Source organism: Cryptomeria japonica, chromosome 3, assembly GCF_030272615.1.
Source record: "Cryptomeria japonica chromosome 3, Sugi_1.0, whole genome shotgun sequence".
Taxonomy (NCBI): Eukaryota; Viridiplantae; Streptophyta; class Pinopsida; order Cupressales; family Cupressaceae; genus Cryptomeria; species Cryptomeria japonica.
The window spans coordinates 776,187,950-776,260,038 of record NC_081407.1 but is presented as its reverse complement, the minus strand read 5'-3'; the positions used below and the strand labels follow the sequence as shown (position 1 = coordinate 776,260,038).

The 72,089-nt window shown below is 34.1% G+C and overlaps 2 protein-coding genes across 2 annotated transcripts; both read right to left on the bottom strand.

The window, feature by feature from the left end:
* Nucleotides 1–17,264: 17,264 nt before the first annotated feature.
* Nucleotides 17,265–18,721, bottom strand: LOC131063315 (LOB domain-containing protein 1). The gene is made up of 2 exons (XM_057997094.2): nt 18,350–18,721; nt 17,265–17,870 (listed from the first exon to the last, which is right to left on the bottom strand). Exons 1-2 carry the CDS (start codon nt 18,494–18,496, stop codon nt 17,556–17,558), a joined length of 462 nt encoding a protein of 153 aa, XP_057853077.1. The 5' UTR covers nt 18,497–18,721; the 3' UTR covers nt 17,265–17,555.
* Nucleotides 18,722–47,663: 28,942 nt separating this feature from the next.
* LOC131063307 (LOB domain-containing protein 1) lies at nt 47,664–48,311 on the bottom strand. Its single transcript, XM_057997085.2, has 2 exons — nt 48,165–48,311; nt 47,664–47,972 (listed from the first exon to the last, which is right to left on the bottom strand). Exons 1-2 carry the CDS (start codon nt 48,309–48,311, stop codon nt 47,664–47,666), a joined length of 456 nt encoding a protein of 151 aa, XP_057853068.2.
* Nucleotides 48,312–72,089: the final 23,778 nt, after the last annotated feature.

The following is a 72,089-nucleotide window of genomic DNA, read 5'->3' as shown; positions in this document are numbered from 1 at the left end:
TAAGAGAGGCTTCCAGGGACCATCTATTTGTTATCTTTGTATGCATAATGAGGAAGACTACTCCCACTTGTTTTTTCTATGCCCTTTCTCTAGGGATATTTGGCACAAGTGGTTGGACGCTTGGAAACATGCTTGTTTTCATGCTACCTCCTTAATTAAATTTTGGGATAGCTTGGGGAAATCCCCAGCAAAGACTTATTTTCTTCAAGTGGCCTAGGCTATTGGGGCAGCTCTTATTATCTTGAATTTATGGTTGGAAAGGAATTGAAGGGTCTTTTGTGATTCACATATAGGGAGTCCTCAGGTGTGGCAGAAGATAGTTAATAGGCTTCAGGAGACAATCTCACCCAAGTGCAATTTGTCTGAAAATGTTGATCTGGGTGATTATGCTATTGTAAGGAATCTACAATTGGAAAACATTAAAATGGACTATGCTGCTAGAAATAGATCTTGACATGCAAAGTAGCGGATAAGTAGAGATGGAAGGTAGATTCCCCCTCCCGTGGGAATCATTAAAATTAATATAGATGGCTCTTCTCATGGGAATCCTAGACATGCAGGTATTGGAGGTATAGGTAGAGGTGATGATGGTTGTGCAGTTTTTTTCTTCTCTTTTTATATTGGGCAGCATTCTAACAATCTTATGGAGGCCCTAGCTATTAAGATTGTTGTTGAGAAAGGTTGTTGTTTAGGATGGAGGAAGATTATTTGTGAGTCAGATTCTCAGATTGTTGTGGACATGTTGAACAAACAAAATTTGAATGATGTGAGTTGGAAATTAGCTTCTGTGGTCAGACAAATTTTACAACTGTGTAATACATTGGAATTTGTCTCCTTTTGTCATATTCCCAAGGAGTGGAATAGAGTGGCTAATTGTTTAGCCAAGTGGGCTTCAGAGAATGTTGATGGTTGGGATTTTAGTGGAAGGGATAGTCTACTTCCTGATTATCTTGAAACTTTAGATAGGTTAATGCTAGAAGATAGGATGATGCAAGAGCACCCAGTGGTGTAGGATCAATTTCCCTTTTATCTTTGTTTCATTTTCATTGTCATTTTTGAGGCCCTTCGAGGCTCTAGATGAGCTTGGTTTTTGGTGTGATCGGCCCTACTTTATGCAACATCATTTTTCTGAGAGCTTTCTGAAAAGGTATTATCATTGGAAATCCGACGGTTGGATTTATTACTATGGTCATTGGACTTTGTAGTGGTGGTGCTGGTGGTTGTTTTAGGATCCTTTTAGCTTTTTTTGTTGTCCTGGTGGGCCTAAGGCCTGTTCTTTGTAATTCTGTGATTTCTAAATAAATCTCTACCCCTTTTTTCAAAAAAATATATATATATGATTTGGTGTTCACTGAAAAATTATATTTCATTAATCTTTACTTGGTAAAGATTATTTAAAAATATTTAAATAATTAAAAAATATTGTCAAAAATAATTCATGCAAGAATTTTATATCTAGCTAAATCTAGAATTAAAATCTTTGACCAATTTCATCTATTTGCACTTTATTAGTTTACTCATGTATATTTAATTAAGGCTATAATGGAGCCTAAATACATGCTTACTATTGTAATTGTACATATAGGACCTGATTGTACCCAATTAAATGAATTATTTTACTAATTTAACCACATGTTTAATTAGGGTTGTGTTGTCCTCATTTTTGTTTCCAAAAATGAAGGACCACTATGGTGAAATTTTTGTGAAAACATGAAAAATTTTACTCTATGGCACACTTCCTGAAGTAGAATTTTGACTAATCCTTAGACTAGCTTGATCCTCAGTCCATTCTCGAACTACGTTTTGAATTTCATCAAAAATTGGGTTCGTTTGCTATGTCTTTCCTTCAATTTCGGGTTTTAAAACCCAGACTGCAGGTGGAGAATTTTCTTCAAACTGCAAGTTTTAATGATATTCATTGTTATGGTCTTTGTAGGGGAATTTTTTATCAATTACATGTGCACTTTTATTTTAAAAATATCACTTGAAATTTATTTTAAGTTTCTCCTTTAATGTTTTTATCTTTTTATTGTTTTTTTTGGTCATTTTTAGTTAAAATAGGGATTTTTTGGCTCAACTACAAGTAAACTTGCAGTTTGTTCAAAAAACCCCTACTTTAATGGTTTTCACATGTAATAGGGATTTTAAATCCCCATTACATATGTGCAAGTGTTTTTAACTTGTTGTAGGGATTTTATTTCCCTTTTACAAGTATTTTTAAACTTGCAGTTTGCTCCAAAAAACCCGATTTTGACATAAAAGTGCATTTTTGACAATTTTAAACTTGTCATTTGTCCAAAAAAACTCGATTTTGGCTTGATGAGTGAAAAAGTGAAAAATTAAACTTGCTATTTGTCTTAAAAAACCCGATTTTGACATGAAAGTGGGAAAAGTGAAAATCAAACTTGTTATTTTCTTTTTAAAACCCGATTTGCTTCATTTTGGACAAATCGAACTTGTCATGTGTCTCCCAAAACCCAATTTTCATGCAAAATTGATTTGTTGAAGATTTCAAAGCAATTTTTTGTGGATATTTTTTAGGGAAGTAAGGCGTTTTTGCTTCTACCCTATTTTCATGCAATCATCAACATCTTTCATGCCAAATGGAGGTTATATTGACTGGTTTTTGGAGCTAAATCAGCAAAAACGTGGTTCTTTAAACCCACATTTTGGGTGCTTTTTACTTCATAAATTTGCACACTGCTAAATCATTTTTCTCTTTCCTACTAAGGTGTGGAGGGTGAGAGGTTTTTTGCACCATTTGATGATGTTGTTGGAGTTTATTATGGTGGCCACGTGATTTCCTTTGGCCACATTTTCTCCCTTTGGCAATGTTTTCAATCATTTGGCGTCATTATTTCTTCTTCTACCTTAGGCGTTTTGCTTGGACGCACACTCTCATTGGCATTTTCGTCCTCCAAGTTTAAGATTGCTGCTATATTTGGGGCATTTTTACAAAAAACATGATAAGGGTTTGATATTCCGGTTTTGCTTCTTCATTTCAAGCATTGTTGCATTATTGGAGAAGCATTTTGCTTTTTTAAGAAAGGTATGTTCTCCTTCCTTTCTTCTCTTCATTTTATTATTTTCTTGTTTTCTTTATTTTTCATTATTAGTTACATTTTTTTTTTTTGGGCATGTGATGTTCTTCCCCAAAAAATTTGGTTTTCGTGAAAGAAATCTTCCCCTTGAAATGCAATTGTTGAATTGCATTGTTCTTCTCTAAATTCCCTCTTAACTTGTATTCGGGATTTTTAATCTCGATTACAAGTTCACTGGAAATTTTTGTCCTTCCCCTACAATTAAGGAATTTAATCATTTTTGGTTAAAATTTCAAGCTTGAAAAGTGTGAAATACCCCTCCCTTGCAAATTCAGGTTTTAAAAACCGGATTACATGTTCAAGAGTTCTTCCCATTTTCATAAAAATGACTTTCCCGGATATTCTTGTTTCTATTCATTCACGTTCCTCATATCCGTACTTTCCATTTCCATCATTTCCCGCAAGTCAAAATCCCCTTTTTCGTCCATTTCTCCATTTTCGAATTTACAAGTGTACTTGTATTTGGGTTTTAAAACCCCAATTACATGTATGTCCTTTCCAACTTGTATACTTGTGAAAATTCTCCCAAGATCCGAAATTGGTCAAAGTCAAGATTTTCCCATTTCTACATATCTCCCCTCTTCCTCTCACAAAACCGTGAAATTCAGAGATCAAAGTTTTACCCATTTGAAGAAGAAAGAATGATATTTGTAGCTGATTATGATGTTGCCTTAACTCTTTTAAGTCTTCATCACAGCATTCCAGGTTCACAATCAATGTCAGATTTGCCAGCATCGCCAACTCCAAAGAAAATGAAATACAAATGTGATAAATACCAGAATGAGGTTGCACCTTCCTAGGTTTCTTCTCCTTTGGATCGCATCAGGGACACGGAAATAGGGCACGTTGATATGGCAGAATTCATTCACAGGGCAGAAGATCCACAGGATAACAACTTGCAGTGGCTGTTGGACAGCCATATCCATCATGCATCTTCTTTCCCAGTGGCTGCCCTAGAACCTGAGTTTGTTCTTGCATGCACCCATCATTTTGACAAAGAGTCAAGAGTCATCAAAAATGATGATGGTGAAGCTATAATTCATCCTTATGCGGATACAATCAAGAAGGTCTTCAAAATACCTCCTGCACCTATTTATATGGAAATCACCAAAGAAAGTGCAGCAGAGTATTATGTGAAAAGGGAAAAAGATTGCAAGTGACACATCAATAGGTGGATTCAAGAGCCATGTCCTTCCTTCTCAAGATGGGAAAAGTTGTACCATTGTGATTTCAAGTGGGAGATAGGAGACACCATCACTCTTCTCAGCAGAATGTTGGGCCTTGAGCACTCCAATGTCTTTGAGCCATGGATGTATCAATTCATCATGTTCATATGGTAGTCGCATCACATTTCATGGGGTGAAATCATCAGTGATTCTTTGTGCGAACAACTTGCAACAGTTCCTACCACTATGACCTTCTTCATGAATTCTTATTTGGTATATTTAGCAGCGTCACTTAGACACTTTCCAGGTCTTTCTACCAAGGGTGATCGCTCGCTTATACCAGTTTGGGAATATTATGACCAATTACCATTGAAACCTAGCAGATTGCATTTCAGAAGAGTCCAAGATGCATTCTTCGGATATTTCATGTGTCAGTTTGACGTGGATCTCAGAAACAAAAGAGTATCAGATGAGGCATGGGTCAAGGTGTCTGAGTATGGGTGTTTATTCCTACAATTTCCCACCTTCACCTATATGAGGATTGGATGCTATGATGGTCAGCCATACATGCTTCCAAGATACCCAATCGATAAGATAATTCTTATGGAGTTGGGAAGACAGATCATGGTTGTTCATACTTTTCAGTCTACTAGACACAAGGTTGGAATGGGGATCTCTAGCACAAACCCATTGAAAATTGGTCGATACTCCCTTGTCACATCTATGAAGGCTAAGGCCATGGAGGATGAATTGCAGGAAATCAAGCTTAAGAGGTTCAAACCTAGAGCTGATTTTGATTATAGAGGTATGAAGGAGAAGATCAAGAAATCCTTTATGCATGTTCATCGCATTGAAGACATCTAGGTAGATCTCCGCACGAAAGTCAAAGTTCTGAAGATGGATTACTGCAAGCTCACTGTTGAGCAAATTGTTGACTTGAACTTGGCAGATATCCCATGAGGGATGATCGATGATGGACATATACTTGATCCTGAATACATTTCACGAAGGGTTGAGGAAGCTCCACTTCCTTTGATCCAATGGTCACACAAGGAGTGTGTCTCCATCCTTGATAGATTTCAGCCTATCTTGGCCAACACTAACGCATGGCTAAAAAGTAATGTTGTTAGACCTATCAAAATCAAGGTTGGTAAAGAAGATGATTCTACAGGGCCTCTTGGACGGAAGTCTGAGATTCAGATTGATAACAAGGAGGGTGCTTCATCTTCAGGCTCAAGGATCAAGTTACGAGTTAGTCATGTAGTAGTGCTTCCTCCTAAGGAGATGACTACTCATGGGAAGGAGAAATCACGGTTCCATGTTTGGGTAATCGATCTGGATAATCCAAAAAAGGGGCAACAATCTGACGATGCGCCTAGGTCTCTAGTTTCAGACTTGCCTCACGAGGTCATTCCTCCAGTTTCCATTGAGACGCCTCTTTCTCCTCCTGATTTGCTCATAGATGAGTCTCCTCAGAATGTAGTTCCCATTTTAGTATACGAGCCTTCTCCTGATCAACAACGAGAAAGTGTGTTGAAAGTTCCTGAAGATAATCCCACTTGCATTCAGTTATTAGAAATCGATACTTCCACTTCTGGTTTTGAAGAATTCATGAGGCAATCTTCATGTCCATTGGTAACTGAGAAAACCATGGTCGCTATTCAAACAGATATTCCTCCCAGGCTGACCACGGTAATTCAAATAGAAACTACTTCTCCTTTGCCTACGGCTACTACTGGAAGTGAGTTGATGACTTTGCCTCCATGGCTTAGTTCTTTCACCCCGAAAAGAAAGAAGCAAGAGATCTCACCTGATGCCTTTGACTACCAGCAACTCAAACAGTCCAGATCCAAAGTTGCTAAGAAGGCGAAGACTATCTCTAGGGTAACTGTTGATAGCAACAAGATGAAAGTAGCTGAAATTGTGGAACCTATTGTAGATAAACCACTTGATGAAATGTCAGCTACTGATTATAAGGTTACAAGGGTAGAATTGGGCAAGCAAACACATGAGGTCATTAAACATGATGCTCAATTTTTTGTTGCTTCACTAGTGCAAAGGTGTGACGATCTTCTTGCAAAGAAAGACAAGCTAGCAGAAGAAAACCGACAGCTCATGGCAGCCATTCATAAAATCACAAAACCTACTGCTGAAGGGAGTAACTCCATAGGTTCTTCTGGTTCCCAAGAATCGATTCGTGGAGTGGAAAGAGCTGCTCAGAAAGTACAAGCACTGGATTCCTGGGTTGATTAGCTTCATGATCAATGTATACAAGTGGTAAAAGACATTTTTCAAATAATGTCTAAGTTGGAAACCATTGAGGAGAAACTGGATCAGACTTCTAACACTTTCAAAAATAATCTAGAAAGTGTTGAGAAAAGTCTGGCAATCTGGCATACCATGCCCCAACAACAGCTGAGTATTTTGTAGGAGCATGCCATCATCTCTTCCAGGGTCATGTACTTGGAATTCGAAGAACTCATGGAAAACAAGACCCTTGTCCTTAAATCCCTCATTGAGGAGATCAGTGATGGAAGGAGATTCCGGGATGAAGTCTATCGAGGTATTGTCTCACATTGTGAAAGGGCCTCTTGTAATATAGTAAGTCAGGATGGAGAGCTGATTCTAGAAGAAGAGGTTCTTGCTAATTTACAGATGAGGATCCGTAATGAATGGAGGAGCGAACAATTCTCGGCAATTTCAATTCAAGCATTGATGAAACACCAAGCCTTTTTGCATGAGATCCAGTCTATCCTAGATAAAGACAATTCCGTGCTCCTCCGCTGTCATGACACTATTGTGAAGACTATGGTTGTTGCTAAGAACACCCATGAACTGAATCCCGAGGAACTACAAGCGAGCATCAGGAAATTTCAAGGATTCGTGTCTTCACAAAAGGCAACTTAAGTGTTTTTCAACACTTAGTTGAATTTTCTCTCTTTTGTAATCTTTAGTTGTAATTTTGTTTTGACAAGTTACATGTAAAAGTAATTTATGTAAAATGCAAGTTACACATTACTTGCACTTTTGTAATTACATGTAAGGCAACTATGAGTTGTGTCCGATTAGGACTGTAGTTGGAATAAGTCTTAGTTAGTTAGAGTAACTCTTAGTTAGTTAATGAAGTCTCAGTTGTTTATTGAATGAGTCTTGGTGGTTGAGAGAATCTCTCAAATTAGTTAGGATCTTCCCACCTTTTTCTCAAGGCTCCTCTTCTATAAATACTTGAGAGGTCCATTGTAATTATCATCTTTTGGAAAGCAAGCAAAAACTCTGCCAAATTTACAACAAGAAGTCTTTGAGCTTATGTATGTGGATTGAAAGTTTTTGAAGAATAATAAAGAAGGATTACTCAAGTTTTGAGTCTTTGAGCTACATGTTTGAGTTTGAATCTTTTTATTTCTTCTATGCAAAGTATTTCTAAAGGAGCTTAGTCCAATCTGATTTGAAGTCTTTGAGCTGCAAGTAGAGAAGATTAATTAAAATAGGAAACTCTCTTGAAGGAGCAGCAAGTCTTTGAGCTTGCATTATTTCTTGTCTTTATGTTGAAAGAATAGATTATTCCAGTCTTTGAGCTATTATCTTTTATTCGTTGTAAATTTTAGTATAGCAAAGGGTAGATAGGACTTCCAATAGTCAAGTCTTTGAGCTTGATATTGTTGTCCCATCCCGAAGGAAGTGACGGAAGTCTTTGCACTTTTAGGAAACTTCATTTCCTTTCTCTCGTTTCACTTGAAAGTAATTACTGCTGTTCATATTCAATCGCTATCCTTTTCTGTGAAGAGAAAAGGATATTGTCTTTCTTGAAGAAAGAAGGAAGACTGTTGTCTCATCCTATTTTTATTTCAGTTTTAGTTAGATAGGGGGAGCCTTCCCTTAATTAGGAGAGTTTTTACTCGTGTGCTGTGATTGAAACCACAATTTTGTATATTTCCCCTAAGTGTACAAAATTTTCAACCAACAGGTTGATTTGTCCCAACCCCATGGTACTTAGCTATATATAAAATTCCATAGTTTGATTAGTGAACTTTACCCACCAAGTCAACTGAATAAACTATTTGAATTATTTAATTAAGAATGTTGATGTATATAATAAAATCCAGTATCACACTAATTTGGTATATTTGGTTTCATAAGGACCAATATTTCATATTTTAACATTTGATTGAACTAACAACAATATTCTTTCATTAACAAGAAATTAGGTTCATATGGATCAATTCACTCCTACTATGTATCTTTCTCAATGAATTGTTGGTTCATTATGGTATACATTTCATTCATTGATTAAGGTACTCAATAGACCTATTTGAGCCTTATATCAAGATAATAAATTACTTTTTAGTTATATGGACTCAATTAACATTGAATACATTGTTAATTAACTAATTACTTTATTAATTTAATTAAATATAAAATTGAGGATTATTTTATTTAAATTTCAATGAACTAATTGTGTTCAGGTTTAAAGGGATTGATTATCCCTTTCCCTGCGAGTCTAACTGGAATATTTACTTTATAATTCAAATCATTTGAGAAATATTTTCATTGATTAAACCTTAATTTATTCTAGTTCATGATATCTATATTTTTTAGTTTGTTGATCTCGAAGAGCCTAAATTCTTAAGATGGAAAAACTATGTATTATATTAGTTAAATTTTCCCACATCCAATACCTAAAATCTCCATATCTAACACCTTAATTGATACAAATAAATTTCCATGGGTCTCTATATAACACAATCCTTATAGATTAAGCCATGTTTTATCACACTCAAATCGAAAAGGCCTTATAATTCTAAAATTTAAATTTTATTCCATTGAGATGCACAAAAAATATGTCAAGTTAAGTAATTCATATTATGTATTCATAGACAATCCTAAGATATTATTATTCATCAAATAGGTTTGCAATCATATTTTTGAGTTTCTAAAAACAAAAATTATTGTGTCTTAATTTTTTTCATGAAAAAAAAATGGGGATGAAAATTTAGTACAAACATGTCCAAATTGAATCTAAGCCAACCTAGATTGAAGTTTCTTAGATTGAATCCTCCAAGAATTTATACAACACGCCATTGCAACCATGGATTTGATCTCACTATTTCAACCTAACTATATTAAATTGGGTTGAAACTACTAAATATGTCTAAGGAGGCCAACCAATTTTTGACATCTTGTGCACAACATTTTTTAATCAAACTTATTACAGAAGACTTACCTATGTGACCTACATTTGTTTTCTCCTCTCATCCTTTTTATTTTTTTTCTTTTATTATAATTTTAATAGAAATATATTTTAATTCTTTTTAAATTCTTATACATTTGAAAAATTATCATTGTTTAATAAAAATAAAATAAAAACATAGAATTAACAAGATTTTACAACAGGTCCCCCCTCCCCCTCCCGTAATACTGTTTGGTTGAAATTAAATTTCGATGTCTCATCAAGAGGTTGCCCAGGTCGGGTGAGTGGGTGTGGAGTCATTAGGGGCTCAAGTGGTAAAATGATCCTATCCTAAGTGGCTAACCATGGAGTTCAAACTTCAAGCTTTACAGATGTGGTTGTGATCTACCATGAAAATTTGATTGCAAAGCATAGAGGATATAAAAGAATCATCATTGAAAGTGATTCTAAAAACTACATAATGATGCTTAAAAAGGAAGCTAGACTAGATTGCATATCAAGATGCCTCATATTCAAATTTCTTGATCTTATCCCTATGTTATGCCATGTCAAAATTAATCACACATGAAGGGAAGGTAATAAGTCGGTGGACAAGCTAATTTAGGCCCATTTTCCAATTATATTAAAATGTGGATATATTTTTGCAAAGTTGCTACTGATATTCGTGTCATTATATTGGTCGATATTATTATTAATGATGAAAAATAATCCCAAGATTATCTTTTTTATTCTTTTCATAGCCACCTTACCCATTATTCATTTAATGTTTTGATGGTAGGCCTTTTATTTTGGTGTTAGTTACACCTCCCCTAATACCGACCCATGCTATCTCTTTCTCACTTTTGGTTTTTGGATTCCTTCTCTTGTTTTAGCCTTTAGTTTCTTTGTGAGAAATATAGCTATAGGTGGATACCTAATCTAGACTACAACTAGACTATTGTGATGACTTCAAGAACAATGTAAAAATCTGGTCAAAGGTGGTGAAGGGTAATCTTATAGACTATGTGGAGGGGGTGAAGGGTTATGACCCTACACTCTCTAAGAAATTTTCATGGTCTTGGGAGAAAGGTGAAGTTAAAATTGGAGGTATGGTCTCTAAGGTTTATGTGGAGACCATTGCCACTATTATTGGTTTATCCTTGGATGGCATGACTTTCCCCAAAAATCCTAAGGGAACTTACAAGGATGATTTTAAGAGACTCTATCAATCTAGGTGAAGGTGTCTCAATGTTTCACAATAGATACAACAGAGAGGATCTCCCTAGGGTTTCAAAAAATGTGGTGCTTATTATCATGAAGTATTTCATGCTAGATATGAGGTTCAAATGCTTTCACACCCAACTCTTTCCCATGTTGAACCATCTTAGGTATGGTGTTAAAATGAATTTCCAATTATAGGTTTTCTCCTCTTTATCATAGTTGGTTGTTTTTGCTAAATCCAATAACACTCTCCCTCTTTGCTAAGGTTCATTTTTGAGACTATATAAGTCTCGTCTATCTTTGAACCTATCTAGTGGGACCCCTCTGATCTTCTCTAGTCCCATAATCCCATTTTTTATTCTAACCTGGTGGTGGAACTTTGTGGAACCCCTATTGCTAAAGAGACCCCAATTTGTCCTTGTCATCTAAGACTAAACAAATCCCTACCTAGTTTAACCCTATTCATGTGGCAAAATAGAAAAAAAAAAAACCCTACTCTCCCTTCTCGGGGAATTAATTTAATGGACTATGAGGAGGAAGAGGGTTTTGAGGATTTTGAATCTTTATCGTCCATAGGTTTAGATTAGTCTCCAGCTAATTCTATGGAGAAAGCACCCTTCATACCCCTTTTAGTTTCTCCTTCCCTGGTCCATGGTGTTTCTACCCTTAATCTAGATTCCCCTGCTCTGGTAGATAAAGTTAATGGGTGGGTGAGGTCATTGACAGACAAGATGTGGTCATTTGATGGATCATTTCTCAGCTCAATCTAGCCAAGAAGAATATCAAAAAGTTGGAAGCAATGGAAGAGGTGGAGACTCGTGGTGATAGTCAAGCTATGGAAGAAAAATATGAAAAGGTTTGGATGGCAGCCAATGGAATGGCAAGGAAAATAGAAAATTAGGAGACCACAGAGGAGAAACTAAAAGAGATCAATGCAAAGATAAATATGAGGGATGAGAGGAAAGACATGGAAGAGTTGAAGGAAAAACATGAGGCCTTCAAAAGGAAAGTTGAGGAGATGACTACTTTGAGCAAGGAAATGGCTATGAAGAACTTTGCCTCTTTGCATGTCATTCATGAGGAGATTGAAAGAAGGGAGGCAAAAAGGAAGTGACATCTAGAATCTGCTACAACGATGTTGAACCCCCTCACCTCCACTGTTAAGACTACTTTGGATTCTTTGGCTATGTCTTATGGGAAAGACTCGGATAAAAAGTTGTCATTTGTTGATAAATTTAAAGTGTTATGCCATGAATGGCAAGATTATTGTACCCCCACTTAGTAGGCCATTCCTTTCTATTTGTGGTGGGTAGTTGGTTGTTTGATTTTTTGTTGTCTTTCTATGTAATGGTTCTATTCTAATTGTCTAATAGTTTTTTCTATATTTTGGGTTTAGTTGTTTAGCTGGGCATGCACCCCTCATCCATTCCAGTTAGTTGCTTTTTGGTGGATATGTAAAAGGTTTGGGCTTGTCCCACTTTAATCAATCAGAACAAAATTTTAAAATAAAAAATTTGCTACGAACTAAATTTGAAAACTAATAACTTAATAAGTTCATAAAACTAACTAAGTAATTGAATTACAATAATATTAATAAAATAATAAAAAATAATATTATGAAAATATTAATGTATAAAATTAAATTAATTAAATAATTGAACTCTCAATGTCATATTCATAATGCCTTCTTATATTTGGAAACTAACAAATAAATAAATAATTAAAATAATTAATTCATTAAATTATAAGACTATAACAGTAATGAAATACTAAAAATATTATTATTAAAAATTTAAATTATTGAATTAAATTAATAAAATAATTGTTCTATCATGAAGTCATATTCATAATGACTTCAATTAAAGTTACTTGAAAGCACTTCCCTCCTATGTAATTAGTTAATTAAATTTCACAAAGTTTAGATGATCTAAGGAATACTCATTACCAATTGGACTTTATCATATTTTGAAGAAATACCCAAAATATTAAGTTCCCTACTCCATAGGGGGTTGGATTTTTTTTTGGCTTAGTAGCCATTATTAGTGAGATCAGAAAATTTTATGGAATGTCTCAAGAGGAGAATTTCTTACTAAATTTAGATGTTCCAAGAAATTTTTTTTCCTCCCTCATGCAACTTTTGATTGAGTGAAGCTCTTTTAGTGACCCTTTCCATAGATTTTGATTCACCACCTTGTTGAAACAATCAACTACAATGGATAAATGTGAAACTTGCGTTGGTTCAAGCAATGTGTATATAACCTTCACTAGATGATGAATACTAATCTAATCACATCTATGTACAATTATATGGAGCGCCATAAGGAAGCTGCCCTACATCTATATTCATTTTGAGCTACTACTTAACATAAAAACTAGGATCTATTTTTTTTTTGTTGGAGTGCTTTACCAACTAAGATACTAGCCCTTTTTATTGGTAGTCCATCATTGGTCTAAGTGTGGATTATTTAAAACAACCCTTTAATCCACACTATAGGTTCTTTAGTGTCCTATCCTAACTCTAATTTTACATGTTAAGCTATAATTCATATGGACTAGCTATGACTCAAACCTAGGACCTTCTGTTTTCCTTTGGAGTGCTCCAAATAAGCTACTTGGCCCTTTTGTGTCTATTCCATCATCACTCTAGGTGTGGCTTATTTTTAACACTAATAAGGAATTTGACAATGTGAAACAAACCTCTCTTATTGTTACAATGGATTTTGAAATACTAGAAGGAATATTTTTTATTAGATCATGCACTAATCAAACATGATTTAATATGATTTCTCTAATTTTTAGCCTAAACTAGTTGTTCTTAATGAGTTCGACTTCCTTTCATTTCAATAATTAATTATTGAAGGAGACCTATATTTACTCATGTGCCAAAAAAATAATATTCTGAGGCTAAATACATCAAGGATGGAAATCTTATTTTGCAATTGGTTCCATGAAAAATGAGGGGGAATCTTTTATGAGTCAAATCCTAGTCTCCATCTTTTGATGCACCCCTTGAATACTACATTTTTATGGGTGATATTATCATATTTGCCACTATTATAGTGTCAGCCTTCAAGTTTAAAACCTATTGGTAATAAATTGGGTAAGTTAATAGGTGTTTTATAGAGATAAATAGCAAAGCATGTAATACCTTTGCTAAACTATATATAGAGATAAAATTTATAAAGGAAAATCTCAAATAAATTATTCTTAATTTTAGCTATTTATTATGGAGAAAATATTTGGATTACAAAAAAGATAGGGATAGTTTTTGTGGATAGTTTTCCTCTTATCTTTACCATGTGAATTTTAAAAATGTAGGAAAAAAAGCTAATGGTAAAGGGATTGTGGCTCCACAAAAAACTACTTTTTGGGTTAGCAAAAAACCCATTCATCATTTGATTTATATAAAATCACTTGTTAACTCCTATATTATTATTTATAAAACATCTAGAATTTATCCTCCAATAGTTCCTCCCTACTGTCATGTTTAGTCAAAATTTTAGGAAACATGTCCAACCATGCTTCAAGTAAGGCCTCTTTTGTAATAGATAAAAATATGAATTATATGGATTCAACAATTTTTATTAGTGACAAATAATAAACCTCATATACTCTTATAGAAGAATCATTGATAACGTTAGGGAAAATTTGGATAGAGGAAAAAAGGATGAAGGATTGTTCTCAAAATAAGCATCAAATATTACATACATCCTTTTTTTTAAATAAATCCTATAGAGAAATAATTTGGTGGTGAAATATTTGATCAAAAATCAGTTTTAAACTATTTAAATCATGAGTAAATTTTAGAAAGATTTGTTGAGCTTATTGTTACTAGTAATTTGCCTAGCAATTACTATACATTCCTTAATCAAGGTTAACTAGAAATAAATATTACTATTATGTTGCTCTAAACATTCTCCTACACTCCCATACTTTTTATCCTTTCCTCTTAAAAATTGGTGAGGATATACTTGGTGGTGGGGTAGAGTTCAATGAGAAATTATGTGAGCCTTAGTAATCTCTCCACTATCTATGTTCTTTCTATAGGGGGTTCTTCAAAAGTAGGTGCCTCAATTGTATATATTTAAAGGCCCAATTCTTCCCCTTCCTTGGTGGTGGATTTATAGGCTTTACATATTTTTAGTAGTAGGATGAATTTTTCTAAATATGAGGGTCTCCCTCAACTCAATGCTACGACAAGATATTTGAGAAGAAACTCTTGTGTTGTCATTATGTACATGGTTTCTTTAGATAACATTTGTTTATATCTTCTAATTATAAGTTACGTAATTACAAACTAATAGATTATGCAAAATTAAACAAAAAAGAAAATTTTAGAAATATAATTTAAACCTTTAGTGGATTACTCTAGATCTCTAGAATGAGAAAAATAAAGGTTTCTTGAAGGTAGTTTAAGGAGATAGAATTACCATATTTTAGTAAGGTTTTACACACAATCTTAGCAAGATTCTTTAAAATTAATTTTTTTTCCATAAAACGGTTTTGGTCTTAATCATGCTAAGGCTTTTATAGACAATGAAGATGTTACAAATATACATCAACACAAAAATGTTAAATTTTCTTTAGATAGAATTTTAACTATGGTGTTTGGATATGAGGTTAGTTAGTAAAGAAATGTAAGAAAAATACTCTCATTTATAAATTTCATTACTTTCCCTCGTCTATGAAAAATCCCTAGATAGTTGCACCATAATTGGAATCATATGCTGAAACAAAGTTTTATTATCTACTCTATATGAAGAATGGGTTTTTGTTGTTTATCAATCCCATTTGGATAGGGATGACTTGCTAAATGGGATCCATGAGTTTAGGATAAGTTTTTTTTGGTCCTAAAAGCATGATCGCCTAATTTTTATATCTCCTAATGTAATTCTTACCAAAATCTAAACTTTGGGTGAGGCCTCCAAACATTCTTCTATAGTTTTAGAGTAATGACATTTTATCCTCTATTGGGGGTTCTTTGGATCAAACTTATGAAATTTCAAATGAGATATTTAGACGTTTTTGTTAATAGAAAAATAATGTGAAATTCATAGGGTATTCATTTACCAGAATTTTAAAATTTTAAGACTTTGTTAGATGATTGTCTCAAGTCCCATTGATTAGGTGATATCTACTTTGGTTGACCTAAATGAGTATAGACCTAAATCTAGTGCATATATTTTGATTATAATTCATAGGATTAAATAGGCAAGTCTACTAGATTTCTTTTCCTTAATCTTCCAATAGGAATCTAAAGGAGAATTGATGGTGTTCAATAATGCCTTTGGAAATTTGTCAGATTATAAGGGTCGCATGCTTCTTAATTAGACCCTCATTTGATCAATGCAATTATTTTAGAATAAGATTGAGGATATAAAGTAAGCATGCACCAAACATAGTATGACATATGTTGATGCAATACTCTATGATGATTAATTGATAACCCTTGACAAATCTTGGATGGTTTTAAAATGAATGAATGAAAACACCAACATCATTAAATACAATAGCCTAGTACATAAATCAAGACAAATATGTTCTATATTAGCTTACAATGGCTAGTAGACGAGAGTTGGCAAGGTTTATCTTGAATTTGAATGTTAAAATCTTAGTGCTCAAATCCATAACTGCAAAAGGAACTTGGGTCAAATATGTACCCTCATATTTAAGCCAACATGACAAATCAGAGATCTAAAAATTAAGATCAATCTTTTAAAATATGTAATAATAGAATTGAAACATGGAAATGTTATAAACTAAACATACACAAAGATATATCACTAATAAAATTATTATTACACACACAAGCATGTGCGCACACACACAAACACTCGTGCATGCACATATATATAATTTAAAACATACAATCTTCACTCATACAATTATACAATTAACACCCTCTTTTCTTTATTGAAAAGTTCATTTTTCCAATCTTTACTCGTAATTATCGGGACTTCACTTTTCCACACCTTTTATCATTTGTTTTTAAGATAAAACTGATTTTTCCCATGTTTTAAAAAGTATTATTGATCTTGAATCTTTCTAGATTAGATTGTGTGCGATTATTTTGCATCAACATTTCGGATCACTCGCCTAATTCTCTTTTGGTTTGGTTGTTATTAATTTTTCCTTCTTTTTCCTTGGCACTTGTGAGTTGTCTTGGCTTTTCAATTTTGTGATTTTGGTTTATGTATTCTTTGCTCTCTTTTTCTTTTAGTTTTGTTCTTTTCCTCCTTAATGGTCTTGTCACCCTCTCTTGTTCCTTGTACCCCTTCCCTCCTTTTTAGCTGCCTTGGTCTGCATCTTGGTCATCTTTTACTTCTGCATGCTCTATATTTTCATCCTGATGATGGATCACGGAGTGTAATCCGAAACGTTGATCCAAAATACTCACACACAATCTAATCCGGAAACATTAAAGATCAATATCTCATGGATTGTGGAAACCTAATGTCTCTTAAAAAGTATTTTTCAGTGTCTTAATACAATTGAAGTCTATTCTTCAACCACCTTAATAAGTTTGCTTCCCAATTCCATTAACATGCTTCTGGTAATATAAGAAAAAGAGGACAGAATAGCCACAAGAAAATTAGGAAACAATACATGTGAACAGTCACTTCTCAATTCCATTAACATGCTTCTGGTAATATAAGAAAAAGAGGGCACAATAGCCACAATAAAATTAGGAACCAGTACATGTGAACGGCAAGATTTTTATAAAGGTCTAAACTGGGAGTACAAGCAACAGAGAATATTTCAGAGGCATGACAAAATGAGACATTGATGAATCATTAGCGATGAATTATTTTTCTAATCTAGGTACTATATAGAAGACAATCTCTCTCTGATCAACACAAAACAGAAATATTTTCCATTAATTCCTGCTAGTGGTTACATTTATTCCTCCCAAAGTGGTTTCCATAGCTCCTCCACATCATCCACTGTCAAATTATCAGTTGTTTGCACCTCACAGAAAACATGCTCACCATCATTTTGATACCCACCTATGAGGAGGGCTAGAAGCTCATCTTTCTCCAAGCTTTTCTTTACTACCTCTGCTTGTGTGGCTGCCAACTGGGACTTCAGCTCCACTATTTGCTTCTGTAGTTGCTGAACTTGGGTTGCACAGCCATGCACGGGGTCCTTCAGCCTAATACTCGCTTCATACACCATGCTATTTACTGCATCTATTCTTTGGTCAGCCTCCATACCCTGAACCAATACCACATCAAAATCATGATTACAACTTTTAAAACTAATGGAAACAAATGTCATAAATAAGGTTCTTAAGCATGTACAGAAAGGGTCGAATTCAATTGCATATTATCTATACACTCCATGAAATCTATCCTACAAAGACTCATTTAAGATTAGTTTGAAATTTTTAAGACGATCTATCTATCTATCTAGATCGCATATTGTATTATTTCATAATAATAAAGTTCATAAAAACATTTTATATCAGATTTTCAAAATCCATAATAGTTAAAGTGTTAGAGTTAACTGTCACTATTTGATCTATATTCAGAATGATATAGGACTGTATCAAATTTCACCACAGTTATATATCATCCTGATAATAGATAAAAAAAAATATGATCTATTGATCATACAATTAAATCAAAAAATCACATGCACTAAACATTTCTAATCTTAAAAAAAAAAGGGAAAGAAGACTGAATTAGGATCACCTGAAGCGTTTTAAGTATATGCCGGGTTCCAAAAACTCGATGGACTATTTCAAATTTGTGAGGATCAGTGGATGGAAAATGCGGAGCCAGCACACAACGCTCTGAACATTTTTTCCGGTGCCTCTTGCAACCTGCGCATCTTGCCATTTTTTCGCTTCTAAACTGTTATACCTCACTGCTCAACTGACGTTTAGCTTCTTTAAATTCAATGCAAACAAAATAATGACACTGGGAAGTTCAAAACATTTTCTCCCTGACCTCAGAAAATGGCTTCAAAACTACCAAATAAAAATAATTATGGTGGGCTTGGAACGGCAGATCTACAGCAGGGAGTAGAAATTTTCTTATACTGCGAATACAAGATAAAAGTGAAATGATCCCATAGTTACGAGGGAGCTTATTACTATTATTATTTATAATACCTTGTAAGCGCGTATGGAACACGCAAACATTTCGTTTCTGCATGTTTTAGTGGAAGATTGAAAAAGATGTTTAATTCTGTTTTCTGCGAAGGTGTGGTATGTCTTCCATATTCCACAAATGAGGGAAAGTAAGGAGTGTGGGCCAACACGTCAGTCAGCATGTTAGACTGGGTGAATGCTCTGTTCTGTTCTTGGAACTTTACTCGCTAAAAGATCGTGCAACAGGTTTTCTTTCAAAAAGTCTTTACAATTGACTAGGATTTCTCCATTTACATCGAGGGGATAGAAATGAAACTTGTTTTGACAACATTCACATAAGCATGCACCGACCAAATTGGGTGAAACGATGTTATAAAATTTAACTAATCATCTCTTTAACCTAACTTTCTTCTTGCCAACCCACCGGGCTATGTAGTCATCTTTCTTGGGTTCACATCGAGGGGGCAATTCAATTTAAAAAAACAAATAAAAACATTGGGTTTTTGTACCGTGCTTCCGTTTCAAGCTTAGGTAATTCATATTTCATATTTTTAGAAAAATTCAAAAGTAGGAAAACATGTGATGTTTCTAGAAGTTTTCAATTGACTGAATATTATGTATATTATTATCTTATTAATAAAAAGGCTGATAAATATTTATTTTTTAAAAATAGATGGTAGAATATTTTCAAAATTTAAGATTAAGTTTAAATAAAAATAAACATGTGATATTTTAGAAGTTTTCAATTTAACGAGTAATATGGTTATTACTTTCTTATTAATTAAAAGGTAATGATATATATTTATTTTTTAAAAGTAGCTAGTAGAATACTTTCAAAATTTAAGATAGATTATGTTTAAATAAAAATAAAGACCAAGTTGATTAATAGTAAACATAAATAAAAATACTAAGTGATAGGGCTAAGGAGGGAGATCAAGGTCATTAGGTTTAGTGTATGCATTAGTAGAGATGGTACCAACATCAATAAATTGTCAACAACTAAGAGGACCCCCCTAGTCTTCTATAGGTTGTTGAGCATGAATAGGGGAAATAACTAGTTCCAAGCAAGGGAACTTGCAAGAATTTTCCCATCTAGAAGCACCGCACCTATATGAGAAGAGACAAAAGTTGGGTTAGAGAGCTAAGATCTTCTGCAAGTAGCACAATCCCTAAACCCATGTGGCTAGAAAGCTTTGAGATTTGGATCCTTGATCTCATTTTCCAAATTGACCATGACCATGCCTATGTGTGTAAGGAAAGGAAGAAGCAAGAGCTAGGAATATAGCAATTGTCTGTAGCGAGCATCACCCAAACGTTCAAGAAACTCCTATAAATGCATAACTTCTATTATGACTTTGATCTATATTACACTTAAACTTGCATAAGCATAATAGAGTAAATCATAGCATTAGTGTTAAAAAGAAAGTGAACATCAGCTCAGCAAGTAGAAAAAAGGATTGAATTTTTACTTTTTGAATATTAACGAGGATTTTCTCACTAAAAGCATTAGGAATCTAGATATATTCAAATTGGAAGCAAGATCAATTTCCTGACGACGCCTTACATCATGAGAAGTGATAGGCCAAAATGTATTAAAGAAATTATCTATCAAATTTTTAAGTTCTTAATCTCTAGTAAAAAATCAGAAAAGATTATTACATGTGTGCACCAAAATAGCCAAGTGAGATTTTTTTCTATAAAGAACTCATGCTATTGAAAATGTTGGTGTAAATAAATATTCATTTTGGATATTATTACACTTTACTTAAGTTAATTTAGGATAATGCATCTCTTCGTAGTTTGGATTTGAGACACTTAGGGAAGTTTGCACATAGGCATAGAGCTTGTAGGAGAAATTCCACCTTTTGTGGTCTTATTTTGCTGTTACACTCCACATTCGGTGGGTCATCCACCTCTTGTGGAATATTATATTATTTCTCTTACCTACCCTTAGTATTTCTTACCTACCCTTGTTTCTCATTGAGCCACATGTCATAATTGTGTGCTCATACATCCATATGGCCTTGCCTATATAAGCAGGCCTATATTCATTGTATTGGTTAATCCAGTTGATCATTTGCATATTGATGAGAATACAGTTTGTTCTTGTCATTCTATTGTCTCTCTTTTTATGCTTTTCATTGTGCCCTTGATCTTGGCAAAATTCTACATGATATCAGAGCTATTGGGGCTTCATTGATTAGTTTTTGGAGACATTTTGGAGGCTTCTATTTTTGGATTTGGGGATCTTCATTTTTTCGGGGCGTCGTACAGTGATTTGGACATCACCGTTGAATCTGGGAGGCCATTTCCATAAATTTCAACTATAAAGTCGACCTATTTTGGTGAGAAAATTTTTTTCCCCATTTTGGCTATTATCGTACAGATTTCGAAATTTTTTTATTATTTTTCAAAAAAAAAAAATCGAAAAATTAAAAAAAAGGTGATCAAAAAAAAAAATTTGGTTGTTTTGGGGGTCCACAGACCCCCCCGTATTGCGAAGTACCCTGCGCGTGTTGTAGGTTGCAGGCCGTACCTGCTGTCAGAGCCACCGCGTCGCCATGTACCTGCTCCCGCCATGCACCTCCTGGTGGAGAAGAACACTGAGCCTCAAGCTTGACTCCTAAAAGAAAGGGAGTCGGGGCAGGCTTACAATCAGCCATATGAAATCATGCAAGTAGATCAAGAGCATACTTGGGCTGCGATAGTGTAATCCCGGAAGGTGACTGTGAAATCTCTATCCCGAGAAAGTAGTGCAAAAGACCCAAGTCAGTCATAGCAAATCTGTCATGCAAAGCAGATTTGACCCTGCTAATGATGGATGTGGTACTCCCTGTAATGATCAAGTCATCAACATAGAGGACAAGTATCAAGTGAGAGTCATCCTATCACAAAATGTAGACATTCAGATCGGAATGACACCTGGTGAACCCTACGGAGAGAAGAAAGGAATCCATCTTGGCGTACCAAGCCCCGGGGGCCTGCTTAAGGCCATAGAGAGATTTCCTTAGTCTGCAAACCAAGGAAGTATCCTGGATGAAACCCTATGGCTGCTCCATATAAATCTCCTCATCAAGATCACCATGAAGAAAAGCACTCTTCACATCCATCTGATGTACAGCCCAACCATGAGCTGCAGCAATAGCAAGTGTCAAACGAATGGAGTTCATCTTGGCTACGGGTGCAAAGGTCTCAATATAGTCAACACCTGCAACCTAAGAGAAACCTTTTGCAACAAGCCGAGCCTTATACTTATCCACACTACCATCCGCTGCAAACTTGGTTCGTTAGATCCACTTACTTCGAACCATCTTTCTCCCCTTAGGGAGATGGACTAAATCCCATGTGTTGTTCCTCATCAAGGAACTATATTCTTCCTCCATAGCATGGTCCCACTCAAGAACCCCTGATACTTCCCTAAATGTCTGTGGATCGGAAGCGGTAGCAATGAATGCATTTGGAAGATCCTGATGTTGTGATCGAGTTCTCCGTGTATCTGAAGGATCTCCAACAAGAGAACCCATAGACTCAAGTGTCTGTTGAGCCCAACGAGGTCGAGGTGGAGGTGGAGAATGAGGCTCCTCAACTACAAGTGGACCCTGTGGAGGTGTAACCCTGCGAGTTAGAGTTGAAGGAGTCTCATCATCTAAATCACCAACATCACTATCCACAATGGAGGAAGGTGGAGGAGGTAGAGAGGCTAAGCTAGGAGAGCTTTCCTCAAAGTGAACACTCCTCTCAATGAACACCTCATGTGTCTCAGGATCCATCAATCTATATGCCTTAACACCCTCAGGATATCCAAAAAATATGCAAGGCCGACTCTGAGGTTCCAATGCCTTGCAATTTTGCAGAGGTATGCAAGCCCATGCTGGACACCCAAAGACTCTGAAATGTCTCACAATCGGTTTCCTACCAGCCCAAGCTTCAAAAGGAGTAATACCTTGCAAAGCTTTGTGAGGAACCCAATTTTGGATGTGTGTGGCACAACTGATAGCCTCTACCCAAAAGGTGGGATCAAGAGAATGTGCATGTATCATACAGCTAGCCATTTCTTTGAGAGTTCTATTCTTGCATTCTGCAACCCCATTTTGCTATGGAGTCTAAGTGACAGAATGCTGAAGAACAATCCCCTCAAATGTACAAAAATCCTCAAGTCTTTTGTTCACATATTCCCTTCCATTATCTATGTGAAGAATCTTGACCACTTTCCCTGATTGCTTCTCCACACGAGTCTTGAAGTCCTGAAATCTGTCAAATACTTCACTCTTATGAATGAGAAAGTAGACCCAAGTGAAACGGGAGTAGTCATCAATGAAGGTGAGGACATAGCGGGCCTTACTAAATGAAGGTGCTGGAAATGGACCTGCTACATCGCTGTGAACAAGTTGAAGAACTTCCAAAGCTCTCCAAGCTTTCCCCTTATCAAACTTCTCTTCGGGATGCTTGCCCATGGAACAACCTGAACATACACCCTCTGAAAAACTGATTCAAGGTAGACCTGTGACCATGTCTTTAGTGTTGAGCTGTTGAAGATAGCGGTAGGTGAGGTGACCAAACCACTCATGCCATAGCTTACTTTCTGAATTTGAATGAGTAAGCAAGGCCCTAGAAGGTGAACTTGGCACAAAGTGGGAGAATGAATAAAGTCTTGAGTTGTCATTGACTTGTCCCACTGCTACCAAGGCATCATCATCAAGTTCCTTTACCACAACTGAATCTGGTGTAAACTCAACCTTTTTCCCATTCCCATAGTGAGTGATTTGGTAGATGGAGAGAAGGTTAGTAGACAAGTTAGGAACATAGAGAACATTCTCAAATGTTCCATCATCCATGTCAACTGAACCTTTCCCTTCAACCTCTACTTGTGTATCATCACCTATGTAAATGTGAGGTACCTTTGATGGCTCCAATGAAGAAAACTTCTCCTTTGTAGAACCCATGTGATATGAGGCACCTGAGTCAAGTATCCATTGTTTTGAAGAACCTGTTGTATCCACAAATGCTTTCCCTTTTCCCTTAGACTATGAGGAAGAGAAAGGAGATGAATCCTTCTTTGTGTAGGCTGATGGCAAGTTGATGTTGTTTTTCTTAAGAAGATTGGTTAACTCATCAACTTTCTTTATGTGGCATCGATGCTCATCATGACTATACTTCTTGCAATATGCACAAGTTGGTTTATCCTTCTTAGGCGGTGTCCCCCTCTTGGAAGAGGATGAAAAATCACCTTGTGATGGAGAGGATGATTGTCCTTTTTCCTGGTGTGGCTTAGACTTAGAGTGCTTCTTCTTTTTGTTGGAATCTTTGCCTTGACTTCCTTGATTCCCTTGATTTGCCACCAAAGCCTTGGACTTTGAAGACTTGAGAAGTCCCATGTTCAACAACTTAGATTGTTCCAATATCAACATTTTTGTGAAAGCATCAAATGAAGGCATAACATAGGAACTCCCCACTATCAAACGATGAGTTTGGAAGCTAGACACAAATGCTGCATATTCTGGTGCAAGCTTGTCCAACAAGTTGAATATCAACTGAGCATCCTTTTTGTCAATTCCACAATCCTTAAGCTTTGCTCTTAGCTCATTTGCTTTGGTGACATAATCTTGGATTGTATCAAAACTCTTGGGATCCAAGTTGGTGAGCTCATTGTCAATCTGATAGCCTCTGATTTCATCAACTTGACCATAAAATTTTTGAACCATATCCCAAGCCTCTTTGATTGTTTTACACTTCTCAATGTGAAAAATGAGGTCATCTGATACATACTTGCGCAAAGTTCCAAGAGCCATGCAATTCTTTGTGAGCCATTCTAATTGAGCATTTGGATCAGCCTTAGGATCAGGTGGTGCTATTATTGTTCCATCTATGTAATGTGTGAGACCCTTTTCCATTAATTTACTCCATACTTTAATTTTCCATGATGCATAATTATGTGGAGTTAAAGGTGGAAATTTATTAGGACTCATTGCAACAAAAATGGAAAGATCACAAAGAGAGGCACAATCACACAAGACACCCCCCCAAATTCACTCAATCAAAGAACCCCCCCAAAAGTGATGGTTTGGCACTTTATAATTAGTGCATATACAATGGGCCACTTGCAAAAAATGGCAAAGTGGACTTTTGATTACATTTTTACAACTACCTCAATGAGGCCAAAAGAGACTCAAACTGATAATGCAAGAGATCTAAACTAAGATCCAAGCACATTACAAGTACCTAATAGGCCAAATAAGACCAATATCTAAAAGTATAGTTTCCACTCAAAATCTTTGAAAGCTGATCATAGATTATGAAAGTAGATGAAAAAACATGCACTTTCAAAAAAAAAGGCACCTAAAAAGGAGGCCGTATGAGCTCAAACAAGGCCTTTGAAGTTGCAGAATTGAGGATTGGATAGGTACAGCTGAGAGAATTCAAAAATTCCCAAAAATCTGTGCACCAAAATCAGAAAATAACCACACCACTGTGAAGATCACGAAATTTTAGCCCATTTCAAAAAAAATTGCACCAAAAAAGGAGCAAAAATGAGCAAGATATGGCCTTTCAAAGTTGGACTGCAAAACTGAAAAGCTCAATGGAGAGGGGGTGAAAAAATTTCAAAAAGTTGCTAATGTGGTGCTGACATCAGCAATTCATGAGCTCTGTTAGGGGTGCGGGATGTGTCATTAGGGGGGGTCTGCTGACTTCTCCTTCCTCTCTTATGGGGAGGAACTTTTTCCTCTTTGAGGTCTTGTCCTTCTTCTTTGAGAGTCTTTTGTACATTCATCTCTCTTTTGGGGGGGAGTTTTTTCCCACTAGGTTTTTTCCCTTTCTCCGTTTGTGAGAGATTGCATTGCATTGTTTTGCTTGCATTTGCATATTGTACATGGGTACCTATCATGGCCTAGTAGCCGAGACCCATCTTGCATTGTTGACTTGAGTCTTCATTCCCCTAAGTTACACTTAAGGGGGGGTCTTGGTGTAAATAAATATTCATTTTGGATATCATTACACTTTACTTAAGTTAACTTAGGATAATGCATCTCTTCGTAGTTTGGATTTGAGACACTTAGGGAAGTGTGCACATAGGGATAGAGCTTGTAGGAGAAATTCCACCTTTTGTGGTCTTATTTTTCTATTACACTCCACATTTGGTGGGTCATCCACCTCTTGTGGAATATTATATTATTTCTCCTACCTACCCTTAGTATTTCTTACCTACCCTTGTTTCTCATTGAGCCATGTATGTCATAATTGTGTGCTCGTACATCCATATGGCCTTGCCTATATAAGTAGGCCTATATTCATTGTATTGGTTAATCCAGTTGATCATTTGCATATTGATGAGAATACAGTTTGTTCGTGTCATTCTATTGTCTCTCTTTTTATGCTTTTCATTGTGCCCTTGATCTTGGCAAAATCCTACAGAAAAGTAAAATCAACAAGATCATTATTTTAATATATAAAATGTGATCATATTTTCTTAAGATAAAAAATTGCTATGTTTCCCATTCATTGTTGTGATTGGGAGAAAAGGGGTGTAATTTTTCTAAGCAAAACACAATCATATTTTACACAATTGAACCTGATCTCTTGTGTTTTGATAATGTCGCATTGAAGGAGACATAACTACGGAATTTTTTTGTAATTTTCAATAAAAATTATGTTTCCATTTTCATAAATTTGAGTATCTTGAATTGCTTATATGCTATTTTTTATACTAACTCTTATAAATCCTAACCCCAAGCCTAATGTAGTGTATGAAATGTTTGAAGAGATCCCTATATCAGCCTAATCTCCTACTACCTCTCAAAAAATACCTAGGGAAACTCAAGAGGAATTATTATGAAATTTAAAATAAGCAAAAATTCAATTTGTAGAACTACTTCCATCATTGAAATCTTTTATAGGAAACCAACACCAATGTGCATTACTTTCTTCATTGTTGTAAGTAATCATGAAATAAATTGAGTCAACTAGAACTAAAATTAATCAATTTAAATCTCATAGAAATTCATGTTGTCAGTTTGATATGACAAAACTATTTACAATGAAGTGAAGAAAAATGACATAATGAAAGAAAAATATTGTGATCATTTTATTGATCCAGAATCCAATTTATCCCTTATAGTGACTTCAAATAGATTTGTAATTCATTGGTTTAAACATTCATGATATATAAGATAATTTTTGGGATAGGAATTGGATGGTCTTGGATAATTCTCCATATAATACATCTATGATGTGCCATTATAATTTTGGGAAAATTTTTACTATTATTTTATCCTTCACACTATGTTTTATTGCTTTGATGTTAGGGGGTTTAAAGGTTTAGGTGAAGTCTCTACCCACAATAGAATACGAGCTTTTCAAATAGAAAATCTTCAATGAAGATCATTATCCTAAATATATATAGATCATGTGGCAATTACATTAGCCATCAAGTACTATGGAAATGAAAAACTATCCACACCATGTCTAGTCTCATAGACACCCTTATACAATATGGCCTGTAGATGTCCTAACCTTGTGTTTTTATTGATGATAAAAAAAAAATACCATTGAGATCTAGCACTCCCACCTTGCACCTATTCTATAGCTTTTATGATTTTTTTAATGGATGAGACCGTGATCCATAGAGTGTAGAGAGATATCCTCCCATAATTACATTCAATGTCATTATAGATATATTGGGAGAATAGAGAGTGATCAAGCAATATAGTATCATGAGGTAGATAGTATGGTGATCAATGATGACCTATTACATAATTTATTCGGTAATTATAAACAAGTATTTTAATATAAATTTACAAAATATTTTACATTTTATACTTAAATTTTAAGGTGCAAATTGCTTTATAATTATAAAATTGAATGAATATTGTGTATTTATTATATATTTCAAATTTTAACATCATAGGGTGACACACCATCGATCATCCCACCCACATCATCTAGCATGCCTATTGATAGTGTGAGATATGACATTGGTTTCATTAATGTACATTGTAGCATATTTTTAACTGAAGTTATTTTGTAAAATATAATGGCATTATTTAGATGTGGTTGAGTTTTTTAATTTAAAATACTATTATTTATTTAGTTAATGGATTTAGCTATCATGTCTATTAAAATATGGGATGTTCATATTGTTATAGAATGTTTATCCTCAATGTGTCTAACATGTGTATGGATATAAATCAATGTATTTAATTATTGCTATTTTATCTTAATTAACATAATTATGTATTTGGAAATGGTTAATAAATAATAATTTTGTTATGCAATCGATCCATGCAAGCACTCTTATCTGAGGGTAGGCCTTTATTGATGATATTGAGCATTATGATAAAAACAATAGATAAACTATTATTATAAGTAAAACTTTAATTCTAATGTAATTTTAAAATAATATTTTTTATTTACGGATTTTTGTATAATATCTTATTTTCTAATCTATAAATTTAGGTTGAGTCGCAAAATAATGAAGGACAAATGGGATCAACATAATGTAAGACAACAAACAATTTATGGGATTTAGGTTCACTTTTTTATCAAGAAAAGAGGGAAATATTCTTTTATTGTTAGTCTTTTCTACACAGACAAAAAATTTCTACGCCTATATAACACATTCATAACAATCTATGAATATATATTGATGACATATTAGAGATAATGTTGGGATAATATATAAATATTCTATACACATTCATAGTTTTAATGGTTTTAATAGTTTGTGCATATTCTATCTATCTATCTTTCCCCCTACCTCTCTCTCATATGTATAGAGTATGCATAAGGTTTGAATGACATATTTGGAATAATTCATATAATCATACAAAAAATATTACAATAGCATTTGAAAGGATTGTGATTGAAAAATTTAATAGCTGCAATTTTAAGTTGTGGAAGCTTAAAATATAGGATATACTCATAGCTTGCAACCTATGGGTTTTAATATCTAGTGCTAGAATTTCTATCATGACTCAAGGAAATTTGGAGATGACAGGTCATAATGAGAAGGGTTTGATAATAATATGTTAGTAAGATTCAATTTTGTTTAATTTTCATGAACAAAAGATTGCAAAAAACCTATATGGAACAATCTTGGTGAAATTTATCAAGCTTAATACCTTGTAAATAAGTTATTCCTAAGAAATAAGTTATATTCTCTCAAGATGGAAGAATGAGTACATATCACTAATCATTTAAATGCCTCTACAATTCCCAATCCATAGTTGATTTTTTTTTGTGTGAAAATGGAGGAAGACCATCGCATCAATTCCCTTTATTCATTGCTAAACTCATGGGGTAACCTTGTCACGGCCATTGGGAATGCTACTATTAAATTTAAGATAAATAAAGTTGATCCATTATTACCTTTTAAAGAATTAAAAATAAAATATTCTAAAATTTCTAAGGAGCCCCTTGCTATCCATTGTAGATCAAAGTAGAAAGGTAAGAAGGACAAGAAGTAAAAAAAGTCAAGATCCAAATATCACAAGAGATCTAAGTCTCCTTGAAATTATAAGATGAAATGTTGAAACTATGGTGAAACTAAACTTTTTAATATATAAAGTAAGTAGGATAAAAAGAGTAAAATAAAGAAAAATACATTTAATTGTGATTGAGATAAATTGTCTAGAGATGATGAAGCATTTGTTGTAACCTTAGCAATGTGTGCATCTAAAGATATGTCACTTATTGACTCTGATGTATCTATTCACATGGCCTCACATAGGGCTTGGTTCTTAAAATAAGAAGAGCTTGATATGGTGGGAAGGTTTACTTGGGTAATGAATCTCATCTAAGTATTTTTGACAATGGAAGAGGCAAGATAAAATTCCCTAATAATAGAGTGAAGGGTTATGGTGTCATGCATATCTCAAGTTTGGCATAGAACCTTGTTTCTATGATCAAGTTGAAAGATGTTGGTGTGTAGGTTATTTTCTCCATTGTAGCATACAAGATGATGTGAAAAGTTATGGTTCTTGCTAAGGGTGTTCAAATAGGCACCTTGTTTAAGCTAAATGCATGTATTATTTGATGTAATAGTTATCTAAAGAAGACATATAAAAAATATTCAACGTCTTCACCCTTATTGTTAGAGCCTGCATCAAAGAAATCGATTGCATATTCTTTTGATGGTCATGTTTTTTATGTACCTAAGGGTCCCCATACTTCAAAGATGAGACTTCTAGCAAAGAAGATAATATTACAGCACAATATTATGGCACTTTAGACTTAGCCATATTGCTAAGAAGGGTCTTAGAGCTTTGAGAAATAAATGCCTCATAACAAGTTATGATGATTGTAATCTCAAGATTATTTTTTGTGAACACTATGTTTAAGGATAGAAAAATTATGATAATTTTAATTTCAAATCTCACATATCTTCTAGGGTGTTAGAACTACTTCATTTTAATGTGATTGGTCTTGTTAATATTTCTCCAATATCTAGATTTGTATATTATCTATCATTTTTTGATAAATATAATAGAAGGACGTTTATTTATTTCCTTAGAAGTAAATCTAAAGTCTTTAGTCTTGAATTTAAGTATTTTAAAGTCTTTGTAGAAAACTAAAGTGGAAAATAGATCAAGTGTTTGAGGACTAATAATGGTGGTGAGTTTTGTTCAAATTTTTTTGACAATTTCTATAAAGAGAATGGTGTTTAGAGGTATTAAAAAAATCTCCATATACTCATTAAAAGAACGGATTTGGGGAGAGGATGACTATAACATTCATAAAACTATTATTGACGAGGTTGTGTGTCTCAATCTGCAAGTCTGAAGCAGGAAGCCTAGTCTATTGTAAAACTATTACTATATATATTGTGAGTTTATCTCTCACTGTGGTTTTTCCCAAATTGGTTTTTTCACTAAAACATCTACTGGCATTGTGTGGATGTTATGTTGTTATTACAATTAACTTCTGGCTTATTAATGTTGATGAATGATGAAGTTAGAATCACTTTAATTTGATAATATTTTGTGAATGTTGATTCATCCCCTCCCCCCTCTCAACCTCTGGTAGTATTCAATAGAGAAGGCATTAATATGTTTTATCTCATCCCAAAAAATGTTCCTAAAATTCCTTAGCCTCTCATTATTTATCATGAACACCTTCCTTACTTTCTAAACAATGAATTCGACATCACGTCATGCTCTTAACTGTATGATTCATTTTTCTTTAGTAGCTGAAAATCCCAATACCATAGCTTCACACTTAGCGACCTATTATTTGTGTTCTTGAATTCTAGCTTCTATGAAGAGGAATTTTTTTCTCCATCATGTGATAAGGCATCAAAATTATTTATCTCATCCCAAACTATGTTCCTATAATGCCTTAGCCCCTCATTATTTATCGTGAACACCTCCCTTACTTTATAAACAATAAGTTTGACATCACCTCATGCTCTTAACTTTATGATTCCTTTTTCTTTAGTAGGTGCAAATCCTAATAGTAGAGCTTCACACTTAGCAACCTATTATTTGTGTTCTTGAATTTTAGCTTGTAAGAAGACTTCCCTCTCAAAATGTGTCCAAAGAGAGCAGCATCCCTTGAGTTGCAACTCCTCTAGACAATTCCAGAATCTATACATCCCCATCTCTAGTGTCATCTCCAGGAAACTCCCACCCATTGCTCGCAGAGCCCACTTCTTGATTAATATGAATAATCCTATCAATCATGTTAGAATGAATCATATTCATGTTTAGTTCTATTTTTTCCATCACATGGTGGAAGATTGAAAGGAAAAACTAGAGAAAGTAGAAAGTTTGGCAATTTTTTTAGTGTATTGACTAGGCCTATAAGTGTAATTTAAAAGTTTAGATGGTGTTCTGAGTCAATAGACCTCATGGCCCCTAGTAGTTGATTTTTTGTTGATTCTTGAAAGGACTTCAACAAGTGCAAGAAGTTTTGGATTTATGTGTCTCGACCATTGCAAGTCCTAGAATAAATTTTTTATTTATTATATAATTTTAATCTATGTATTATTTTTATGTTTTCACTTTGTGGAATCTATTTCAATGAGGTAGAAACTTACATAGTAGGTGACTACGATGGCATTCATCCTAAATTGAGGAAATAGGAATCCCTCTTTATGAACCCCACTATAAGCTTTTTTGGTGGCATGTGTCATAAGCTATAAGAGACGAACTATGCTAGCTTGCATGAAAAATTATGAGAGTAGTATCACAACTTGTATGATAGTTTAAGAGTCGTGACTATTGGAAATGAAGTAGGTGGCAAGCTTGCATGTGGAAGGTGCAATGCCTATCAAGTGGGACCATTTGCATGCATGTGTAAGTTTTCTCCAATGCATATTAGGTGGGTAAGTGCATGCCAATAGTTGTGCTTTGCATGCATGTAAGCTATGTGATGATGTAATGTGCTAATCCTAGGTATCCATCTCGGTGCTCTATAAATATGAGGCATGTTGGAGTGGTTTCTATGACATTGTAGAGATTTTTTATAGATACCATTATGTTGTCAAAAATATTCCAAAATATCATTGTTGTTTGAAGGTTGATGTAAAGTACTTTTCTTTGAGATTGTATCGTAAACACTATTTACAAATAATATTGAGCTAATCTTTTACAGTGCAGTTTCTCTCTCTTGAAATAGTTTTCCCTGTGTAAATATGCTGTTATAGTTTTTTTCTTCATGTTTACTTAAGTTACCTAAATGTGCATCTTATCACTATAAGTTTTAAGGGTTTTAAGGAAAAATCTTACTCTCTCCTCATTAGATTTATGTAGGAAGTTGTTTTTGCTTATCTTGCTTCCTTTAAAATTTTCTACAACAATTTCCTTTCTTGATGATGATATATTTTTTATGGCTTTGTAGTCCTTCACTCTTCTCTAGATTAGATTTTCCTTTCTTCAACAATTGCACCTTTCAAGATCTTCAAAAATATTTCTTTGTACTGATAATGATTCCTTACTTGATCTACTTTCCTTTAGCAATTGCACCTTTCAATATTTTTACAACTCCTTTTTTGAGAACAACTTGTATTAAATCAATGACACTCATTATTTTTGTAAACCCCACATTCTATTAGTTGTGGCTATCCTTTCCCCAACAATCAATGCCTAACATACTATGATCTTTTTTTTCAAAAAGACAACTTTAACTTTTGAAACCATTAAACAATTCTATTGATTAACTCGTCTTCCACAAATTCCCTCTTGTATTTAGTGATTGTGAATGCTTCTCTACAATAAATTGCAATCTTTTTTAACTCTTTTAACATCAAACATCCCTAGATTCTTTCTACCATAACAAAACTTGTCGGTGGATGGAGTTCAAGAAGAACACTCAATATTTCAATACAGTAATAAAAATGTCTATTGAACTTGATGAAAAGCTATTTACATTTACATCAACTTATAAAGAACTATTGTAGAATCTACACTGACGTGATAACTAACTAAAATTAGTAAATATATCTAAATACTTATTTAATTACGTAGAAAAAATTAAAAACTTCAAAATAACATTACGGGTTCCAAAAAAATATATGGACTATTTCAAATTTGTGAGGCTCAGTGGATGGAAAACCAGCACGCAAACGCTCTAAACATTTTTTCCCGGTGCCTGCGCATCTTTGCATTTCATAAAAAAAAACGACTCGTGAAATTTTCAAAATATTTTCAACCTGTCCTCAGCCAATGCCTCCATAAAATACTAAATGAAAATAATCATGATGGCTTGGAATGACAGATCTGCGCAGGGAGATAAAAACTTTTTACGCTGGGTATAAACATAAAAGTGCAATGGTTACAAAGGTACGAGGGAGGTTAGTATTAATTATAATGATTGTAGGACTGTACAGAATACCGGATTGTTTCATTCATGCATGTTCCAGTGAAGACTAAAAGTTGTTTCCTTTTCTTTTCTTAGAAGGTATCGCACGTCTTTCATCTTCCACAAATAAGAGTAAGTAAAGACTATCGTCTCAATCCCTCGGTCTTTAGGTTCTAGAGACTTGACTGGTTAAAAGACAATGAAATAGGTTTGCTGTCAAAATGTCTTTTCAATTCATTTGGCATTTCTCCATTTACACAACGGGGATAAAAATGAAACGCGTTTAGACAATAAGAGATCTCCTTATGAATGACCAGATACATTTAACACTGTAAAAAAATTAATTAGTCATCGTTTTAAGCCACTTTCTTCTCACCAGCACTACGGCACATGTAGTCACATAAATTTGATTGATGTTGCTCGAATTCCCCTCGAGGGAGCAATTTTATCAACAAGTGGGAGGGTTTTCTAACATGTTTCCGATACAATTCATAAAAGGCATGCGATGTTAAGTGGTAATTCATACTTCTTTTTGGAAAATGAATGAGAAGATTAAGGAAAACGTGTAATATTTTCAGTGGTTTTTAGTCTTTAGGTTGTATTTGATTTTTTTTCATGACTAAAGTGTATAGTAATTTTTATTATGGAAAAGGTAATGATCAGTTGTATTTGATTTTTCATCATGAATAAAGTGTATAGTAATTTTATTTTGGAAAAGGTAATATTTTTATTTTGGAAAAGGTAATTATTAATTCTTCACAAGAAAATGGGGAAGGTAGAAATACACTTTTTTTTGAGTTTATACGAGATCAAGTACAAACAAAAAATTAGGAAAAAACAAAGAGTAAGGTCTGATTAACTACGAATATAAATACAACTATTAAGTAGAAAGAGCAGTAGTATTATAAGGGTGATTATGGTTTACCTTATACATCATCAAAAATAGTAACATCATCAATAGGCTCTCATCCAATGATAGCACCCTCCTCCCTCTAGATCTTCTATAGGTTTTTGAGCATGGACAAGAGAAAAAGTCAACTCTAGGGAACGGAACTTGCTAAAATCTAACCAACTAGAAGTAACACATTAAGAGAGAATAGGTGGCTAAAAGGTGATGTGAATTGCGAGTAGCGCAATTTGTAGAACCTTGTAGCTAAGAGCCTTGAGATTGAGAATCTTGGTTTCTTCTATTATATTGACCATGACCATACCCATGCCTTTGAGGTGGGGAAGAAGAAAGATTTAGGAATCTACAAATCATGCAAGGAGTGTTATCCTAGTGCTCAAAATTCTCCTATACATGCACAAGTTCCATTGCATTTACATAATGCCATTAGCGTAAATGGTGGATTTAGTGTGAAAAAAGTGAACAACAATTAAAAAATAGAAAAGAGAGTTGAATTTATATATTTTTAAATATCAAAGAATTTTTTTGCCCTAACAGCATGCCAATTATAGAAAAACTTAAATGGGAGGAAAGTCCAATCACTTGAGAAACACCAAATGTTAAGTGAAGTGGTCAAGCCAAAAATTCTTGAAGAAATCAATAATTAAAATCCAAAAAATTTCATCTCTAGCACAAAATTAAAAAATATTGTTAAGATACTCCAATTATCCATAAAAAAGGACAATAGGGATTGAGGAATCCTAGGTGAGTCAAAAGAGAACCAAGAGAAGGACCTTGAAATATAATGCTACAACATAGAAAATGATCTAGTTTATGATTAAGAATGGTTGTTCAAGAAATTCAAAATCATTGATGTCAAGTGTGAAAAGAATATTAGAGGTGGCATTGGTGGTTTAATTTATCTATCATTGAAAGATGAGGTATGAGTCACAAATATCCCTTATAGGGTCTACAATTTTGAAATAGAATTTTTTGGATACCATTTCTAATCCTTCACCATGAATTAGAGGACCTAACCCCAATCTTATGAAATATATGTGATGGAAGGCATCAATAATATTCTGAAAATCCTCCTAATATTGATTGGATAAATGATAATTTGAGCTAATATTTAGGTCACAATTGAAATTTTTTACTGGTTCTCTCAAGGTGATCAAGAAACGCTTTCATTCCTTTATTGAATAATTTAAATGTGTGATACCAAGGACTCCAATAGGAGGGTGACCTTGACTAGTTAGGACTAGATAGTACCAAAAAAAACAATTGGATAATTGAAAGGCAATTATGGAAGTCATTACCAATGTAAACAAGTTAGGGCTTGATTGACTCTTAGGCCTTCCAAACACTCTTAATAAAAAAATTACCTTATTTTTGGATAATATCCCTAACTTTGGGGAGAATATAGGAACTAATTCCTTTCCATATAAATCAGAGTCAATCTCTTAAAGGAAATAAAATGCCTAATGAGAGTTTTATAGGCATCATTCCCCTCCAAACAACTCATGTTCTATTTAGCATAGAGATAAATATCTTATAAATGATTGAAAGAGGACCTTAACAACCAACATCATAGGGAGAAAAAAATTCCAAGAAACATGATGAAACCTTTATTTGTATTTATTGAGGCCCAAATAAAGTCCTTGGATTCTCAAATTTGGAATGGGAAGCCTTAAAAGGAACCTAACAAAAATAATAATAAACATAAGAAGTTAAGTTACACTAAAACTATGTTTGATTAGAAAAGAGAGCTTACCCTTGGTAGAATAGAGGTTAAATCTAAAGTGAAATGTTGAATTATTACCTCAAGATTGATAACGGTGGTGATGCAAAACTCTTTAGATAAGTCCCCTAAGTGTTGATACAATAACATGACAAATCATAACAAATCAATCCTGAAAACATGCTCGAAGATAGCTTGCTATAGCTCAATACTCCTTGTACTCAGATCTTCTCTTAATGAAGGAATGAAGTGTTTGAATGAGACTTGTGGTTTGTGAAACATGATCAAATGAATTAGAGATGATTCCTTTATATATGTATATCAAGGTATTTTCACATTTAGGCTAACTTCTAATAGTCTATACAAAAATTAAGACCAAATTTAAAAAGGGGAAAGCCAACACTAACAATAGCTCAAAGTTTGGGAAATTTTGTATTGAATATGGTGCCCAAATTTTTCCATGGCACCCAAATTGGTCCATGGCACTCAAATTGGTCCATGGAATCCAAATAAATCAATGGCACCCATGATTGACATAGTCCTACCAAAATTAGGCTTCTGAAAGGGAGTCATGAGTGTCGGGCCTTATGATGCCAAGTTAGGTCCTAATTTAATTATTTGATAATAGTAGAATGTGATAGGGCCAAAATAAGATTGAAAACGGCATAGGATAGTGCACAAATCAAGGGCCCAAAAATGAGTTGAAAATTTTAAGGGGGTTATTAATTATGACACTACATTTAGCCCCTGCTTTAGTACAAGTATGACTTACACTCATACTCACAACAAAGTAGAGATGAAGTGACAGACCAACTAAGAGAAAGACAACATAGGGATAGGATGACACTAAGCTTAGGGTATGCACAAGGCCCTGAGCATATGATCTTAGCAATCCATGCAAAAACCTTCAAATACACAAAGCAAACCTAAGGTTCATAGTCAATTAGTTGAAGATACCTCAATGTCAAAAATGTCTCAACCCCTAATATCATTCAGAACATGCTATTATAATAGCACAAGTGGACTTTTGAAAAGAACAAGGATGTATACCAATTGATGGGACGAGGTATGAATCCCACTATCTAACAAGGTGTACTATGTTGGTTGATTCATGTTAGATAAGGGAGAATCAAAAAAAATCTTGTAAGGTGTGTTATGTTAATTGACACACATTAAGGAATATTACAAAGAGAAATATCTATTTTATAAATAATCTAAAAATATGACTACAAAATGAGCATTGGAGTATGCATCAAACTCAAATATTACAAAACAAAACTTCTTCTTGCTAGGTAATCCAACAATGCAACTATAAAATTGGTGCTATAATACATACCAAATTATGAGACTTGAAAATGGGTATTGCAGTGAAACTAAGCATGAGAAATAACAAGGCTTCATATGCCCTCCCTTAGTATGTCAACATACTACCATGTTGATATCTTAAATAAGATAGAGATCCATATTAAGGATAAAACACATTCAACCCCAAGGGGATATCCTTAACAAAAATGCATGTTTTCCAAGATAGGAAGAATATCCTTATTCTACAATGAAGGAAGAGATGATTGTAAAAGAGATATCCTCCATTGAGTGTAAAGGGATCCTTATCAAGGATACATACTATCAAAAGGGGAGGAAGAGATATTTTACTAAATATATCTACCTCCATAAAGTGAGGACACCTTTAATAAAGATAAAATCTTCAACATTAAGAAATGGGAAGGATATAAAGAATACACACCTTCCCAATTCATAGGAGAGAAGATTCTTGATAACGGATTGCACACTTTCAATGTAGAGATATTTTAAAATATATATGCTTTCAAGCAAGCAACCTAATCAAGGATATACACCTCCAAGTAGGGATAATATCCTCATGAAGGACAAAAAATATTATGTAGGAAAGCAAAACTATTAGAAAAGATACAACTCAACAAAGGGAAATCGGAACCTAACACAGGAGTGATATTTTAAAACTATTATTTCCCCTGGTATAGAGACAAGAATAATTAGGCTATTATGTTTTTATCCAAGTATGATTTTACATAAATTTGTATCATTATGAATGACAATGAGTCCCAAAAAAATTAATTAGTCATCATTTTAAGCCACTTTCTTCCCACCAGCACTACGGCCTATGTAGTCACATAAATTTGATTGATGTTGCTCGAATTCCCCTTGAGGGAGCAATTTTATCAACAAGTGGGAGGGTTTTGTATCATGTTTTCGATACAATTCATAAAAGGTATGCGATGTTAAGTGGTAATTCATACTTCTTTTTGGAAAATGAATGAGAAGATTAAGGAAAACGTGTAATATTTTCAATGGTTTTTAGTCTTAAGGTTGTACTTGATTTTTTTTTCATGAATAAAGTGTATTGTAATTTTTATTATGGAAAAGGTAATGATCAATTGTATTTGATTTTTCATCATGAATAAAGTGTATATTAATTTTTATTTTGGGAAAGGTGATGATTAATTATTCACAAGAAAATGGGGAGGTAGAAATTCACTTTTTTTTTAGTTTATATGAGATCAAGTACAAACAAAAGATTAAAAAAACAAAGAGTAAGGTCTGATCAACTATGAATATAAATACAACTATTAAGTAGAAAGAGCAGTAGTATTAGAAGGGTGATTATAGTTTACCTTATACATCATCAAAAATAGTAACATTATCAATAGGTTCTCATCCAATGATAGCACCCTCCTCCCTCTAGATCTTCCTTAGGTTTTTGAGCATGGACAATAGAAATAGCCAACTCTAGGGAAGGGAACTTGCTATAATCTAACCAACTAGAAGTAACACATTCATAAGAAGAGACAATAGGTGGCTAAAAGGTGATGTGAATTGCAAGTAGCGCAATTTGTAGAACCTTGTAGCTAAGAGCCTTGAGATTGGGAATCTTGGTTTCTTCTATTACATTGACCATGACCACACCCATGCCTTTGAGGTGGCGAAGAAGAAAGATTTAGGAATCTACCAATCATGTGAGTGTTATCCCACTGCTCAAAATTCTCCTATACATGCACAAGTTCCATTGCATTTGTATAACACCATGAGCGTAAATGGTGGATTTAGTGTGAAAAAAAGTGAACAGTAATTAAAAAATAGAAAACAAATTTGTATTTATGTATTTTTAAATATCAAAGAAATTTTTTGCCCTAAGAGCATGCCAATTATAGAAAAACTTAAATGGGGGGAAAGTCCAATCACTTGAGCACACCAATGTTAACTGAAGTGGTCAAGCCAAAAATTCTTGAAGAAATCAATAATTGAAATCCAAAAAATTTCATCTCTAGCACAAAATTAAAAAATATTGTTAAGATACTCCAATTATCCATAAAAAAGGACAACAGGGATTGAGGAATCCTAGGTGAGTCAAAAGAGAACCAAGAGAAGGACCTTGAAATATAATGCTACAACATAGAAAATGATCTAGTTTATGATTAAGAATGGTTGTTCAAGAAATTCAAAATCATTGATGTCAAGTGTGAAAAGAATATTAGAGGTGGCATTGGTGGTTTAATTTATCTATCATTGCAAGATGAGGTATGAGTCACAAATATCCCTTATAGGGTCTACAATTTTGAAATAGAACTTTTTGGATACCATTTCTAATCCTTCACCATGAATTAGAGGACCTAACCCCAATCTTATGAAATATATGTGATGGAAGGCATCAATAATATTCTGAAAATCCTCCTAATATTGATTGGATAAATGATAATTTGAGCTAATATTTAGGTCACAATTGAAATTTTTTACTGGTTCTCTCAAGGTGATCAAGAAATGCTTTCATTCCTCTATTGAATAATTTAAATGTGTGAGACCAAGGACTCCAATAGGAGGGTGACCTTGACTAGTTGGGACTAGATAGTACCAAAAAAACAATTGGATAACTGAAAGGCAATTATGGAAATCATTACCAACATAAACAAGTTAGGGCTTGATTGACTCTTAGGCCTTCCAAACACTCTTAATAAAAAAATTACCTTGTTTTTGGATAATATCCCTAACTTTGAGGAGAATATAGCAACTAATTCCTTTCCACATAAATCAGAGTCAACATCTTAAAGGAAATACAATGCCTAATGAGAGTTTTATAGGCATCATTCCCCTCCAAACAACTCATGTTCTATTTAGCATAGAGATAAATATCTTATAAATGATTGAAAGAGGACCTTAACAACCAACATCATAGGGAGAAAAAAATTCCAAGAAACATGATGAAACCTTTATTTGTATTTATTGAGGCCCAAAGAAAGTCCTTGGATTCTCAAATTTGGAATTGGAAGCCTTAAAAGGAACCTGACAAAAATAATAATAAACATAAGAAATGAAGTTACACTACAACTACGTTTGATTAGAAAAGAGAGCTTACCCTTGGTAGGGTAGAGGTTAAATCTAAAGTGAAATGTTGAATTATTACCTCAAGATTGATAATGGTGGTGATGCAATACTCTTTAGATAAGTCCCTAAGTGTTGATACAATAACATGACAAATCATAACAAATCAATCCTGAAAACATACTTGAAGATAGCTTGTTATAGCTCAATGCTCCTTGTACTTAGATCTTCTTTGAATGAAGGAATGAAGTGTTTGAATGGGACTTGTGGATTGTGAAAAATGATCAAATTAATTAGAGATGATTCCTTTATATAGGTATATCAAGGTATTTTCACATTTAGGCTAACTTGTAATAGTAGTATACAAAAATTAAGACTAAATTTAAAAAGGGGAAAGCCAACACTAACAATGGCTCAAAGTTTGGGAAATTTTATATGGACTATAGTGCCCAAATTTTTCCATGGCACCCAAATTGGTCCATTGCACTCAAATTGGTCCATGGAACCCAAATAAATCAATGACACCCATGATTGACATAGTCCTACCAAAATTAGGCTTCTGAAAGGGGAGTCATGAGTGTCAGGCCTTGTGATGCCAAGTTAGGTCCTAATTTAATTATTTGATAATAGTAGAATGTGATAGGGCCAAAATAAGATTGAAAACGGCATAGGATAGTGCACAAATCAAGGGCCCAAAAATGAGTTGAAAATTTTAAGGGGGTTATTAATTATGACACTACATTTAGCCCCTGCTTTAGTACAAGTATGACTTACACTCATACTCACAACAAAGTAGAGATGAAGTGACAGACCAACTAAGAGAAAGATGACATAGGGATAGGATGACACTAAGCTTAGGGTATGCACAAGACCCTGAGCATATGATCTTATCAATCCATGCAAAAACCTTCAAATACACAAAGCAAACCTAAGTTTTGTAGTCAATTAGTTGAAGATACCTCGATGTCAAAAATGTCTCAACCCCTAATATCATTCACAACATGCTATTATAATATCACAAGTGGGCTTATGAAAATAACAAGGATGTATACCAATTGATAGGACAAGGTATGAATCCCACTAGCTAACAAGGTGTATTGTGTTGGGTGATTTATGTTAGAGAAGGGAGAGTCAAAAAAATTATTGTAAGGTATGTTATGTTAATTTACACACATTAAGGAATATTACAAAGAGAAATATCTATTTTCTAAATAATCTAAAAATATGACTAGAAAATGGGTGTTGGAGTATGCATCAAACTCAAAGATTACAAAACAAAACTTCTTCTTGCTAGGTCATCCAACAATGCAACTATAAAATGGGTACTACAATATGTACCAAAATATGAGACTTAAAAATGGGTATTGCAGTGAAACTAAGCACAATAAATAACAAGGCTTCATATGCCCTCCCTTAGTATGTCAACATACTACCATGTTGATATCTTAAATAAGATAGAGATCCATATTAAGGATAAAACACATTCAACCCCAAGGGGATATCCTTAACAAAAATGCATGTTTTCCAAGATAGGAAGAATATCCTTATTCTTCAACCAAGGAAGAGATAATTGTAAAAGAGATATCCTCCATTGAGTGTAAAGGGATCCTTATCAAGGATACATACTATCAAAAGGGGAGGAAGAGATATTTTACTAAATATATCTACCTCCATAAAGTGAGGATACCTTTAATAAAGATAAAATCTTCAACATTAAGAAATGGGAAGGATATAAAGAATACACACCTTCCCAATTCATAGGAGAGAAGATTCTTGATAATGGATTGCACACATTCAATGTAAGGAGAGATATTTTTAAAAATATATGTTTTCAAGCAAGCAACCTAATCAAGGATATACACCTCCAAGTAGGGATAAGATCCTCATGAAGGGCAAACAATTCTATGTAGGAAAGAAAAACTATTAGAAAAGATACAACTTAACAAAGGGAAATTCAAACCTAACACAGGAGTGATATTTTAAAGCTATTATTTCCCCCGGTATAGAGACAAGAATAATTAGTCTATTATGTTTTCATCCAAGTATGATTTTACATAAATTTGTATCATTATAAATGACAATGAGTCCCAAAAAATTAAGCTACTAGTCTCACATAGTTAGAAGAAACATAATAAGAGATAAATGTTATTTAGAAGAGATGGGACAAATATGCCACTCATTATTGTTGCAAGGTGTGCACCCTTGGCCTCCTTATGTTGTGTAGTGTAGTGCTCACGTATGTGACATGGCTTAACTACCTCCTGTGGATTCTATAAGTCTAGTGGTTGTATCGGGCATTAATAGGTCAATATTTTGGTGCAAAACAAACCGTGTTTCCAACAAGTGGTATTAGAGATTTGTCACAGGTTCAAACCCCTCACTTGCATTGGGGGGGATTGCTACAAGGTATGCACCCTTGGTCTCCTTGTGTTGTGTAGTGAAATGCTCGGGTTTGTGACATGGCTTAACCACCTCCTATGGATTCTATAAGTCTAGTGGTTGTATTGGGCATTAACAGGTCGATCTTATGGTGCAACAGCAACCATTTTTCTAAAAATTATCATTTGTCAATTGAATGATACAAAAAACAATAAATTGTTGAATTTTACACTCCAGAGTTTGACATTCATTAGTGGAATGGTCATACATTTGATGATAAACATAAACAAAAGAATTTTCATGATTTTGTTTACATTTTCTTCTTCATTTTTCTAAGAGAGAGTAATCAATTTGGATTGAAGAAGGTCAAAAAAATTACTCTTTTGTTTTGATGAAAAGTTAGAAGAAGAAAACATAGATGTATTAGAAAATGTAGGAGGGGATGTTGACAAAGGATGAGATTGGAAAGCTAAAACTTCTCTAGAAAAGTATGGTGTATATTTTTCATGAGCCACGATACTTTGTTTGATACATCCTAAACCATTTTCATTGCATCCATGTTTAGAATCAAATGGAGGATCCTTAGTAATTATTAAAATTTCAAGAGGGGAGAGTTCACTCTTAGTTTCAATTGGGTTGAAGTCTAAAGAGCCCCAATCGTCATCAAGACATTTGTTAGAAGAGAAATTTGTAATGGATTTATAGGAAGTTTGGATAAATGAAACACAAGGCTCTCTCAAGGCTTCATACTTGGATTCAGGGACTTCGTATTCTCATTTAAAGGAGGGTGTAAATTCTAATGTACCAAAAAAATTATCTAAGAAAACATCATCAATAGGAGATTGTATTGTGGAAGGAATTATAGTACTAAAGAAAAATTTGCATCCTACTTTTTATTGAACACCACTATAAGGATTAAGATCATCCTTTATTGTGTAAATTTTATTTTCATATATGGATTCGATTGTGTGGTGAAGGGTAAAGGGTACTTCTTTCATAGCATGAATCCATGGTCTATCTAGAAGAAGATTGTATGTGAGGGTATCGAATATGACATGGATAGTCAACCATCCTACTTTAATAGGTAATGCGATTATGCCTAGAAAATATCTACCAACATTATCAAAGACACAAATAGAGAGAGAATCAAGTTGAATGAGGGAAGTATACATATCAATTTTATGTAACAAAGAGTAAGACCTGGTCCATTATCAATTAGTGTGAACTTTATTCTATGTTCATTAATGTGAGGTATGAGCATGAAGAGATCATATTCATTTTGAACTTCCAAAGAAGGATATTCATCTTATGAGAACACAATATCCATATTTGGTCCATGCATACAATCAAACAAGGTTGCTACATCATTTGGTCTAGTGGAAGGAGAGGTAATTGTCTTTTGTAAGGCTTATTGGATCATCCTATGGTATGTAAGTGAAGTTTGAATCAAATCTCAAAGGAAAATCATATCTAAATTAGCGTGAAGCTCCTTGACAAGATTATGCTCCCTAACAACATGTTGTGGAAGATGAGGGGGTGCGGGAAAAATAGGTTGAGAAGTAGGAAGAATATTGTTATGAGTATTATATGGGTGTAGGCCATTGCATGATAACTAAGTTTTTGTGACATTTTTTGATCCATCCTATCTATTTGAGTGATTTATTTTACATAGTTTAAGATATAATTCAGAGGTCTAGTTGGCTTCTTAGCAACAATCACAAGTTTGATTTGAGGTTGCACAATAATCTTAGGCTTCTCATGTACATTTGTATGGTTGGAAACATGAATTGTATTGACTTGGATTGAATTAGGCTCTCTATTCACTAAAGCTTCATATTTAGGAGAGAGAGCATTGAAAACATTGCTAGGGATATCATCCTCTTGCACCAAATTACCCTCATGAGTAGGACAAATTTTGGGAAAGGGACAAGTATAATTCGACAATGCTTTATCTCTAGAAGGGATGTCATTGGAGTGGATATAATGTAAGGTATCACTAGGAAAAGTAGAAATGATATCATCCTCTTTCACCAAATTATTTGCATGGGGAATGTACATTTTAGGAAGAGGATCAACTACATTTTAAAATCTTCATTCCTAAGAGGGAGATTATTGAAAGAAGTGTTAGTAATCTCCTCTTGCACCAAAATGTCTTCATTGGTGAGAAAAACAATGGATAAGGGACTATCATTGACCTTGAAGGCACAAAATGAAACATCTACCAAAGCATATGCCACAACTTGGAAGGAAATTACTAGGTCATATATCACAAATTTTAAAATATTTACCAAATCTTTGAAGAACATGATGTGAAACAAAAGATATAGTATCAAGAGACTTATGAAAGTAAATGTGAATTATAAGACTTATTTAAAAACCTTTAAGAAGGTAAATATGAAACATAAGACCTCTTTCAAAGACGTTAAGAAAATAAATAAGAAATATAAGAGATATTTCAAAGCTTTTAGGAAAGTGAATGTGAAAAATAGGAAAGAAAAGCATACTTGAAACATTTTTTAGATTTCCTTTTATAAGATTCATGTTATTAAGTGCATAAGTGATGTATTTTAGAAATAATTCCAAACATGAATCCATTAAATGCATACAACTCAAAACTTGAAATGAAAATTAAAAAATATTCAAGTGTAAGACTTGTTAGCTTCACCAAAATGAAATGATGGGAAATGGGATCCTAGCCTAGAGATATAAACTATGATCTTGAATCAATATCAATTTCATTAAGGTAAATAGGCACCAAGATCTGACTTTTGTCCCAAATGAAAGTTGGATGTTGTGTATGATTATTTTCTTCTTTTTTTTAATGTAATTTGATATGAATATGCAATGACTGATTTAAATGATGCAAAATTGAAAATAGTTCTAGCATAAATAGAAAGCTACATAATTGAAATTCGGCTTAGAGGAGAGATGCAGAGAAGAACCTATCACTAAAATATGGAGCTGAAAGTGTTGATCAAATATGTTAGGTACCCTAGACTTTAAGGTGCTTCTATCAGCTAAAACTTCAAATTCTAGATCAGGATGCTTTGTAGATCCTTCCCTCCAAAATTCAGCCAAAAAGTGTTGGTGACATGGAAAAATTGGCACAGGCTAGATTTTTTCACCCATTCAAAGTCTATAACTATTCATCTCATTCTACTCTCTTCAAATTTCTAACTTTTTTCTATAAGATCTGTAGCCTGCACACAAAAAAGAGGGAAAATGTATTGTATAAGATTTTTCCTAAGTCAAACCCTAAGTAGGAATTAACATCCACTACAACAATGATTAATTAGGAAAAAGAGCTTACCCCTGGTAAGGCAGGGGCTAAATCTAAAGAAAATGTTGAATTGACAAGATTATACCTCAAGATTCATAATGTGGTGATGTGATGCTCTTTAGAAATGTCCTCCAAGTGTTGATGCAATAACATGATAAATCATAATAAAATCCATCATGAAAACATACTTGAACATATCTTTCTATAGCTTGATGCTCCTTGTACTCAAATTTGGTCTTGAATGAAGGAATTGAGTGCTTGAATGGTACTTGTGGATTGTGAATGATAATCAAATGAATTAGAGATGATGTCTTTATATAGGGTTCTTGAGGTATTTTCACATTTAGGCTAACTTCCAATAGTTATATACAAAAATTAAGACCGAATTTGAAAAGAGTGAAGCCGACACTAACAATGGCTCAAATTTCAAAAACAATTGCAAGGACTATGGTGCCCAAATAGATCCATGGCACCAAATCAATCCATGACACCCAAATCAGTTCGTGGCACCCAAAAGGGGCTATGGTGCCCGTGATTGACATAGCCCTACCAAAATTATGTCTACAAAAGGGGAGTCGTGAGTGTCAGAACTTGTGATGCCAAATTAGGTACTAATTTAAGAATTTGACAACAATAGGATGCGATAGGGCCAAAATATGTTGTAAAATGACATAGGATAGGGCACACTAAAAAGAAAAGGGCCGAAAAAAGAGTGTGAAATTTTAAAGGCAATATAATTTATGATATTACACATTTTCATCTCTTTATCCCAATCTTCTTGCCCTTTTCCAAGGGCTGGTCTTTGCTCACTACCATTAACAACTTCATAACAATTTCTAGAAGTGTTAGAAAAATCTCCATATGAATCACCCAATCATAATATTCATTTTTCCATTTAATTTAATTAAATAAGAAGATACCAATGAACTCCATTGTAGTAAATTCACTCTTTATGAGATGAGAATGAAATTAAGATAACCTTTCAAATTCCAATGACTTTTAAAATCTGATATTCTTTTCTTTGTTCTAATAATATTATTCACTCATTTGCCAACAAAATAAAAAATTTAGTACTCTTCATAACGAAATGGCAACTCCCATAATTCACAGTCCACACTACCTTTCCCACATATCACTGCCCAAAATTCAATTACTGCTCTATATCATACTGAATAAATAGAATATTTGAAATATAAAAAATAAAAGTGTAACAAATACAAAACAGTTCAATATATTATATATTATAAGAAATCAGACTACATAAGAGCTTGTTCTTCCTTCCTGCTTGTACAGTGGCAGATTCGCTGCTCTATTTATAGATTTCATATAATTCTCTAGAATGTGTTATAATGACTAACAAAAGTCTCTAAAGAGGAAAAATTAAAAGATGATGAAATATTCAATAGATAGATATTATAAATAATGATAATAACCATTATCTCACTTGGAAAAGGAAAAATCCCTTGATTCCTGCCAGTAGTTCAATGTGTCTCCCACAGTGGTTTCCAGAGCTGCTCCACATCATCATTTGTTTGTACCTCATGCAAAACATGTTCAGTTTCACCATACTTAGAAGACCCACCTAGGAGGAAGGAAAGAAGCTCATCCCTCTCCAAACTTATCTTCACTACGTCTGCTTGTGTGGCTGCCAACTGGGACTCCAGGTCAGCAATTTGCTTCTTTAGTTTCTCAACTTCTGTTACACAGCCATGCACAGGGTCCTTCAGCCTTGCACTCGCTTCATACACCATGTTGTTCACTGCATCTGCTCTTTGCTCAGCCTTCATACCCTAAAACAATACCAACCACACCAGAACCATGAATAACACTTCTAAAAATAATTTAAATAATAAACAAATAATTTTTATATCTCTTTCGACTCTTTTTTATTCTGATAATGAATCATCGAATGTGATCCGAAACATTAATATAAGAAATAACACACAATACAATAAAAATTAAATAATCTCCAATCCAATTACTTGCAGCGTCTTGATTATATGACGGGTTCCAAAAACTCTATGCACTATTTCAAATTTGTGAGAGTCAGTGGATGGGAAATGCGGAGCCAGTACACAATGCTCTGAGCATTTTTTCCTGTGCCTCTTGCAACTTGCACATCTTGGCATCTTTTGATGGTGAACTGGTGATAATTATGATGGCTACAAAACTATCAAATAAAAATATAATTATGATGGCTTAAAATGGCAGATCTAAAGTCTCCTTATGCTGACAATACAACATAACAGTGGAATGATTGCATAAGAAAGAGAGCTCAATATTGGTTTTAGGGTTTTAAAGAACACCCAATGGATTAATATATGAATTGTGGAGTGAAGCTTGGAAGATCTTCCCTTCTGTTTTCTGAGAAAGTCATATATAATTTCTTTCAAGACTTTGATTTTTTATTTTTCTAGAATGCAGGGAAAAGTAATGACAGTGGGCCCAAGACTTGAGCCTCAAGTTTGATCTTCCATTTCTTTTTTCAAGATGCCTTCTCGTGTTTAATTTTTCAAATTGGTAAAAAAAATTTAAAAATGGAAGGATGGAGCCTGGTCAAACATACGTAGTAAACAACAGAATTTTTGGGGCCCAGCCAGCTACAGAAATATGTTTACTATTCCACCAACGTTTACTTCTGGTCAAGTATCATTTCTGCAATCTTGACTCGTGAAATGTTTCTGCTGTCAAATGTCTTTTTCATAAGCAATTTTTAGTTGTCAAAATGTCTTTTTCAATTGCTTTAGCATTTTTAGATTCACACACGGGATAGAATGAAATATTTTTTGACCAAGGATGGTGAAATTCCAGAACAACTAGGTACAATCTTCAGTAACCAAATAAATTTAAGATTTTTTGAAATCTTCTTTTAATCAATTGTACAATTTTTTTTTCTATTTTTGTAGAATTTAAAAAGAATAGCTAGAGAAGGAGAGTGACCCTAATGATGGTTGGGAATCTCTTCATATTATTTCATATCCCACTAATATATGAGGCAAATCAGATGATTGAGACACTCCTCCAACTATCACTCTTGCTCTTATCGCCTGAGTGACCCCACTATTAGCTCATCTTCCTAGTACCAAAGTCTTTCTCTTAATAAATACAAACTAATGGGATTTTTTCTAATCTTCCCAAGGTCTTATCTACACTGTGATCATATATCTCATTTTCTTTTTATATTAATGGTTAAGACACTTAGAAAGATACATTACAATTGACCAAGAGAATAATAATGGGAAAGGTGTTAGGGTAATAGAAAATGTGTGTTTCATATGATCCATTGTTTATTTTTGGACAATACGCTTTTATTTGGTTCATCTAATTTTGGTGAAGCATAGGTAACCAAAAAGGTTCTTTCAAAGTATTTATTCGCATTAGGACAACAAATCAAAAATATAAATCATTTTTTTCAACATTCTAGCACTAGTTCAAAGTAGAATCACCAATCAATGGGTCCTATGAATGTTTCTCTTCCAAGAAAATATCATGATATTCCTTTCTTTTATGGAGTTAACAAGTATACTTAGACTTAGAGGACACTAATACCTAATCTTCATCTTTGCAAATTTACACATGTTGGTTTGAATATGTGAAATTTTATTTATCTAAATAGAGATGTACTCACTTCATAGATTTCTTAGGTGATACGTAATGGTGAAAAATCCTCTCTTTTAGTTAGATTCTTAGAATGGTCATGTTGTGGTAGGTAAGATAATATATCAAAAATATCAAAGGCTAACAAGTTTCTCTTTTAATCACGGGGAAGAAAAGTTAAGGATTATTTTGAGACTCCCTAGTTTATCAACATTCTTATTGCTACATTAGAGGATTTTTTATCTACTTTCATTTTTCCCTTATAAGAAAATTTCTCTAAAGGAGTGTTATCTAATAGAAAACAATTTTTTTTTCTTTTCTAACAAAAGATGTTGAACTTAGATGAATGGACTCAAACACTGAGGGTACAACATTAAATAGGTCTATCTCATTGAAGACTATTCTTAGAATGTTAAAGAATGGTTGATGATTAATTGTTGACATAAGGCATATTTACCTAAAGCAAGTGCCTTCACTTAGTTGATCCTTCACAACAAAATATTTACAAGTGATAGGCCCCCTAAAATCAATATATCTAATGGTTTTAAGGGTGTCCAATATGGTGCAAATAATGAGACTATTTACCATCTTGTTCTTAAGTATAACCTTTAAATGCCAATAATTACTGAGCACTCATTTACAATAGAAAGGTGCATTTCTTAAAACTCTCCTACAATTATTTAATGATTGGCCATTCCTTCACAAGAATTCTACCTTTAGCTATATCTGAAAGTCCTCTCCTTCTTTACTAATTTAAAATATATTATACAAACATAAATTATTAAAAAATATTTAAAAATAAATTAACAAAAATTTGATTGACTACAAAAATGAAACTCTTATTATAATGATATCAAAATTCCACAATCTATAGTGATTATCACTCTTATTTCTAGATTAGATTGTGTGAGATAGTTTTGCATCAACGTTTCAGATTGCACTCCATGATCCATCATCAAGATGATATAGAGCTCAATGAGACATAAAATAATTATTAGTTGAAGACCAAGAACAGACCATAAAGAGATTGCTAAGTAGGTGAGAGAGGTTGCACATGAACCAAGGTGTAAGCTATCTCAAAATAGACCAAATAATTTAATTTTTTGAATAACCAAAAATCAAAAAATCAAAAAATGACAAGTGAAGACAAAAGAAAAAACCAAAGAAAAGAAGCCTAAGAAACTTAGAAGATCTTGAAGAAAAATCAATATAACAATATAAGACTAAGGGAGAATCTATTATGAATAAGATAGTATAGAGAGAGAGAGAGAGCTGATTGTATGAGTAAATTTGCATTAAAAGACTTAAATATGTTTATAATTTCAAGCAACCAAGTTTATCTCTTTATAGAGCAAGTCTCTCGTATAACTAAAGAAAAAACCAAAGAAAAGAAGCCTAAGAAACTTAGAAGATCTTGAAGAAAAATCAATATAACAATATAAAACTAAGGGAGAACCTATTATGAATAAGATAGTGTATATGTATATATATATATATATATATATATTGAGCTGATTGTATGAGTAAATTTGCATTAAAAGACTTAAATATGTTTATAATTTCAAGCAATCGAGTTTGTCTTGTATAACCTCTCGAGCAATGTGCAGCATACCCTCATCCCCGCCACACACAAATCAAGAGTTGAACCCAAAACTTAGACTATCTAAATCGACAATTGAAATCGACTAAACTACCCTAGAATCAATTTAAATATTTTTTTATCACAACACCCCTAATAATAATATAGATAGACAAAATATATTTCCCATTTCCCAAAGTATATTATAATTAAATTTATACCTGACCCCTGATATAATATAATATAATTTTGAAAAAGTAAAAGCCAAGAGTAAATTATTAATTTTATAGTGCATTCTTAAAAGCTAACAGCTCACATTAAAACGCACTGAATGCGAAGTTGTCACCTTCCCAGCATTGAGTTTCGGGCAACCTAATTGTGCAACACATGGGCGGGTCCCACTTCCCATCACATCAAACAAATATTAAAAGCCTAAGAAGGCACTTGCATCCCCATAAATTCAGGCTCATTCCCTCCCCCACACGACCCACGTAATCTAAGACAAAGCCCCCGTAGTCCAAGACAAAAGCCGTATTACACGTTATCGGGACTGGAAGTCATACATACACTAACTCCATTCCATAATGAGCGCAAGTCAAGACAAGTTCGTATTCAAATATTGGAACACGCTAAACTGGATCGATTCTGGACCACTAGTTAGAGACTTTTGAATATTGGATATGCCCCGGTATTCCAAATAAAGACTAGAGAATATATTTAGACCTATATTTAATGGTCGGTCTGCCTAAAAATTTCCCTCACACGCTTAGTATTATTTCAATCATTCTATAGTTTGTAATTTTAAGTGGTGATTAAAAATATTGTTTAATTAATTAGATTAGAACACGGCATTTTTTATCTTATTATAAATTTGAGTTTTTTTAATAGTTTAAATGTAAAGAGTTTAAAATTTTTAAATTATCATTTTTTTAATTTTTTTTTTTCTTATGATTGACTAAAATGGTTTGGATTTTATACATCCATTATCAATATATTTACTAGCAATTGCATCTTGGTGTGCAATGGGTACACCGAAAACAAGATTATTGACCAGAACAATAAACATTAGAAATAGAAGAATATTTGTAAAAAAAAGAATTGATAAAGTGACATATTGTAAATCATTTTTTTTTAATAGGTTGAACAAGTTTAATAATTCATTTATGACCAATAGAAATGAAGGATATGAAGATTCATATGTTAGAATTTGTACTATATATAAATCTGAAAAAGGATCAATGGTTAATGGTGTTTCAAACGAGTATGTAGAATATGTACAATATAATAACAAACACTATGGAATTGACCACATGGTTTACATTATCTTTGTTTGAATATAAGAATTTGAAATGTTCTTGGAACCTCTTAACCCAATACAAAATCAACATGTATAGACAAGATTCTATTTTTTTTTTTGGCATATCTTTCCTATTAGGTTTTGCTTCAATTGATTTTTTATCCTTGTAAGAGGATACAGAATTGCATAGTTGATTTCTAACTATACAGAAGAATAGTGGTCAAAACAATAATTGATAAAGTGACATAATGCAATTTTATTTTTTTTTATCAGTTTAACAAGTTTAATAATTTAACATATAGAGATTATTCATTAATCACCAATATCAAGTCCTTGAAATCAAGGATAGGAACCTATCAATCATTATCAAACTCCATTGCCCTACGACGTAATAAATTTCTTGGTACACAATTAATCTCTCTCTCTCTCTCTCTCTCTCTCTCTCTCTCTCTCTCTCTCTCTCTCTCTCTCTCTCTCTCTCCACTTCTTCTTTGGTTCCTAGTTCTGCATAACCCATATGGGTTATGCAGAACTAGGGTGAAAACTTCTAGTTTTGCATAACTAGTACGGGTTATGAGAATTTTTTCTTCAAAACCCGTACGGGTTTTGAGGAACTTTTTTTTTTTTTTTTAATTTTTAGCTAGGCTTGGCACGTTTTTGAATTTCATTTTTGTTTTGCATGTAACCACTTTTTTGTTCACCATCTTGGTGCACTTACCCTAAACTTGATGGTTATCAGATAAGATATGAGAACTTGAAGATGGAAGATAATGAAAGAATTGCTACATTTATGGAAAGAGTAAATGAGATTGTCATGGGAATTCAATGTTGTGAAGGATCTCTAAGTGAAGATGAAATAGTTTCTAAAGTTTTGAGAGCCCTAACACCAACTTACAAGATGAAGGCTACTGCAATTAATGAATTGAGAAATGAAAAACACTTCAGTTAATAGAGACATTGTGATTGGGAAATTATTTGCTTTTGAGCTTGAAGAATTTGGACCCTCTGGAGCTACAAAATTTGAAACTGCTTTTCATGCATCATCATCTACCAGCAAAAGTGATTGGAAAACCCTATATGCAAAAGAATTGGAAGATATTAGGAAAGATGATGAATAATTTGAGCAACTTGAAGCCTTGTTTGCTAGAAGAGTACCTAAAGGACTGGTAGGAAGTAAGTATGAAGGAAAAGCACCTTTTAAATGTTTTGCATGTAATAAGATTGGTCATTTTGCATCTAGATGTCCTGAAAGGAATGCAAGATTTGAAGAAAGAGTTAAGAAATCATTTAAGCTAAATCAGAACAAATATAGATTCAATAAAAACAAACTATTCTACATAGCAGATGAGGAAGGAGTAAGTGACGACTCAGAGGATGAACCGACAGGAGACTTTGCGAGTGGATCTGGGAATAGAAAGGAATGGGTGTTCTATGCTTTAAAGTAAGATGAACTAGAACTAGCTATCAAGAATGAAGAAAAGGCCCTAGATGCAAAAGTTGAAGACAAGGATGAATGGGTAATTGATAGTGGATGCTCACAACATATGACTAGAGATAAAAGAAATAGTTTGTCCCTGCAAGAATACAATGGTGGTCAAGTCAGATTTGGGGATGACAAAGCATGTATGATCAAAGGTAGAGGTATTATTTCTCTGGATGGAAAGCATAATACTGATAATGTCTATTATGTAGAACATTTAAAGAATAAGCTTTCAAGTGTTGGTCAATTGGTGGATAAGGCAACTTCATTTCAAAGATAGAAAATGCAAAATCATTAACAGAACTAGTTTAGAGATTGCGACCGGTACTCAGACTGGAGGTAATATCTTTCACTTGAACACTACTAATAAGACATGTTTGATTTATCATATTGATGAGATTTGGTTATGGCATAAGAGATTGTGTAATGTTAAATTTGATTGTATTGTTAAGATCAGTTCAACAAAGGCAGTTAGAGATATACCTAAGATTATAAAGCCTCATAATTAGGTATGTAAGGAATTTCAATTGGGAAAGCAAGTTAGAACTTCTTTTAAGAGCATACATGATAAATCTAATGATGTGCTTGATTTGATTCATACTGACTTATGTGGTCCAGCAAGGACCAGAAGCTTTCAAGGTGATAGGTTCTTCATGCTAATAATTAATGATTATTCTAGAATGATGTGGGTGACTTTTCTAAGGGAGAAGTCTGAAGCTTTTGAGAAATTCAAGATCTTCAAAGCAAAGGTGAAAACAGAAACTGGATTGAAAATCAAATGTCTGAGATTGGATCAAGGCGGTGAGTTCACATCTCATAAATTTAATAGTTTTTGTGAGATAAATGGAATTAGGAGACAATTATCTACACCTCAAACTCCTTAGCAGAATGGAGTAGTGAAAGGGAAGAATAGAACCATGATGACAAAAACCAAATTGCCTCACATCTACTGGAAAGAAGAAGTGAGTACAACAATCTACACATTCAACAAAGTTCATATCAAAGGTGAAACTAGTAAGACTTCTTATCAATTATAGTTTGGAAAAACACCTACTGTTAAATATTTCAGAATTTTTGGAAGTAATTATTATATCAAAAGGGATGATTCAATTGGTCCACGTTTGATCTTAGATGTAATGAAGGGATATTTCTTGGATATTCAATTCAAAACAAAGCATATAAGTGTTATAACAAAAGATTGCAGAAAATTGTGGAGAGCGCAAATGTGAAATTGGATGAGCAGTAGAGATATCAATCTATATCATATGACAAAGAACTGGTAGTGGAAATGATCATAATTGAACCGACAATGCCTCAACCGGTACAAGACACTGAAATAGTTACACCAGTACAATCAGAAAATTCAACTGTGACTGATGATCAGAACAGTGAACCTGAAGTTTAGAAGACACCAAGGTATGTAAGATTAAATCATTCTGAAGATCAAATCATTGGAGATAGGAACAAGGGAGTTATGACAAGAATAAGACTGGCAAATGAAGAGGTATTTCTTATTTCTCAAATTGAACTATCATCTATTATTGAAGCTTGTAAAGATAAATATTGGTTAAAAGCTATGGAAGATGAATTAGATCAGATAGAGAAAAATAAGACTTGGACTTTAGTTCCCCGGCCTAAAAATAAGAATGTTATTGGAACTAAATGGGTTTTTAGAAATAAACTAAATGAGGATGGTCAAGTTGTAAGAAACAAGGCTAGACTAGTTTGTATAGGATATTCTCAAATGGAAGGAATTGATTATGGTGAGACATTTGCACCAATAGCTAGGATTGAAGCTGTTAGACTATTTCTTGCCTATGCGGCATACAAGAACTATAAGGTCTATCAAATGGATGTTAAATGTGAATTTTTGAATGGTGAACTTGAGGAATAAGTTTACATTGAGTAGCCTGATGGATTTTCATTGACAGATGACAAAGATATGGTTTGCAGATTAAGGAAAGCATTATATGGATTGAAACAAGCTCCTAGAGCTTGGTATGCAAGGTTGGATAAATATCTTTTGAAGCTTGGTTTTACTAAAGTCAATGCTGACAATAATTTATATTACAAGATTGATGATGATGATATTCTGATTATTGAAGTATTTGTTATTGATATCATTTTTGGAGGTGAAGATAAATTGTGCATGGAATTCTCTAATAATATGAAGAATGAATTTGAAATGTCTATGATTGGTGAGATGAGTTTTTTCTTAGGTTTTCTGATTACTCAAACTGACAAATGTATTTTTATCTGTCAAACTAAGTATCTAAAGGGATTGTTGAAGAATTTTGGTATGGATAATTCCAAACTGGTAAGTACTCCTATAGTGACAAGTGAGAAATTATATATCAAAGACACATTTGCAGCGGTAATTCGATAAGGTATAAGTCTATGATTGGTGGCTTGTTATATCTAACTCAAAATAGACCAGATATTATGGATGCAATGAGTATTGTTTCAAGATATCAAAGTAGTCCTAAAGAAAATCATGAATGTGCAGTAAAGAGGCTATTCTGGTATTTGCAAGGAACAACAGAATATGGCTTATGGTATTCTAGAGATGATAACTTCACTTTATGTGCATATACAACTTCAGATTGGGCAGGAGATACTCATGATAAAAAGAGAACTTCTTATGGAGCTTTCTTGGAAAGAAATTGGTTTCATGGATCAGCAAAAAATAGTCATGCATTTCTTTATCTACTGCAGAAGCTGAATATGTTGCAGCAGCAACTAGTTGCACTCAAATCTTGTGGATGAAGTAAATGTTGAAAGATATCAAGGTAAATTGCAATGAACCGGTAGTTATCTATTTTGATAACTCTACAACTATTGACATACATAAGAATCCGGTATTTCACTCTAAGACTAAGCACATTTCAATAAAATATAACTTTTTGAAGGAAAAGGTGGAAGAAAAAGAACTCAAATTGGTTTATGTGAACACTAAAGAGAAGATTGTAGATATATTCACTAATCCATTGTATAAGGAATCATTTGAATATTTGAGAGACAGACTAGGGGTATCTACCCCTTCAGAAGAAACTTAAATGATGGAGCAAAGCATCCATCCGGTATGTATCATCAGCCTTATCCTTTGCTCTAGATTGATGTAGTGGTGCTACTGTTAGGTCCCGAAAACAACTGAGAGGGGGGGGGGGTGAATCAGTTGTCTAATAAATTCAAACCAAAAACTTATTAACCAACTTAATGCTTAATACAGGTAAACCAGTTAAGTATGCCGAGTATGCCGGTAGACAGTGTTAACAGTAAATCGCTATACCGGTAAGGATTAATGCATGAAACATAAACATAAAGTCATCCACAACACATGACACCAATATTTGTACGTGGAAACCCTATAAGGGGAAAAACCATAGTGGGAAACCTTACCCACAATCAGATGATACTACTGCAGATAGTAAGTGTACAAAAGGGGTCTGCACATGCAGAAAGGCCAACAGCCTAAAGCTCACTGCTCAATCACAAATGGGAGTCACACTGACTACAATTGGATAGTTAAATCCAATAAGAATGTACTACACAAAATAGCATCTTCATATGCTGGATTCAGTACCGGTGTAATGCTGATATGCTTCTACAAAAACCTAGCTTCACCTTCAAATGATGTCTTTGTGTATACCTCTACTTGGTCTCGCATATACCTTCACTTAATTCTTTTTTGCATTCCACACTTGATCTTACAAATAAGATCTTACATTTATACCATACCCTAAGACCAATTTTAGTAGGTCGGCTCTACAAGATATTACAATAAAAACATTTTACAAATAATATAATATTCGATGCAATAACCAATTAAACATGTCAGCTTAATGCATTTACAACAATAATAAATCATCTCCATAGCGTGCCATGCTGATCTGGAAAAGATAAACTTGCCGGTGTAACCCTAGATAACCTGGACCTATTTGCCAGTAAAAGCAAATATGCAAATATGAATATACCAATGATTATTTCTTCAAAATAAAGTGTCCACATAATGTCTTCAACATTACCAAGTGTCTTCCATGTCATTCTAGGTACCGGTGAACAATATATCCTGTCGATGAACCATATACCAGTAACTGTTGCACAGTTTATTGTTTGTCTGTGAATGTTGATGGATCTCCAAAGTAGGTGTATTCAGTAGGTGTTGACATCAATGACAAAACCATACCAAAATACCAACAATCTCCCCCTTTGGCATTGATGGCAACACAAGATGGAAAAATCATCAAAGTGCCAAAACAGAAATGCCAAATACAAAAACCAACAATCTCCATTTCTCCACTTGGGAGTAACAATACCAATTTCTTCTTACCAATCTCTTTTTAAATGTGTTTTTCAAAATCTCTCCCCTAAAATCTCTTTTTCTTACCAAAAAGATAATGTGTTTTTCCATAGATATCTCTCCCCCTTTGACATCAAATGCCAAAGTTACAAAAGTCAAGTTCATACAAAATACCAACCAATTCAATATACCAACTATTCCCCCTGAGAAGTAGCTTCCTCATCAAATACCGGAATAAAGATTTGTCCATTTAATTCTGTCGGTTTATGACAATCATCAACTGTCTAAGTCTCTACCGGTGGTGGTATGACTCCAAGCTGATCTCTGAGATATTCAAAAGTTTCCTTAGGCAAAGGTTTTGTGATAATATCTGCAAGCTATTCTTTAGTATTCACATAAACCAGTTTTATCTCTTTTTCTTCAACTTTTTCCCTTAGAAAATTCAGTTTGATAGAAACATGTTTTGTTTTAGAATGTAATACCGGATTTTTAGATATATCAATTGCTGCAGTGTTATCACAGTATATAGTAATAGGTTCCTTGCATTTTACCTTTATGTCTTTCAACATTTGCTTGAGCCAAAGTGCCCATGTACAGTTTGTTGCTACTGCAACATATTCTGATTCTGTTGTTGATAAAGATGTACAACTTTGTTTCTTACTCAACCAAGAAACTAATCTCTTTCCAAGAAAAAATGCTCCTCCAGTGGTGCTTTTTCTATCATCCACATCTCCTGCCCAATTTGCATCTGTATATGCACATAGATCAAATTTTTCATCTTTAGGATACCATAATCCAAGATTTGTTGTGCCTTGTAAGTACCGAAAAATCCTTTTCACTGCTGATTCATGATTTTCCCTAGGATTACTCTAAAATCTAGAAACAATACATATTGCATTCATAATATCAGGCCTGGTTTGTGTCAAATACAGTAAACCTCCTATCATAGATTTGTATCTAGTTGGATTAACAGGTGTAGATTCATCCCTTTGAGATAATTTGTCATTTGTAGTCATAGGTGTGCTTACCGGTTTATAGTTCTCCATCCCAAATTTCTTTAGTAGTTCTTTTAAGTACTTGGATTGACTCAAAAATATACCTTTATCAATCTATAAAATCTGCAATCCTAAAAAGAATTTTATTTCTCCAATCATAGACATTTCAAATTTTGGCTGTATTTCAAGAGAAAATTCTTTACATAATCCATCTTCTCCTCCAAAGATTATATCATCAACAAATACTTCAATAATCAAGATGTCATCATTAGTTACTTTGTAATATAAATTGCTATCTGCATTTCCTTTAGTAAAACCAATCTTTAAAAGATACTTATCCAATCTTGCATACCAAGCTCTTCGGGCTTGTTTCAATCCATACAGAGCTTTTCTTAACCTGCAAACCATATCATTGTCATCTGTCAAAGAAAATCCATCAGGTTGTTCAATATAAACTTCCTCTTCAAGATCTCCATTCAGAAATGCACATTTAATATTCATTTGATAAACTTTGTAATCCTTGTGAGCTCCAAAAGCCAAGAATAATCTAATTGCCTCAATTCTGGCTACCGTTGCAAAGGTTTCATTGTAATCAACTCCTTCTTTCTGAGAATATCCCTTACACATTAGTCTTGCTTTATTTCTGACAACCTTACCATCTTCATTAAGTTTGTTTCTAAATACCCATTTGGTTCCAATTACATTTTTATCTTTAGGCCGGGGAACTAATGTCCAAGTATTATTTTTCTCAATTTGTCCTAATTCTTCTTCCATAGCTTTAATCCAAAATTTATCTTCACATGCCTCATTGATAGATGATGGTTCAATTTGATAAATAAGACATACCTCTTCATTTGCCAATCTTCCTCTTGTCATAACTCCTTTAAATTTGTTTCCAATTATCTAATCTTCAGAATGATTCAGTCTTACATACCAGGGTGTCTTAGTTTGTTGTTGTTCTTCAATTACTGTGGAATCCTCTAATGATACTAGAGTAACTGGATCTTCATTCTGTACCGGTGGATTCGGTGTAGGTTCATTTGTAACAACTTCTATTGCCGGTTCAGAGTCTATATACCTTGAAGTTCCTCTGAATTGTTCATCAATCTTTACATTTGTACTTTCAACAATTTTCTACAATCTTTTATTAAAACGTCTATATGCCTTGCTTTTAGATGAATAACCAAGAAATATTCCTTCATCACTTCTAGGATCAAATTTGCCAATATACTCATCTCTTCTAATATAACATTTACTTCCAAAAATTCTAAAATACTTAAGAATAGGAATATTACCAAACCATATTTCATGAGGGGTCTTACCGGTTTCACCTTTGATGTGAACTTTGTTGAATGTATAGACAATAGTGCTTACTGCCTCTCTCCAATACACATGTGGTAGATTTTCTTCTGATAACATACTTCTTGTTGCATCCAAGATAGTTCTATTTTTCCTTTCAACAACTCCATTCTACTGTGGTGTCTAAGGTGCTGATAACTATCTTTTGATTCCATTCACTTCACAGAATGTATTAAAGTCCTTAGATGTGAATTCTCCTCCTTGATCTAATCTTAAACATTTGATTTTCTTACTGGTTTCATTTTCAACCATTGCCTTGAATATTTTGAACTTCCCAAGTGCTTCTGATTTTTCTCTGAGAAAAGTAACCCAACACATTCTAGAATAATCATCAATAATTAGCATGAAATATCTATCACCTTGTAAGTTTTTAGTTCTAGCTGGACCACATAAATCAGTGTGAATTAAATCAAGAGCATTATTGGATTTTTCTGGAATACTTTTGAAACTAGCTCTAACTTGTTTTCCAAATTGACATTCCTTACAAATTGTATTCTGAGGTTTCACAATTTTAGGTAGATCTCTAACTGCCTTAGAAGTACTGATTTTTACCATGCAATCAAAATTTACATGACATAGTCTCTTATGCCATAACCAACTTTCATCTATATGTGCAATTAAGCATGCATTTTCACTGTTATTCAAATGAAAGATATTACCTCTAGTCTGATTACCGGTTGCAATTTCCAAACCAGTTCTATTCATGATTTTGCATTTTCCATTTTTAAATTGTAACTGAAAACCCTTCTCAACTAATTGACCAACACTTAAAAGATTATGCTTTAATCCTTCAACATAGTAGACATTGTTAGTGTTATGTTTACCATCAAGAGATATTGAACCCTTACCTTTGATTGAACAGGCTTTGTAATCTCCAAATCTTACTAAACCTCCATTGTATTCTTGAAAGTTCAAGAATTTACCTTTGTCTCCAGTCATATGATGTGAGCATCCTAAGTCAATAATCCATTCATCCTTTGATTCAACTTTAGCTGCTAGGGCTTATTCTACCAGTTGAGCAATAGGTGCCAGTTGATCTTCTATTATAGCAACAAAAACCCATCCATTGTTTGCTGGATCCTCATCAGAATCATCAGTCACACCTTCATCAGCAATGTAACAAGATTTATCTTTTTTCTTCTTAAATATGTATCTTTGATATTCAGGATTAGGCTTGTATGTTCTTCTAGCTTCTTCTCTTAGTCTAGCATGTCTATCAAGGCATCTTGAAGCCATATGACCAATCTTATTGCAGTTAAAACATTTAAAGGGTGCTTTACCTTCATACTTACTTCCAATTGGACCTTTTGGCATTTTCCTTGCAAAAAGTGCTTCAAGTTCTTCAAGTTCTTCCTTCTCCTTTCTATTTTCTTCAAGTTCTCTTGCATAAAAGGATCTCCAATCTGATTTGTCAAATGATGGAGCAGATGATGTTGATGCTTTAAAGGCCAAATCAGTCTTTATAGTAGCAACAGGACTAAATTCCTCAATTCAAAAGCTGAAAGTTTTCCAATCAATGTATCCCTAGTTACTAATGTATTAGGCATTGTTCTCAACTCATTTATAGCAGTAACCTTCATTTTGTATGCCGGTGGCAAACCTCTTAAGATTTTTGAAACAATCTCATCCTCACTCAAGGTTCCTCCACAACATTTGATACCCAAAACAATTTCATTTACTCTTTCCATAAAAGCAGGAATCCTTTCATCTTCTTCCATTTTCAGATGTTCATACCTAACTCGGAAGCTTTCAAGTTTTGCAATTTTGATTGTGGAATCTCCTTCATTCAGTGTTTCCAAATGATCCCAAATAGCTTTAGCAGTAGACCTATCTGATAATCCCATGATTTGTTGATCTGATAATGCGCTCAAGAGTGCTTCTCTTGCTTTACAATCATTTTCTTCATCTTTGGCTAAGGTAGTTGGAGCAGTCTGACCAGCTACAGCAGCAGTATAACCATTCTTAGTAACTTCCCAAATGTCTTTACCGATGCAATTCAGATGTGTCTCCATTCTGATCTTCCATATCCCATAGTTGGTTCCATCAAGTTTAGGACTGTCCTTCCTGAAATAATTAGTAGTCATTGGATCTCCTCAAGCTGTTAAACTTCTGCAAAAGAGGACTAGGCTCTGATACCAATTGTTAGGTCCCGGAGACAACTAAGAGGGGGGGGGGGGGGTGTGAATCAGTTGTCTAATAAATTTAAACCAAAATCTTATTAACCAACTTAATGCTTAATACCAGTAAACCAGTTAAATATGTTGGTAGATAGTGTTAACAGTAAATCGCTATACTGGTAAGGATTAATGCATGAAACATAAACATAAAGTCATCCACAACACATGACACCAATATTTGTACGTGGAAACCCCATAAGGGGAAAAACCACAGTGGGAAACCTTACCCACAATCAGATGATACTACTACAGATAGTAAGTGTACAAAAGGGGTCTGCACATGCAGAAAGGCCAACAGCCTAGAGCTCACTGCTCAATCACAAATGGGAGTCACACTGACTACAGTTGGATGGTTAAATCCAATAAGAATGTAGTGCACAAAATAGTATCTTCATATGTTGGATTCAGTACCGATGTAATGCTGATATGCTTCTACGAAAACCTAGCTTCACCTTCAAATGATGTCTTCATGTATGCCTCTGCTTGATCTTGCATATACCTTCACTTAATTCTTTTTCGCATTCCACACTTGATCTTACAAATAAGATCTTACATTTATACCATACCCTAAGACCAATTTTAGTAGGTCGGCTCTACAAGATATTACAATAAAAACATTTTACAAATAATATAATATCCAATGCAATAACTGATTAAACATGTCATCTTAATGCATTTACAACAATAATAAATCATCTCCATAGCATGCCATGCTGATCTGGAAAAGATAAACCTGCCGATGTAACCCTAGATAACCTAGACCTATTTGTCGATAAAAGCAAATATGCAAATATGAATATAGCAATGATTATTTCTTCAAAATAAAGTATCCACATAATGTCTTTGACATTACCAAGTGTCTTCCATGTCATTCCAGGTACCGGTGAACAATATATCCTGTCGGTGAACCATATACCAGTAATTGTTACACAATTTACTATTTGTCGATGAATGTTGTTAGATCTCCAAAGTAGGTGTATTCAATAGGTGTTGACATCAATGACAAAACCATACCAAAATACCAACAGCTACTACTCAGGGGGAGTAGTCAGCTTTAAGATTCATAGGATTTTGATATCTATGTCATATCTTTGGCATTGATGTCAAAGGGGGAGAGTTATATGTGAAAAATAATATGTCATATGGGAGAGAGATTCAAATCAATTTCAGATTGGATTGCATTTCTCAGGGGGTGTTGCTGGAATTTTTTCAGTTTTTCATTGTTATATCTTCTATGAGAAATGTTTGGCATTTCTTGGCACTTAGATGTTTTCTTTTTTACATCTACTGTTGTCATCAATGTCAAAGGGGGAGATTGTTGGTAATATGAAGGAATTGATTATGTGTTGCATTGATTTTTTGTCATTGATGTCAACACTAGTTGTTATGATTGGTTACCGACAGATAGATTTTAGTTACCGGTAGAAGAACTAATGTTATCGACATAGGGGACTATCAGTTGGATACTATCAGCATGTTTGGTTCAATGGAATATGTTTGGTTTGATGTTTCTGGAGTATTTTTTGGTAAGTTGGTATTGACTCGATGATCGGATGCTATCATAGACTCTAGTAGGCTTATACGGGTAAGGCTTTAAGGTTTTACTGAAAGAGATTTTACTGAGAATCTTTGACAAGATGCATAAGTGGTGTTGGTGCGGCTTCTAGATGGAATTCAAGATGCAGAAGGTGATCCTTGATCGTGCCTCGACTGATTGGAGACATCGCTTTGGTGTGGTGAACCCAAATTAGGTTTGGTACCTATCTAGGTTATGGACCGGGTTCATGTTACGTGTTCTCTACACATTACCAAGATGATTTATGGATTGGTTAATGTTGTTTTGGTCTAAAGCCAACATGGCATATCATTGTAATATGGATGTATGTAATGATCTTATTGTAATATCTTTTAGGTTGCCGACCTAATTGGTTTAGGCCTTAGGGTTTGTATAAATTGATGTAAGATCTCATTGTAGATCATGGTCGTGGTCATGGAATTAAAAATCATATGCGGAGGAGATTTGGTCAATTATAGGTGATCGAATTGGGTTTATGTAAGAGGTCAAAGGCCTTTGGTATTTAGCTTAATCAGAACTGTAATTTGGCATGGTAGATTCTAGCACTGGCAGTTCATTCTTCTGGATTGTTGTCCAATTATATTGAGGTGGTTATAACCTCTCTGTAGTCAGTGAGACTCCTTTGTAATGAGCACTACACTCTTGGCAGTGTTCCTTCCTGCATGTGCTGGCCCCTTATTGTATCACATACTTTTGTAGAAGTATTATCTTACTATGAGTAGGCTTCCCACCGTGGTTTTTCCATTTACCGGGGTTTCCACGTACAAATCATGGTGTTATGTGGCATGGTTGCATTGTATTAATTCTCCATTTCATTCTTAAGTTTTATTGCTTACCGGTATTTGTTTCTGCTATTCCGGTATTCAATGTTTATGTGCTCTGGTTAAAGGTTATAAATTGGTTTGATTAATATAATTTGTTGACAACAGATTCACTCCCCCCATCTCAGTTGTCCATCAGTTATTCTAACAGTCCTTTACATGTCTCTAACTTTCTAGCATCTCATCAAGCCTTGTTGAGCTAGATCTAAATTTGTCTTTGTATTCATTTGCAGTAGAAATTTCATCTCTTAGGGCAACAACCTATCTTTCAATTTCTTGACCATTATTCCTTGATTGTGATAACTTAAGCTTTAACTGATCATTCTCATAGGTAAGCCTGAATCATTCATCTACTCTTTCCTTCAATGATTGAGTCAAATTCTCTTCATTCTCCTTCTGGTCTTCAATCTCCTTAGTCAACTTCATCACAATGGAGTGCATCTCATTCTTCAAGGCAACATTCTCTCTTGCAAGTTTGTTACATTCATCAGCTTTGTCCTGATTTTCCATGATTTGATCTTCTTTCTCCTTTAGCTTGTCCATCAATTCTTTTCTCTTGTCTCTTGAAGTGCTCATTTGATCCTTCAGGTTATTAATGAAGTCTTTAGTTGCATTCAGGTTTCTCTTCAAGGAACTAATCTCATTTCTTGCAGCATCAAGATCCTCAAGTGCGACAAAAAGTTGTCTCTGCAAATCAGAATCCATTGATTCAATCTCCCAGACCTTTCTCAAGCAATTAGGCTTCCTTAGAGGAACTAAGATCTTATAACAATTTTTGGAATCAAGGAACACTAAGAGGGGAGGGGGAGGTGAATCAGTGTTCTATCAGTTATTAAATTTTATGACTCAACCTTAAATGACTAGAAGCTTAAGCATGAAACTAAAATGCAAAAACACAAAATAATCAACTACAATATATTTCAATGAGAAATTAATTTAAATTAAATATATAAAATTGAACACATAAATTATATATACATGTCTTGATTATATGTATCTAGGTCATGGTTGGGACCCATATGTCGACTAGATCTTCATATCATTTTACTATACTGTCGACACCTCTCGATCTCGACATGCCTTTTGGGGTAATATTTTTATTTTTAAATTCAATTGATTTTCAAATCTAATTAGGAAATTTATAAGTTGCTAGTTTAAAACTTAAATTTTAACCATGTAGAAATTTATAAGTTATGGACCAACACGTGTGTACATATTAAATTAATAAATTTACATTGGTGTATTTAAATTTAAATGAATTTTGTTAAAGGGGACTGTGACACCGACTTCCATGTTGGATCATCCACCTCAGATTGTTGTGAGTGCTCCTCCAGCATTGGTTGTTGCAGATGAGCCTACAGATACTGTACATTGACTATAAAGAATCAATTTTTTATATGTAATATATAAACTTTTTACATTTGAACAATCGAGAGAAATGTTTTTAAAAATTTATTTAATTTGTATCATAAAAATTGAATTTGGTTGTACGGGTTTACACAACTATTAGGATGGGTTTTTCAGACCCATATGATGGCACTGGCCCTCTTGTTGGTTTTCTATAGACATCGACTACATTTCAAGTGAAATTTTTTATTTTTAATTAAATACATGAGTGTTTTTTTAAAAATATGTGCAATGTGTGTACATGTATATGTAGATTTAAACTGTACAAGTTCTCGTGTATGTAACATCAAGATGTATGTGCTCTTTTTTGACTGTGTAGGATCTTTTTAATAACACTTTTGCTACAAATATTACAACCACTCCGACCACAACACCTGCACATGCTGATGTACAGCACGTGGATGTGCGTAGAGGAGATGACCATCTGGTACACATACAATATATATATTTAAAAGAAAAAGTACCTAATATTTTAAAATTGCACCTAAAATTTTAGGATATATGTACATGTAAAATTCTCTCCTAGGACCTAATTATATTTTTGTATTTAAATATAATTATTGAGTTCATTAAATTTAAATTTAATATTTAATTTCTATTTTATATTCATGTTGATCTATCTATTGTGTTGAAACTATAGCATGAGATAGGAGAGGTCACATTGACAGTTCCCATAGCACTTGGAGATGCAAGGCACCTGGTGGAGAGAGGAGATGAGCCTACTCATGTACATGCATGACTTGATTTTTTTAATTGTTTAATAATAGTTAATTAAAGTTTAAATTTCATGTGATCATGATTTGTTCTTCATACAATCTTCTTAGGACTGGGTCTACATGTTTTAGATGCTCTCCTTTCGTTTGACCGAAAACTAGAATGTCATCTAGATAGACTATAACAAATTTCCCTATGAAATCCCTCAAGACTTCATTCATTAACCTCATAAAGGTACTAGGTGCATTGGATAAGCCAAAGAGCATGACCTTACCATTTTTGGTGATGGAATATGTATTCCTAGCACCATCATGTTGTGCCTTCAAATCAAACTACCATGGTCTCCCAAATAGGAGATGGCAAGCATCCATCTTTACAATGTCAAACATCAACCTATCTCTATAGATTCCAATATGGAATTCTACCCAAGCATGCTCTTCCACAACAGCTTGTTGTCCTTGTGTGAGCCACGAGACCTTGTAGGGGCAAGGGTGAGGCAGTCTCCTCAACTTTAGTTTCTCCACCATCTCTAGAGACACAAAGTTCTTAGTTGAACCGGAATCTATTAGGACCTTACATACTTTTCCACCCGCTTTGCAAGTGGTCTTGAATAGAGACTTCCTCTGTGGGGGTTCTCTATCAGACATCTTCATAGTAGTTACTGCTCTTTTGATCATCAAAGCTTCACCTCTTTCAGGGTAGCCATAGCTATCAGGGGTATTGAAACTTTCGTATGTGTTTGCACTTGCCACACTTTGGCAATCAGCCTCTAAAATCAAGTTACTTCCCCTTTCTCCCATGGAACTTGTAGGTTTATCTGGGCAAATATTGGCCATGTGTCCTTCTTGATTGCAATTATAACATCTGATTGCACCTCTACCTTGAGATCTCCCTTTAAATGGTGGTCTTCTTCCCCTAAAGTTACCTCTCTGATTGTATCCTCCATTGTTATTGGAGCTACTCTCTCCTTTAGTGCCTTCTTGACTGGTTTCACTTTGGTTTCCAAAACCATTTCCTTTACTTTTGAAAAAAATTCTTCCACCCCTCTGCTGCCTTCCTCTTCCTTTATTGTTCTTCTCTTGTCTCCTTTTGATCTTCTCTTCCACCTTGATAGCAAGTTGATGGCATCTACCCATGGTATCTGGGCTAAGAAGGTTTAATTCTTCTTGAATGTTGTACCTTAATCCATTCAGGTACCAGGCAACTTTCTCACTCTCTTCCTCTTTTGTTTTTGACTTCACGCTTAGCCTTTGGAACTCCTTAGTGTATGAGTTCACATCCATCTCCTTTTGCTTGAGATTTAGTCTCCTCTTATGGAGTTGTATTTCATAGTCTTTGGGTACATAGGCCTCTTTGATTAAGGCGACCATCCTCTTCCAAGAAACAATCTTGGACTTGTTGTCCTACTCTCTTTCCTCTTGGACAAAGTTCCACCAAGTTAGGGGTGCTCCCTCCAACTTGGACTTAGCAATCTTCACCTTCTAGTGTCCTGGAATGTCTTCACATTCAAAGAAACTAGACAGTGAGTCTATCTAATCCACCACAACATTTGGTTCCATCTTCTGAGTGAAAGTTGGCAAATCAATCTTCTGCTCCATGGTTCTCCTCTCCATGGATTTGAGGGCATTAAGGAAGTGCCTCTGGTCAAGAGGAATCACCTCTTCCTCCGACATAGAGATCTCATCCTCATCCCCTTCTTCACCACTACCAGTGCCTCCATCTTCCTTCCCATCTACTCTGCCTCTCAACCTCTCTAGCTCCCTCTACATTTCCTTGCAAGAAGTGGACTGTTGTCTCACAATCTTTGCCAATTCCATGTTGGTGATTGGTCCTCTGGGACCTCTTCTTCTTGTCTCTCTGACATCTCTCAATTCTCTCTCCTTACCAAAGTTGTTACTAGCTCTGATACCACTTGATGCAGAGCCCTCCATGTAACCTGCCAAACACCTCAAAATGTATGACACTGACCCCTCAAGACAACAATGGGATCGTATCAAGACAGAGTTCTATAACATTAGTTCAATCCTCTCACCATCTTCAAGACTCATGCCTACAAAATCTTGGGTACCTTACTCCAACACACTGTATGGTACCTCCAAGGGTTACAGATCATTGGCATATCGGTTTTGGGTCATACAAGACTCCCCAAAGTCAGACCAAGCACTGGATGTAAGGATTCATACCCATTCCTTAAGAAACCTACCCAATTAGACCTAGTTGCTTATAGCCCTTTTTGACGGGTAAAGGGACCTTAAGTTCAAACTTTCCCAAACACCCTAGAAAAAAAATTATGGATTCAAATACCCTTTTGGAAGTTACACAAATACCCAAAAGGAAGGGTTAGGTTTTGATAAGCAAAGGTCTGAGCCGGTAGGATATTGACTGTCTTAAAGGGCTATTTAGGCCTCTTTTGTGAAGTACCTATATCTAGATGAATGAGTGGGTAAATTAAAAACCCATGGGAATGTAGGGAACAATAAACCATAAGGTATTCCATGGTTACACACTTGGAATCATCTCCATTTGCACACAAGGGTAACTTTGTTGTTCAAGGTCTAGGTAGCCACATAGAGACGTCTACCTAGGGTCACTCCAAATGCACCTCTCCCTTGCTCCTCTTGCAAAACACTCTTGGAATCCTAGAATAAACTGACCATACTTTCCTTTCTACAAATCCCATGGGTCTCATATTTATAAAGTGCAAGATATGGCCATGGAGGGGGAAAAACCCAAGGTAAACCCTGGTTTTCTGGGCACCTATAGTAAAACTTGAATATCAGGAGCAAAACACACAACTAGAACTTCAAATAAAAGAAAAAAAAAAATTTAACTCTCCTATCCATCCAATTCACATCATTGTGAATGGATCCCAATCTGTACAGTACTGTACCACAGACCAAAACTCCAGAATTGCAGGAAAAACTCATAATTCTATTAGTTTGTTGTCACCAAAACTCTTCTCTGTACAATCTCTCCTTGGGAATTGGATCCAAAAGGTGTATAAACCACTCCACAACTTCTCTCAACCAAAAACCAAGAGGTTAGAGCCATTGGAGGAGTTTCAAATAAACAAAATGCAAAAAGTGTATAAAAGTTGCTCATGACAACTTTTGACAACTTTTGCAAAAGTTGTCAAAATGTCATCTCTCACCTCCTAATGCCTTGGGTCAAGTCTAACCCCTCCCAAAACATCCTAAAAACATTAAAACCAACACATATGATACCCTATTGTCCAAAAGTCCTAATTGTCTTATAGAAATGCCAAAATAGGAGTTTGGCTCACAAGATGGGGTTCTTTATTACAAACACACAATGCATGATTGAAAACCTATACAAAACATTCTAAAGACATATTTGATTCCTTATCCTCCCTTCTCAGAGTCTAACTTGTCACCTTGAAGGGTTTGATGGGGTGCTCCTACACCACCTACTGTTAGCTCTCTTTCTCAACAAGATCTTATTCTTTGTCTACAAAATGATTTTAGACGGGCTGGATACATTAAATGTCTTCTATCTGTCTTCATATCAGTCTGAACATAGATTACTAAACTTAGTAATCTCAATCTGATATTCAAGAATATGGTCTACAGTAGGTTTGATTTTCCTCTTTTGATTGTCCATCTGCATTGAATAACCCTACCCTTTGGGGTTAAGTTCAATTCTTTTTCTATCACAAGGTTGCTATTTTAGCAAACTTGATCTGTATTGCAAATATGATCCTGCCTCTGTCAAACATCTTGAGCCCATCAACAGATTGCAAAAGGTTTGCCATTAATGAGATTACTGTCTTCTTATCGATCTACCCAGATAGATATGACGACTATAAGAGATCCACAGTCATTGACTACAACATATCTAATTTGTTCTATCCACCAAGGAGCCATATGTCCTCTTATTCTTCATCCAGTTCATATGGTCAAGATCGGTCAAGATCCATGTGTACAATCGGGCTGCATAGATAGGTCATTTTTCATGTTGTGACTAACCTTCGTGTTATGTGGTCTACAAACATGTTCATCACTATAGCTATCCCGAAGTTAGATTCTCAAGGCCTCATCGATATAGCATTAAGTATCAGTTTAACATTTTTCCTCAATTCCACCTTTATAACCTATCCCGATGACTACTTGATGCATTTGATCCCTCTCATCGACAAACTTATTCTGATGAAAACAAAACACCTTTGAATTCTCTTGTCACCATAGGCTATCTTGAACAAGGAACCTCCAAGACAAATGACCACATATTAGAATAGGCATAACTATCGTTATAGGAAAATCAAGTTAGATCAATAGTATAAGTTATTATGATAATCATACTATCAACTCACCTTTATCGGCATAGGTATCCTGATACTCAAACTCCGTGGTGAAAAAATACATCGGCACAGGTTACTCTGATGCTCAAACTCTGCAATGAAAAAACCCCATCGGCATCACTATCCCGAAATCACTACCAAAAAGGTTAACTCTTCATTTTCCTCTTTCGGCATAGCTTGGTCTATCAACATAGGAAAAATGTGCTAGGATGATAGGATAAGTTATTCCGATGTCACATTGTCTACCTCTCTTTATCGACATAGCTATCCCAAAAGCACAAATCCAT

Bases quoted from the DNA above. Each gene is read 5' to 3' on its own strand.
- LOC131063315 (XM_057997094.2), bottom strand. From the start codon at position 18,496: ATGGCAAGATGCGCAGGTTGCAAGAGGCACCGGAAAAAATGTTCAGAG. The intron at 17,871-18,349 runs GTGATCCTAATT...GTATTGGTTCAG, and splicing joins ATATACTTAAAACGCTTCAG to GGTATGGAGGCTGACCAAAG.
- LOC131063307 (XM_057997085.2), bottom strand. From the start codon at position 48,311: ATGCCAAGATGTGCAAGTTGCAAGAGGCACAGGAAAAAATGCTCAGAG. The intron at 47,973-48,164 runs GTAATTGGATTG...GTATTGTTTTAG, and splicing joins ATATAATCAAGACGCTGCAA to GGTATGAAGGCTGAGCAAAG.